Here is a 68225-nt window from a genome sequence, read left to right as displayed (position 1 = left end):
CTGGACGAAAAACTACTGATACATCAGTAAAAACAAACTCCTCTGCGTAGTGTGACGTAACCGATTCACAGAAACACAAACAGTTGTCAGTACTTAACCTTGGGCTTGTTGATCTTATCAGCGGCTGATGCTCATGCAATACAATGTCAAAGATGGTTCAGATGGCGGTCGAGATGCTCGTTTCTGTCCTGAGTGAATGTGGCCGGAACAAAAAAAATCAAACAAGTATGGTGGGGGATTGCCTACAAGCACGGTGCAGTGTTATGGTCGGAAAACATCCACTTGTTTTCACACTGCTCAAAACAGAAGCCAGCCGGTTTGCAGCTTCATTCGCTGCATTTGCCACTCACTGGATATAGTGGCTCATAAGGCAATGCAAAACTTCTCTTCAAGCAATGTGGGACTTTGATAAGAGAACCACCTTACAAACTGGTTTCGACAAACACCAACTTCTCAGCAAAAACGCCAAGTGACTAAAAGTGGTCTACAGAAGACCATCAATGACGGGTCAACTTCCTGGCAAAACTGTCATGAAATTCAGCCCCAGCTCACCCCTGATCACGAGCTTTGGGTAGTGACCGAAAGACTGAGATCGCGAATACAAGCGTGCCGAAATGAGCTTCCTTCGCAGGGTGGCTGGCTCTCCTTAGAGAGGGTGAGAAGCTCGGCCATCCTCGAGGAGCTCAGAGTAGAACCGCTGCTCCTCCGCATCGAGAGAACCAGCTGAGGGCTCGGGCATTCTTGTGAGGATGCCTCCTGGACGTCTCCCCTGGTGAGATGTTCCGGGCACGTCCCTCCGGGAGGCGGCCCGGGCGAAGACCAGGACACGCTGAGGGACTATGTCTCTCGGCTGGCCTGGGGAACGCCTTTGGGTCCCCTGGGAGAGCTGGCAGAAGTGGCTGGGGAAGGGAAGTCTGGGCCTCCCTGCTAAAGCTGCTGCCCCCGCGACCCGAATAAAACGGATAACGCGAGACGTACGGCCGGCCGGACAGCTCAACCGTTGGTTGGCATGTCCGACTGCATCGAGCATGAAGATGCCCTTCAAAGGTGCACTCGGCCTTGGTTTCAAGTGCCGAAACACTTGCACCCAGGATTTGAAAGAACTGTTGCCGTGACAAATTCCTAACAGTTGTACATGCACTTCCTCCAGCCCGTTGTTGAGTGGAAATCGAAAAATGTAACAAATATTCCCGATGGGAAAACGGGGGAACGCTGTGTGTTTTTAGGGATCTTGCACAGGCTGTAACATGTATGGACATTGCGGAGGTTGTGCAGCCAAAGCGTACGCGGTATGCACAACGACAGTCGTCTCAGGCAACTTGCACCTTAAACCATCCAGCCTTAGACCTCTTCCAACCAGGATGCAGGACTGGGTCCTCACTTCCAGGCCGGAGTGAAAGACTTTTGCCCGCTGAGTTTTTCTCTGTCGTGTGGATGTCTTGGAGAGCCAGTGGAGAAACATCGCATCAGCCGGCTTCTCAGGTGACCAGGCCATTGACGTCCTTTGGCTGGAAGTTGAGGCATTTCAAGATGCTGGAGGAAATCAGTGTTTCAAAGATTTAGCACTGGGTGTTATCAGATTGCTCACTCTGCCCATATCAAATGCCCACGTCGAAAGAGCGTTTTCCCAGGTAACGCTATTAAAAGATGACACCAGAAATCGGATGGGATTACGGCTCCTCTCCAAGCCTCATGGATGTGCGCTCTGGCCTGAGCAGGAACGGATTGACGTCTGCCACTTTCAAACCTCCCCGACAGTTGTTGGGGAGGTTTGACTCATCCATGTACTGACCTGGCATCTAGCGACTGTAAATAGTTCTCATGGAGTTCATGTTCAAGATAATGGAAAGACGCTGGTTCTGCGTAAAGGTAAGATGATTTTTATGTTACTGTAACCCGGCCACTCCACCCAGGGGCTCTGCGTTGTGTTTTGTTGCGTTTGGGGGGTGTAGAGGAGGGACGAGTCAGACACGGCTGTCGTATTTGCGGCTCGGACCACGCCGTCGTTTATTGCACATTCACAGTCACGGTGGCTGGCAACTCCTCAGCACAGAGCAACAAACACCTGTCCGAAATGGCACCTGTACGCGCAACACTACGGTGGCCCTCCTAGGACAAACGGCCACACTCGCCAAACCACTGAAGTCAACAGGCCACTGCCCTACATTACCATTTGCACTGTGACTGATTTTGGTAACTGTAGCCCACTTATTCTATGGCATTTGCTTGTTGTTTTTAAAAACTAGTTTTTCATGGTTTATTTCATTTCATTTTGTGTATTTGGAATCTCAATCAGCTGCTGTACGGTCAGATCGCTGTGCGTATTTCAGCACCACAGGTGTGGAAAGCAGCAAGGAGAAAATGAGAGGGAGGGAGGGAGAGGTGCTCTTTATGTGCATTTATTCGTTTTGTTTTAAATTGTTTTGCATGTAGTCCTCATACAGGTAATTTGTGATGTAAACAATGACATTTATTAGGCCTACGCGGTTTAGAGGTATAATGTGCCAGCTAAACAGCTGACATTATAATTAATCTGGCACTATAGGTTTATTTGTGTAGCCTGTGGTTGATTTACTGCGCTTTTGTTGGTTGTAATTTGCAAAAACCTATTTATCTATCTTTTAGCCTACGTGTGGTTATTTGATACAGCATGAAGCTCCAGATACTTACGAGTGTTTTCTATTACATGTGTTTTGATTTTACGGGTTTACACGGGTGTCTGGCAACTTCATGGTTTGGGCTGGTTTTTATTGGCTTGGGTGGGTTCTAAGGTGTGATTGGGCGGGAAAGTGTCAATCTGATCTGGCAACACTGCCTGTATGCTTACTGTGAATTACCACATCAAACGTGACGTGCTAACATGGATGCAGCTATGAAGCCACCGGGTTTGCTTCAGGGAAAATTCATTTTTAAGAAGTTTCCCAATGGAAACCTCGACAAAACTAAGTTTGTTTGCACTTTGTGCAATGCGGAATTAGTTTACTGTAGGAGTTCTTCCAGTCTCAAGTACAATCTAAACGCAAAGCATCCCTTAGCTAATGCTGCAGATGCCGGGTCAAGCACTGATGTAATGCAGGGAAAGAATCGTCGTCAAACTACTTTGTTTGAGTGCAACCTGAGGCAAGCCCGTCAGCGTGGTTGAAGATGATGGGCTCGAGCTTGTTCTCCAGGCGGCCACAGGTGACCCAGTTCATCACGATCTCTTAGTGGCTTACAGTTCAAAATTCATGTTTAACTGAATAAACAGTTTGTAAACACAAGTACATCTTATTGAACATGATTTATTTTCATCACAAAGTATCAAAGTAGAACAGCTTTCTCAAGCAGTCAGTGATGCATTTTGGAACCAGGAGATGAGCCCCTAATCTAATGCGCCACCTGGCTTAAGAAACCCGTTCTCAAAGACTTACTTTTAGTCATTACTTAGGTAGCACACATATTCTGAATGAGCCATTTTAATCTAGATTAATTCCATGATTACAGTGAGATTAATCTCTATTAAAAAATAATCTATGTTAACTAATGTAATGTAAACATCATGGACTGAAAATGAACATATATATTACATTATCTGTCAAGTATTAGATAATCAGTTTTGAAAAAAAAAACCCTCCTAAAAATGTAATAAATTCCCAATAATGTGATATGGTATTACATTATCTGTAAAAATGTTATTACAATCAGTCATCAGTTGCTTGACTTGCATCCGGCTTTGGTTGTGCCCCTCGTCGCTCGCCTGTCTACTCTTCAAATCAGCCGCTGCACCTGCTCTGTTAGCGTGTCCGGAGGTCTGATGGTTGTCACGGTGTATTCTCTTCTCAGCAGGTCCTCTGCTACCTCCACTATACTATCGTAGATTTTGGTGCTGTCGCCATGTCTCACACGCAGCCTGGTGGGAAGAGGGTCTGGAATTGAACTTTATTTTCCTTCAGCCCCTTGTGAATCTTTGTACATTCTCTTCATTTTTAGAGAGTTAGAGGTGGATAATTGTGGTCCAGGTTTATGCGGAGTATAGGGGTGTGCGATATAGACAAAAATAATATCTCGATATTTTGGGGGATTTTGACAATAACGATAATTAAACAGTATTATTTTTAATGTGTGTTTTTAACAGCCCGAGTTATAGCTCATTAATTGTTTCTCGTGGATGATGATATTAATGGACAACGTTTTAAAGGAAAAATGCTCCTCTATTTGTAGTCTGCAACAGCAAATAAAAGTAATAAACACCACTGGTATACCATATACCACAATATTGCAGGCAAACAAATCTAACTTACAGTCATATAGAACAATGACTTCAAGTTCAAAGTGCTCCAGCATGTTATGCAAAATTTGCACACAAACAAATCTAGCTTTTAGTTATATAGAACAATGGCTAACTTCAAGTTCTGATCAGTACTGCACAAAAATCAAACAAAACAAAAGAGGAATATTTGTCAAAAATGTTCCAAAACCAGATTCTTAAATACTATACAAAAACCAGAGAGAGATTTGTAAACAAATGTAATAAAACAAATGTGATTTTCAGACAAATAAAAAAAGAGTCATTATTATTATTACAGGAAACACTTGCATGAACCGATGCTAAAACTTTACAGAGAATATTGTAGGCCAAATGTTGACTCTTCTTCACATGTACAGGTAATTTACTTCAAATTATGAGCCAAAAACACCAGTCTGTCCACAGCGTCAGGCTTAAGTGCAGCCCGGTGACACGTAACAACAATGTCTCCACTGCTAAATGCCCTTTCTTAAGGGCTGCTTGAGGCAGGGGTGCATAGATATCTTTTAGCAAGTTTCCCCAGCTGGGGAAATTTACCTCTTGTGATTTCCACCACTCAAGTGGACTGATATCACTGATCACTGATATCCAGGTATCATCAGGTAGCTCTTCAGCTCCTTTTCAATGGCAGTGGCCAGTGAGTCCCCTTCCCTGACTTCTTGTTATTTTGAAGTAACTCCCAAAAGACTTTTTTGCCTTTTTGGCTGCCTCCCTGGTGTCATCATCACCACTTGCTCCACCTTCTGCAGCTGTACCCTGAGCTGCAGCTGCTGAGGGGCCTGGGGTAGGACGGTCTTCCTCTGTTGCCATAGTCATTAGTTCAGTGGTAATTTTTGATGTTATGGCTGTAATCTGGTTATCATCATTGTAGCGGTTTTTGAAGCAGGGGTCAAGGGTTGATGTCAAACTTAACAGGTGGCCCACATTGTCTTCTTTGTACTTGGTGTTCAGGTACTGCAGAATGGTTTCTTTGATTTGTTTGGTTAGGTCTGTGTCATCAGGCTTCACTGCTGGGACTTCTGAGTTGAACAATGTCAGGACAGGTTTTAGGTAGGAGTGTTACAAGTTGCTCACTTGAAAGAGCATTTGTGAACTCTAACAGAGGACCAAGCGCTTTGCTCACTGATTCCAACACGTCGACATCTTGCCATGTTGGGATGAAATGCCTGTGTGACGAATGGCCTTTTCTTTTCTTCTCAACAAATCGCTCTATCATGCGCTGTCTTGAGCCCCATCTAGTTGGTGATTCTGTGATCAGTTTATGCTGTGGAAGCTTGAACTGATCTTGAGCCTCACAAAGTGCTCTCTTCATTTTCTAGCTGCTGGAAAAAGCTCCAACAACCTTCTTGCAAACTCCAATGGCTCTGTGCACTCTAGGATCCCGCATGCTCCTCTCTGGAAAACATTTAATATGTAGACAGAACAATCATTTATTTGTGTCAGTTTAGTGATGTAATGTCATTATCAGGTTTAGCAGTTATTATAGTTTTGTGTTTTTCCCATTAGTTTTTATGTTTTCAGTTCAGTTTAGTTTCCAAAGTCTGTTTCCTCACTTCAGTTTAGTTACATATGTTTGAAAACCTGCATGTTTGTCAGCATACACAAAATTCTTTGTTAGTTTTGTTCTTTTCGAAAGTCTAGTTTTTCGTTTCATTTCAGTTAACTGAAATATCTTTTCACACCTAGTTTTAGTTTTTGGTTCAGTTTTAGTGAACTATAATAGCCTTGGTATGTAGGCCTTAGAGTACATCACACTGTTAATGTATTTATTAGTTTATTGCAGTTCAGCATTACTTCATTTGTTGTAGTATTTGTTAAATTGTGAACTTAATATGCCTATTAAAAAACGTTTTGCTTATTTTCATTGTTTCTCTTTATATTTTTGTTGTTCCAATAAACAATATAACTATTTAACATCAACTGCATTTTATACTTAAATTGGGCTACTCACTAATGGCAATATGCAGCCTGTGGCCAAAACACGGTAGCCTCATCCAGCTGTTGATTCGGAGTGACAACGTTTGCCCCGCTGTCTGTCGTCATGCAAACCACACGTTGTTCACTCAGCGACCATGAAGCGAGCGCATCCTTCAGACCTTGGGCAATAATGTGGCCTGTATGGTTATCTGGGAAGTACAACGTTTGCAAACAGTTAAGTTGCCAGGATTCGTCAATGAAATGCACTGTCAAGGAGAGGTATGGCTCAGATGTCCTGCTGGACCATAAATCCGCCGTTGTTGCAAAGTGTGGCACCTTTTTGCATATTTGCATATTCGATAACGTAAATTTGCACATCGTTAAAACAACAATGACGATATTATCGTAAACGATATATATCGATATATAAAAACACAAACTGTTTGAGAGTTTCTGTAAAGAAAGATTTTTTTCCCACAAATAAAAAGATAATTTTATTTGGTCATAATTTGTCTGTAGCTCATTTTGATTTTAAAAAATTGTGAAAAAATCGTATTGTGAACAAAAAATCGTGACTCGAATCGAGTTGTGAGTTGAGTGTTGAGTGTATCATTATGTCCATATTCATCAATGGACAGAAGAGAAATTAAAATCAGATCGATATTTGGTGTGACCACCCTTTGCCTTCAAAACAGCATCAATTCTTCTACACTTGCACACGTTTTTTGAAGAAACTCAGCAGGTAGCTGTTCCAAACATCTTGTAAAACTAAACACAGATCTTCTGTGGATGTAACCTTCCTCAAATCCTTCTGTCTCTTCACGTAATCCCAGGAGGTCATGCTCAAGACAGTTCTTAATGACATTGCCTGTATGTTTGGGGTCATTGTCCTACTGCAGAATAAATCTGGAGCCAATGATACACCTCCCTGATGATGCATTTCGTTAACAGTGAAAAAATAAACAAGTATCATTTCTATTTTTGAAAGTATTCTCAGATACAGCATTTTTTCACGTCTGAAACTTCTGCACGGTACTATATGTTTTAATAAATGAAAGAAATGATCTGAATACATGAGTGTAAACATAACCTGCCATACAGGCGCACTGTGTGGTACAATTAAGCAGGTAACATCCCATCATGCTTCGTGACATGTATAAAAAATGCTGAGCAGGATGCTGACCACTGTGATGCTGTTAGCTGACACATTACCAAAGAATGTGCTAACCAGGGCGACGTGTCATTCTACAGATAAATAAATGAACATTTCCATTAATGAAAACCAAATATCTAATAACTGATATGAACAATTGACATTTCCACTAGTGATAAAAGTGTTGTAGATACCATCAAATTGTTTTATAGACACCTGTGGATGAGTCTGAATAGAAGTCAAAGGTAAAAGCTGATTAGTTGTAATTACCAGACTTACAGACTATAGTGAGCATTTCCACTAGTGAGAAATCATTTGTTTACATCAACAAATGAACATTTTGACCGGTGATAAATGGAGTGCAGATAGTCATAATTACATAATGATGACTTGGAACTGTAGAATAAATAAATAATAAATAAAACAATAACAATAATAAAACAGTCTACAGCTTGTTACAAACATCAGGATTTGGAATTGTACAGACTGGGGACATGAAATGCAACAACAATATGAAATATGAGGTAGTTTAGGTGTTTGTTTGTAAAAAAAAAAAAAAAAAAAAAAAAAAAAAAAAAAAGTAAGCCGAATTAGTGCAGTTGCAGTTTTTCTCTTTGACTATGACACTGACAGCTAATATTCCTTTGGCAATCCAAAATGAGCAGCTCTCTCACAGAGGCTTGGACGGCGCTGTGCTGCTCCCGGGATGCGAGGCACGGGTTTGTCCGCTAAGGGGAGTGTTGCCTTGGAGAGGGAGGGTGGGTGCGTTCCCGCAGCAACAGGGAAGATGGCAGCTCTCACATCTCTCACCCAGGTAAAGATGCAGCAATTTAAAGACACATTTTAGCTTGAGGCTAAGACAATTATTGGCACACGGCATGCCTCGTTCATGACAGTGCGTGTTCATTTGACTTTGAAACGAAACGTGAGCTCGCTTTGAAATTCAGCTCCACATTCAGGGAGCCAGCTGGTCGAATAAGGCCTGTGGCTGTACCGTTAGGTAGCGGGCTGGCATTAGCTAGCCGTGTAGCTATTTACATACGACATATAATGCGGTTAACTTCTCAATTACACATTTAAATATAATAAGCCAGCATGGATGCGGTGCACACGGCTGGGGGAGAGCTGGCCTGCGCACGCATGTGCATGAAAGCAGCACAAACGATCTTTACGTTCAGTCCTGGAGCTAGCAGACCGTAGCTAGCCTAGCTTGATGCTCAGTAGTTGGTGTGAGGATGGAGATAACATGCCCGGGCTACAGTGCGCTAACCCGGGCTAACCTGGGCTAACCTGGGCTAAGGTTTGACTAGTGATGCTGATGTGAGTTGTCTCATTAGTCCTAACGTTCACTGAGGACCAGGTAAATATTAAGACTGATGAGAAGCCACGGCAGCGACAGTCTCTCCCTGATGCGTTCACGGAACAGTATACGTAATATGTTCACACAGTTAGTCTGTGATATCTGTGTTATTGACTGTGAAGCAGGGCTTATTTTAGCTGGTTGAACTGACTTAGCCTGGTACCTTTTTTAAGTTTAACCTAAAATATGAATATGCTCACATATTATGGGGGTGTTGTAGCTGAATGAAGCTCACGTTATAGTGCAATAATACTCTCTCTCTCTCTGCCATAGTTGTCAAGTGGGAACCCTGTATATGAGAACCTGTACAGACAGGTAAGATGATGAGCCAATATGCTTCCGAACTTTAAGCCTAATTTCTACAAAAACATATATATATGCCACAATGCACTCAGACTGTGACATGTGCGTTTGCTCCAAGGTGGATCCGGGGAATATGGGGAGAGTGGGGCCAACAGAAGCTGCTTTGTTCTTGAAAAAGTCTGGACTCCCTGACATCACGTTGGGAAAGGTAAGTTTGTTTCTTGTGCAGTGATGATGATGTCAGTGTTGCTCACACAGAGATGGAGAGGTGTGTGTTTGTCATACAGATGATGATGATGATGGCTGCAGTTATGAAGTGGACTGAAAGCCTGACCTCTGGTTATGTCAGCCTGTGTCTGCCGTCAGCTTTGTCGTCCGAAAGAGTGAACAGTGAGATTATCAATTAGAGCTCATCATCAGTACACTAATGTGTACTTAGGCCATTAGCTCTACAAAGAGCCTTTTAGCTTCTTTCAGCTCATTGTTTTGGTTTTAGATTTTCTTCCTGCGGAAAGAGTCAGAAACTCGAGACTTAAAGGAGAGAAACATTGGACTTCCATTCATTGGGTGGCCACAAACATGACTCGTGTGAATTAGTAATGTTGTTCCTTGTTTGTTGGAAGTGTAAACGGGCAACCACTTGCCATTTTACGTATATTGTATCACCGTTGTGTGGTTCCAACTTGTTTGCCTGTTACAATATAAATGAATTAGCTTTAAATTTCTCCAAGGACATTCTTTAACCAAGACTCTGATGAGTAATCATCTTGTAATCAATCTAATTAGTATGATATACTTAATTATAGCCAGCCGCACATAAAAGTGTACACATTTTTTATGATGTTAGAGGAAGGGGTCAGACAAGGAGACAATATATTATAGCTTATCTTAAATAGTTTCTATAAAATGACAAATAAAAGGCCTTTTTTTTGTTTTGTTTTTTTATTACATTTTGCACTTGCGTCAGTCTCTGCAGTTACAACAGCCGTAGTTATCTCCTTCCCTCTTAGTGATTATGTGCAGTATGGTGTGCTCTGGCCAGAAGCTTCTCGTAACGTCTGAGTTCTGGGGTTTGTTTTGAGCGCTGGATGGTAATTTTCTGGCATCTCATCTGCAGACTCTCTCTGCACTGTCTCACCTGATTCCTGTGTAGGTGGTAAAAGAGGTTAGTGGTGTTTGATTCTGTTGTGGTTACCGGCCTGCAGTGTAATTTGCAAAGTAACATAACAGGTTTCTGGTCAGACTTTTTATACGCAAGCCATGTCCGTGTGACAGAAGTAGCCCACCTTTTAGATGTGAGCTCCTGTTGTGTGATTTGTGAGAGGATAATATGAAACAATAGATATTTTTCTATCATTACACAATGTATGTTGTCACGTTGCACAGCCCTTTTGTTGTCTTCAGCTCCAGGCAGTGCTGACATCACTCGAGGACATTTATCAGATTCTGTGCAGCTCCGTCTGAAACCACGCACGGCTTTAAACAACCTTTTTCACATCTGCAGTGGTATACAGTCATGATGATGGCTGCACGCACAGCTGCAGGCCAGAAGCTCCTTCAAACTTTACGACATTATTGTTGGAATTTGTTTCATCACTGACGATGATGTGAGCTTAACACTTTGAGTGAAAAGTTAAAACTCTGAAGAATGAATTTCAGAATATATTAATCTTTGGGTTATCCCTGTTATGCTCTGACGAGGTGGACACCACAGGTTTGCATGACACTTGATGACCACGGTTATCTGGCATGATTTGAAAATGTTCCAAAGAGCTTCTTGTGATGTCATGTACACGTCAAGTGTCCACATAAATGTTCAGTGCGGTTCAGGTCAGGTGACTGTGGAGGAACGTCCATGACAGTCAGGACTCTTTGGTCTTCTCTGGTCTTTAAGTAGTTCTTGCAAAGGTTCAAGGTGTGTTTGGGATCATTATCCTGCTGCAGTATGAATCCTTCTCCACAAAGATCCGAACCAAAGGGTGAAACATGTCTCTGAAGAGTGAAGTGCTACTTCTCCTTTGTCAGGATGTCTCCTGTCGTCTCCTCACATACCCCCTTCTGTTACTGCCATAATTCTTAAACATAGATTCGTTAGTAAATAGGATTTTTTTATTTTTTTTAGCCTGTGTGGCCTTCTTTCCTCCCAGGAAGTGGTTTACACCTACATCAGAATGCTGTTTGCTGATTCCAGCTCAGCATTCAAAACTATTTCCCCCCATGAAGCTGATCAACTGACAAACTTAGCACTCTGAGTCTGAGTATCACACCCTGCAACTGGATCATGTACTTCCTCAGAAACAGACACGAGACAGTTGGTGGTGGTCATACCAAACTGAATCAGCAGGACAGATAAAACATGGAGTACGGGTGAATGTTTGAGTGTAAATAACAAGGCGGTGAGTTGGGTTCGATCCCTGGCTCCTCCAGTCTGCATGTCTAAGTGTCTTTGGGCAAGATACTGAACCCCAAATTGCTCCCGAAAGGCTGCACCGTCAGTGTGTGAATGTGTATGAATGGTTAGCTCCTAAAACTGATGTGACACTGATGTTGCACAGTTGTCAGAAACAGTTTGAATGTAAACAGGTTCAGACTCTTTCACACCTGGTTGATCGTGTATGTGAAAGAGGTCATAGATGTTACTCGTGTGTTGTGGGCGAGCTCCCCACACTGTATTTCTCCGTCACTTCCACATGCTGTCATATAATCGGAGCACTTTGTTCAGAGCACACTGACCTCTCCATTTTTCAGCTGCTGATTTGTTTTCTGTTGTTTTTGGACAAACTGGACAAAGCGTCCTAGGCTAGTTATGAAATCTATCCAATCACGTGTCTTGATTTGTGACAGCTTGAAGCACTAACTGCTGCTGCTGCCATCGCTCTGGAGAGAAGCTCACACAGCCACAGTGACATTGTTTCCAGGCGTTGTCTGGACATTAAAGTTACATTTTTACAGTGAATAAACATGTCTATGTAAAGTTGTGGTCAGATTTATATAGCCTTGGTGATAGCAGGTAGGTTCACTGACTGTTTAGAAGGAGCAGGCGGCTGTTTGTGTTCTGTGGCTGTTTACATGGAGGAGAAAAATAACCAGGTTTCTTTTTTAGATTGAAGAAATGAGGTTAACTCCGACAGCTGACTGTAACCTGCACGTAAACACACCTGCTCTACCGAATGTAGTCAGCTGATTGATGGAGGGCAGCATGATTATGGCAACAGTGATAATCACGATACTTTTAATAACCAGTATTAAGATTATTCATTGATTTTTAGGGAGAAAATATTTTTCTTGCCCTTTCACATTAAAATAATAAACACTGCTTTGCTACAATTCTGCTAATGTACAAATCTTTGCAGCAAAAACTTGTCTTAGTCCTTATTCTGTTATTCTGATGTCCTTCCTGACCTTCATGCGTTCATCTTAACCGTAACCGTAACCTTTTTTTTTTAAAGTTAGATAACTTGCTGTGCAGTGCAGTCTCATGCATTGTTTGCACATGATTTGTTCTTATTTAACACCATGTGCAGAAAATCCTGACTGAATACAATGTGCCCCCCCATATTCTGATGTACTGCTCTGATTAATTACTGAGAATTGAACATATGATGAACAGTCAATGTCACCTGAGCTGAACCACATCCGCACAGTTTAATCACGAGATGATGGAGAGAGTAATCTTTGTTGTTTCAACTGACAGACACATTCAGGCTGCAAGTGCTTTACAAAGAAGATTCATCTAAAAGGAAAGCAACAGGAAGAAATAACAAACATCAGTGTAGTGATGTCTGTTTTCTGTTTTTCTCTGCTACTCAACAGCAACAGCTGCTTCTGTACAGAAATGTGTGTAATGTGAGGATGGTGCATAACAGTTAACATGAAGAATAAAGACAAGTAAAGAAACAAGTGCTGTAAAGACTAGGACATAAAAAACAAACATGTACAATATAAAATATATGAAGAAGTATAATATTATTCTGAATGAAAATATCTGATTTTAAAGATGTACGGTTCTTACATGAATATGCAAAATAAAACTACAGCTTCTTCATAAGTGTGGCTTTAAGCCATGTCACACACTTCACACCAACAGTTCTCCTGAGGGCGTTTTATATATGTGCAATTAGCTTGTCCCCCCTGAATAACATTCGATTATAAAACCTCACCTGAATTCAAGAGAAGTCATCAAATTGAACTTGTGTTTTACAGGAAGAGAAAAGGCATAGAAGGCATTTTGCTATATAAATACAATACAATGACATTTCGTGACGATGGATCAGTGCAGTGATAAATATATGATTAGCACAGATTCTAACTTTACTAACTCTATTTTGGATTTCTCTGTGTTTTTAATGCTGTGTGTTTTGCGTCTTGTGTTTCAGATCTGGGATTTGGCCGATCCTGATGGCAAAGGCTACCTGGACAAACAGGTAGGGAACACATCACTTCTCAAGAACCGCAGTGGACGCACAGTTGTTCCATTACAACTGTTTTCACTTGCTAAAAGATACTTAATGACAAATGATGCCAAAGTGAAACTGTAGTGTACAACTGATGTAATAACGTGCCTCAAAATGACCTAATGCTAGCATGTGGCATATCAAATATTGTTATAAATATAATAAGTTCTGTAGACAAAGACAGACACTATCTTTTTTTTTTTCTTCTGTATAGATAGTGTTCTATGTTTTATGATTTATATGTCCCTAATGCAATAAATAACAAAAGGGAATAGCCCAGAAATAAAGTCTGAATTCAGGTGCAAACAATTGTTTCTGAATTGAGTTCGGATCAATCAGCTTTAACTTTATTCATAGTTTAAATAATAGTTTTAATTCAATATCTGGGATCAGGTAACAGACACATATTATCAGCACTTACCCGGTCCAACAAATTGGTGTCCATTCATGTATTTGCATGGAGTGGCCTCATTGATTTTGTGTGTGTGTGTGTGTGTGTGTGTGTGTGTGTGTGTGTGAACACCGCAGCAAGGCTTTATGGGTAACCTTGTGTGTTTTCTCTCTCAGGGGTTTTACGTAGCACTGCGGCTGGTGGCCTGTGCTCAGAGTGGTCAGGAAGTCAGTCTGTCCAGCCTCAACCTAACAGTACCTCCCCCCAAGTTTGTGAGTGACACTTCATCATTAAAGATCAAATCCACATGTTCTTTGTATAAAGACATTTATTTCTGTATATAGACATTTATATGGCATTAAACCTGCGGACATGTTTACGGACATTCTAATTATTATTAGAATCATCATTATTTATTAAGTAAACATGTTATTAAGCCTCGTATCAAAAGCTCAACAGCTAAGTGTGAGAAGATGTTTTTTTAATCCACTGAATGGATCATATGACATCGCTGTGACAGCCATCTTTGTTCTGTTCTGATTTCAGAAGGACACCAGCAGTCCGTCTCTAAGCAGCACAGCTTCTGCTCCCGGCGAATTACACTGGGCTGTCAGGGTGTGTTTAAACACACACACACACACACACACACACACACACACACACACAGTAGAATGAAACAGTGTTTCTCACTGACCTAGAAAGAAAAAGACTTAACCACCAATCATAAATATCTATTATTTATTGAAATCCAAACACGTGTACTCTTCTTTGTCAGAGTTTGATGGCAACATATTGATAAACCGAGATGATGCACAGAGCTTTACTGATACATCACTTCAGTTTCTCACAGCTGTATTGGTATTAGTCCAGCAGAGGGCACTGACAGGTTGACTTTTACGATGTCCCACTTACATCAAACCACCGAGCCGTCACTGGCATCTGCCATCGTCTGGGCTCTAATGTTGCTGCTGAGTAAAACATTCTGTTTGTGAATATGCATGAGCTCAGTGAAAAGACAACCAAACATCCACAGATGAGGCTTTTTAGATAACTAGCGTGTGTTTTTCCTTTTGTAGCCCGAAGAGAAGAGTAAATTTGATGGGATCTTTGAAAGTTTGGTTCCAGTCAATGGCCTGCTGTCAGGAGAGAAGGTCAAACCAGTCCTAATCAACTCTAAGCTACCTCTGGATGTCCTTGGGAAGGTACTGACTTCAAATGATGCTTCCGCATATAGGTCTTAAATAATCCTTGTTGGTTCCACGACTGAAGATTAAACTACTACTCTCAAGAACGTGTTCCAACAAACATGAACGTAGCACGAATGTCATGATCGCTAGTGGAATGATTGTTCATGTGTAATAATTTAGTAACTCATGGTGTTTCCTGTTGTTAGGTTTGGGACCTGAGTGACATAGATAAAGATGGCCATCTGGACAAAGATGAGTTTGCAGTGGTGAGTGTGATCTGCTTCACTGTATGCGTATGTGGATACTTGCATAAATATACATTGAGTGGCCATATTGTTGGGCAAAACATTCCATCACATGCCAAAGGTGCTCTGTTGGATTGAGGTCTAGTGACTGTGGTGGCTATCCACAGAAATAAACTAGACGTTCTTTATTTTTCACACCATTTTCTGTCAATTCTAGAGACTGATCCCAGGAGATCAGCAGTTTCTGAGATCATCTGGCACCAACAGTCTGTTGTTTTCATGTTCAGTCTGTATTCAGATTGAAGTCCTTATGACCAAGCTCCATTCGGAGGTGGTTTGAAATGCGGCTCTAATCTGATTTCTAAAATGCGTCTGGATGCTCATATCGGATGTGAAAGTGTCTTTTGACTCACAACACAACAACAATGTCAAATCCAGATCAACGGAAGTACATCTCGTGGCTGAGACTCGTGCTGCTACGAGCAGAGCAGCATGAAGGACAACACAGAGAACATCAGCCTGTGGATTGACGCTGAAATCAATTCTCTGCTGTCATTTTGGGGGAGTTTTCTGTAAGACAAAGCTGCTTTCATGTTGGAAAGCCACATCTACAGTGTATTTAGTTACTGGCAGCTGTATTGTTACCACAGCAACCCACGCAAATAGGTTGGTGATGTCTGGACACACAAATTCGATCTGTTTCGAGGAACAAATCTGATTTGCTTGCAGTCCACACAAAGCCTTAGATAACGTCTCTTCTCCATTCTGTATGAAAGCTATACCTGCAGCCAGTAAGAAGGTATTAATAGTGCAATGTGCTCCCCCAGGCCATGCACCTCGTGTACCGGGCCCTGGAGAAGGAGCCCGTTCCTGCACTCCTCCCCTCTTCCCTCATCCCTCCGTCAAAGAGAAAGAAGAGTCTGGGCTCAGTGGCCACCTCTGTGCCCGGCCTGCCTGCAAGCCCTCCACCACCGAAAGACTCGCTGCGCTCCACGCCCTCCCACGGCAGCATGAACTCACTCAACAGCACCGGCAGCCTGTCGCCCAAACACACACTCAAGTCTGGACAGGTAATACACACTATATTGACTGCGCTGATATACAGTACACACATGTACAGACACCTTTATCAGTAAACACTAGAAAGTGTATTTGAGCAAAATAATGTTTTACTTAGAGGAACGTGTGATGGTTCAGTATTGATTTTTATCCTATATTTGTTTCCTTGTTTCCTTTTTTGTGCGCCAGCTATCAAAATATTCTACTGTGTTCCATTAAAGCAGTCTCAAACAGTGCACAGAGCTGTGAGTGAACACCAGAGGCAATAGAAAATATTCTGGAAACCCTCAAAGAGAAACTGATGTGGGTTGTGTCTTCCTGGTACTGACTCAGTTGTGTGTTTTTGATTTTTGGTTTACTGTGGGATGAATACACTTTGTGCAGGTGTACCATCAGTTTAGAGTCCACATACATATTTCATGTTGAGTTCAAGTAGCAGACACATCTCATCTTTGTTCAGAGGAGACTGTGTAAATCAGACTTTCACAGTCGAATTAGAAACCACGACTGAGAGAGGCCAACAAGAAGAAAAAGAGAATTGTTGGGCAAGGACCAGTGGAAATCTGGACTGTGGTGTGATGAGTCTGTAAGGGCTATTGGACCAAGAAGGAGAGTACTGCATCAGATGACTTTGCCAAAACCCAATAGAGACAGTTTGGGATGAGTTTCCAAAAGCAGTCAGTGCTCAGTGTATATATAGAAACGTCTTCAACCTTCTACCTTGTGAAGCCTATTGTTTACACTTTTTGGATTACCACATAATTCATCTACATTGATGAAAAATTAAAATAAATAAAAACCACTGAATGAGAAGCTGTGTCCAAACCTTTGACTGGTTGTTGTGAGTCAGAAATACAGAAAGTTCCAATATGTGCACCTCTTTCTGTTTCAGCATTCGGTGACCTGGGTGGTGCCAGTGTCAGACCGTGGTCGCTATGACGACATCTTTCTGAAAACTGACGCTGACATGGACGGATTTGTCAGCGGACACGAAGTAAAGGACATCTTCATGCAGTCTGGACTCTCTCAGAATGTCCTTGCCCATATATGGTAGGAACTTCCACTCGTTTTTTTATGTTTGACATTTAATGAGAGTGAAAAGTCTTCCTGACGAGCCGATTCAGCAGTTTCTCCGTCCTCTTGTCTTGATTTGTGCTCGCCCTGTTCTGCTCAACAGTGTGTTCAGTCTGCTCAGTATAATTGTGTCCTCGTTGACTGTCTGCTCTTCCCCCACAGGGCTCTGGCAGACACGAGGCAGATAGGTAAGCTGACCAGGGAGCAGTTTGCCCTCGCCATGCATCTCATCCAGCAGAAAGTCAGCAAGGGTATCGACCCTCCACAGGCCCTGACTGCTGACATGCTCCCGCCCTCTGAGAGAGGCACTCCTGTACCAGTAGGTCCCACACACACACATACACACAATGCATGCTTACAAGAGCTGAGTGAGACGGGACTTCGATCCCAAGCTCCTCATGTTCACGTCTAAAGCATGGCATAATGCTATATAATATTAAATAATAGAGAAAAAGCACAAGACGTTTTAGAAAACAAACATCTCCTTTGACGTGAGATGGGGTTGTAACTCATTGTCAGTAACTACATTATTTCTATTTGACTACAGAGTATGTCAGGATACATGACCCCAGTGGGATCAGAGATGGCTGCTCTATCTGAGATGAGACGGGTGAGTTAATTATTTTCCCTTCCCTTCTCTCCTCTGCTTTGCTATACATCCTCTTTCTTGTCCCCAATCTGCCACATCTACTTATTCGGTGGAAGAGAACTTGAAAATGTAACCTGCATAGACATAGAGAGGTAGATCTACTGCTGATGTTTCTACCTTTCCCCTCTTCCCTCCTCTCTCAGGTGTTAATGTTCAAGTTGTGGGTAGGTAACATGGACCTGCAGGTTATGAACCTATAAATGCTTTCTGTGCAGGGCCGGTCAGGCTGATTGCTGGGAAGCATTTGCAAGACATTTCTCTATATTCCAATTGAGTGCAGTGAAGTTACCTCACCCTGTCAAGTGTCTGGTGATGGAGGGAAGATTCAAGATCGCTTTTAGCAGGATCAGGAGTCTTTTAATGAGTATTTTTTATTTTGATGAAGCAGCTGCGGTCTTATGACAGCAGTTATTTGTGGCTCCATAAAGTTTAATAAATTAGATCAACAGCGATGGTCTCAACAAACGTCTCCACACACTCAGTTCAGTTACAAAATCCTGAATCTTTGCTCTCCTTGGCAGTTTGTCAGCGGTGCAGACCCTCCCCACATTTTGGTGACTGACCCAGCCCTCACCTACTGACTCAACCTCTTTGCTGCTCCTTTTATTGAGCTGGTTTCTTTCCTATCCTGTCTTTTCCTCTTCCTCCTTCCTTTGGCCCGGTCTGACATGGCTCAGTTGGGTACCATTTCATCATCCCACTCTCTTCAACAAATAAAGGTTACTTTGCCAACCTGTTGTCTTTTTTGTCTTCCTCTCCTCCTCCCTCTCTCTCTCTTTCTCTCTCTTTCCCTCTCTACAGGACAGCTCCAGTTCAGTTGGTTCAGGGGAGTTCACTGGCATTAAGGAACTGGATGACATCAGCCAGGAGATAGCCCAGTTACAGAGGTAAAAAAGCTCTACAGAAAACAATCATTTTTAAGCATCAGACTTTCATACCAGTATGTCTTCGAGTACAGCTTTAATTTTCAGCACAGTTAGTCTAAACGTAATGCAGTAACAACAGTGGGCACAATGTAGCCATTCGCAAATGTTTCTTATAAGTAATAATAATGAACATTTACAAGATGCAGCTTTGAGTTTAGCAGCTTAGTTTCCCCGCTGGTTAACACTCTGTGATGAATGTGCTCGGTGATGTCCTGTGTCAGAGTTCTTTTAGTTTTGCCAGATCTGTCAGTCAATACGTCCTCATTTAACTAACAGCATTAGCTCCCTCACTAATCCATTGCCATCACCCACATACAGTCTTTTATTACTTTCTGTAGCGATAATAAGACACAGATCACACCATGTCTTGACTAATATGATCCTGATTTTTGTCTTTGGCCAAGTCAAATTTAAAAACTAAAATGTATCTGCATTAAAAATGAAATATTGCACATTTAAAAAGCACAATTCAAAAAAGTTAAAAATACTTTTAGTACTGTTATAACATGCCACAATTTTAAATTCACTATCATTTTGTTACAATGTTATGTTAAACAAAAAAATGCCCCTTGTATGTTGCATCCACGAAACCTTTAACAGAAACAGCCCAATTCATAAACCTCACAACCCTCCTGTTCTGCACTACGCTAGTATGAAAGTATATCCCACTTCTGAAAAATGCCAGCACACAGTGCACCTAACCCACATGTGATGTACACAGTCTTCAGTGTGTCTCACAACTCAGAACAGCCTGTCATGCCACAGCAGTCCACTTGTTGGCAGTAATGTACCTGTGAGCTGGTTGTACAACTGAAGATATTTGATTTAGCCTTAATATGAACAAATGTGTTGTTTTTCTGCATAAGCTACTTGACATAACATGCAATTATATGAAAATCTATCTTTCTCGCCCAGACTGATGATAATAAAACAGCATATTTCCTCATTTCCACCGCATGGTACAGCTTGACTCACCTGGAACTGTTTTTTTTATTTTTTTTTTTTATTATATATTTTTTTAAACTGTGCACTGGAAATGAGGCTTATGACATTGTCAAAATAGGATGATTTTGAGAAATACATTCCATCCTTAAACATCCCATCAGATATAATATGATATATTGAATGCTTTCTGTCATTTGATTTGACTGTATTGTTGTGCATTCGGGCTTAGCTGAGCTATGTATTAGCACAAGCCAGTCTTAATGCATCACTTACATGAGTGTGTGACTGACACTGACCCTCAGTGTCTGTTACACCTGCTGATCATTGGTGCATGGATTAAAGGAATGTCCTTTACAGAATAACGTTGACACAGCCGCAGAGCTTTAGACAGCAGCTTACAGTTAACCCTACATACAGTCCGCTCTGTGTGGAGTGTGTTCTTCTGTGATAAAATGCACACTTAAAAAGGAAACAAGCTTTAACATTCACCTTGGCTTTGTCTTATTTTACTGCATCCATCCTTCTTCCATCCATTCAGCCAGCCAGCCGTCCACTCTTCCTTTGATGTGTGTATTTTATCAAATTTTTGTTTGTTCACCACTGTTCTCCATGCTGCGTCAGCACTCTTGCCTTTACCCAGTGGAATACTCTCAGGTAAACACACCAGCTACTGAATATGTATGGACTGGCATTCTGCAAAATCTACTGTGGCACACAGATGAACAATGCTCCTGCCTGCTACTTTTTTTAGGCTTCATTGATGAAATGATCTAATTTTATCACCTGATGGGGATAGCTTCACTATTTTTCAAACTTCAAACAATAGTCAGGTTCTGACTTTTCTGATGCCACTTCTGATATTAACACTGAAACAGATTTCATCTGCTGTAATCATTCCTCCTTTTCAAACTGGCCCTGAAGTTCACAAAGCGGGAAGTGTTGGAGACATAATCCACAGTCAATGCATACATAATATTATCTGAAGCTATATGAGGCTTCAGCAGTCTGCAACAACAAATTCATTATTACATAAATGCATGGTCCGAGTACATTTAGGGGTGTGTGTTTATTTCGACTTGTTAAACAAAGTGTAATCTAGGCAGAGCAGTCGTATTTAGTCTTTTCATTAATCATAGGTGTGTTTGGGGAAAGAATGCGATACGCAGTTGTGCACACGCTTTGAAAAGCAACCAGAACATTTACTGATGTTTCATCCTGGATAGATTCACCTGAATGACATTACTGCAGGATTCATTATGTGCACCATATTTTCCTGCTGCATCATGTTGGTAAAAGTCAAATATAAAAAAAATACAGCCCTGCCTATGTAGTGTACTGTGTCTGAGTAACGTCTGTAAACAGCAGGAAAATACTTTAACATGGATTTCAGATCAGCTTTTTGTAGATCAATGGTGCGGTCGCTTTCGGCTGCTTCAAGATTGCAATGCTTCAGACTAAGGCTGGACGATACAACAAAAAAACCTCCTTACAATAATGTTTCCCGTATTGATCGACAATGATATTTATCACAATCAGATATAATTGGATAATGCTGCTATTAGTATTCTGATAATGACTGAAGCGTAAAGAAACCAGGGGTTGGTTAAATCTTTGAACATAGTTTAACAGAAAAAGTAGAAACGTTTAACTGTAAACACGGCTTGATTTAAAATAAATGAATATGACATGAAATTAGTTAACCTTATTATATATTGCGATAAAAGAATATAGAATAACTGATGGATGGAACCTGTTCAGCTGATGGAAAGATTTGTTGTTTCAGCATATTTTCCTGATCACCTGAATTTAAGGTATCTAAACACTTTCATATAATCACATATATTATAACCATATATAACTTTATGTTACCTTATTGGAGGGTAACATGAGTTCACATAGAGTGTGCTCTGTATGGCTGTAAAACTAATGAAATGTGGATGAAGGCAGACAGAAAGTTACTGTGAGCACAGAGGCTGAAGTTTGTGTTCTGCTTGTTCTTCATCTGTTTGATAAATTGATCATATTCTCCCTTTTGTTGCACTTTTTGTTGACGTAAACAGGCAGCAATGCAGAGAGGCAGAAGTCACTCTCATGCCGCTCAGTTCTTTCCAGAAGAAATCTGCTCTAACAGTCACTTTCTTCAACTGTAAGCTCAAACAATGCTTTATAGTAGGAGATGGCTGTGTTTCAAAAAGTAAAAGAATCTATCAATATAGAGAAAAAGCATCAACGGTTTATAATCATTATCAATGTAAATTTCCTCATGGTCTCATATCGAGATGACTGTGAAGAGTGAGCTCTGTGAGGAATGAGGTTTCACTGACTCCTGCTGCTGCTGTTAGCTTCAGGGTTTAGTAGGAGCTTCTTAATGGAGTGATGCTTGCAGTTGCTGTCTGTCTGGTGGTCAAAACCTATTTGTTGGCTCTGTTTGTTTAAAAAGACCCCAGAGAATACACGTGTGAACCATCCGGTCCACTTGTTATCACAGCATGATATCTTATTCCCATAAAACTGATCAGTGACATTGTGGATTTGATAGAATTCCAGTCCAGTGTGTTGTTCCTCTGATGTGTTGATGTGTGTTCACAGCAGGAAGTTGGTGTTGGTTTGACATCTGATTGTTTTTCTGTTATTTTAACAGTGATTGTGTATGTGTTTGTGTGCATGTTTTTGTGCGTGTGACAGGGAGAAGTACACTCTTGAGCAGGACATCAGGGAGACGGAGGAGGCCATCAGACATAAGAGTGCAGAGGTGCAGGTGAGGACTTTAATCATTACACTTGATCACAAAGATTATTAAAACCATCATGTCTGTTATTTTTTATTGAGGGCCAGGGGATGCAGTGTGTGTTCAATGCACTAAACAGCTTGGCTTTATCCGACCACAGGAGATGCAGAACGACCTGGACAGAGAGACAGCCAGTCTGCAGGAGCTGGAGGCTCAGAAACAAGACGCCCAGGACCGCCTGGAGGAGATGGACCAACAGAAACACAAATTAGAGGACATGCTGAATGAAGTGCGGATGAAGTGCCAGGAAGAGTCTCAGATGGTGAGGAAGAGAGGATGAACTGTTAGATGTGGCCACAGAATCATAAATGATGTAGAAGTCATCCATTAAATGTATCAGGTGTTCTTTTTAATACTGTTGGTTTTAGAATCAGGGCTTGTTTTGCTCTTAGAATAAATGCCACCATTACCAAGGGAGTATATGACCAGATAGAAATTTCAACTTCCTCATGGCTTCGTCTTCCTCCGTCTCTAGATCTCAACCCTCCAGAGTCAGATCCACTCCCAGGAGACAGACCTGCAGAGCCAGGAGGAAGAGCTGACCCGGGCAAAGGCCGACCTGGGCCGGCTACAGCAGGAGGAGAACCAGCTGGAGCAGAGCCTGGCTGCTGGCAAGATCCAACTGGAGACCATCATCAAGTCTCTGAAGGCCACACAGGATGAGATCAATCAGGTAGGAAACAGGGTGTGTGTGCATGTATGTCTGAAAAGCGTCAACAGGGGGCACCATTGTACTGTAAAATCTATGACTTATCACCGCTAAAGATGGTGTTGGTCCTCCTGTAGCACTAGAGAAACTGCAACACAACATTTAGCTGTGTGAGTGTGCATCAGCTGCTGTGGTGTGTCATCTGTTTCCAACCAACTGCTCATCTCACACACACTTAACACTTTAACCACCTTCAACTTCCACACACAGCTTGACTTCATGCAACATGTCTGTGTAGTGTATTCTCCATTCTCTCTCCATAACATCCTCAACGTTGAGCCCTGATGAGGTTACATTTTGCCCAGCGCTGTTCTGTGCTCACCGACTGCTCCCTCCTCCAGTCAGAAGGTCACATGGAGAGTTGATCATTTCCTCATGCTCACCTGTAATAATATCCAGTCTTACTGCTTCCAGGAACAGTCATGTTGATTTTCATGACACAGTCCTCCAGGAGCTTTTTATTATTCATAAAACTTCACTAAAGATCTGCCACCCAGGGCTGCTCCAGGAGGTCAGACAGTGTCATATACCAAAAACATCATATGTCTGAATCTATGTCCTATCTTATTAAATGCAAGTATGTCCCTATTTTAGAAGGATATGCCTTAAATATACTAATATATACTGAAATCTATCTACTACGAGTGTCAGATATTCTCTAGGCTGTAAAAAGTTTTTTTGCTGAGAACAGATGCTGTGGTCAGCTTAAATTCATGTTGGCTACAACCCGAACATAACCCAAACATAATTCAAACATAACCCAAACATAATTCAAAAATAACCCAAACATATAATGAAATCATTTGTGCTGTATAGCACATTAACAAAATAACATCTTTAAACACAACGTAGCTTTGTGTGCATTTCTGTTCATCGCACAGATTTATTTACCAAACTCACAGACATCATCATGTCTCCGCTGTGTGAAGAGAGCTTCTAACGTCAGAGCAATGAAGGGACTGAAACTCTGACTTTAGTGAAGAGGTTTGGTTGGCCATGTTGCTGGGTACAGAAAGTAGAACTAAGAAATAGGATTCACTTACAGATTTATAAGTAAGCCTTGCTTGTCTTTCTGAGCTTACTATTAAATGAATGATTGTTTTTATAGGAAAAATAAATGTAATTGTTCAAGTCTGTGAGCACTATGAGCAAAATCGCAGTCAGCTTCAGTGTGTATGGGTTGGAGAAATCTGACCGAGCCTGGACAACACCAAGTTCATCTGCATGGCTAGATACATTACCCGACTCTTATATACATGTTATATACACAGTGTAGTTGTTGCAACTCTTCTGTATTCATGCTGTAAACACTGCTGGTGGATGTGAATGGGGTGTGAATGCCATTGTCAGTTTTGTGAGTGTGTGTTTATGTACGTTTAACTCTAGCAGGTGTTCAGAAGTAAGCTGCCTAAATCAAAGACATCCACAAGGAGCTTTGTAAAGAAAGAAGCAGACTGAACTCTCACTGAACTGTGTTTGCATCCTGCAGGCTCGTAGTAAGTTGTCCCAGATTCAGGACAGCCAACAGGAAGTGTCTAAAAGCATTGAGCAGTACAACAGCACCTTGAACGGGACTCATGGAGGCAGCATGACCAACCTGGCCGACATGAGCGAGGGCTTCAGCGACAGAGAGAACGGAGGATTCCCAGCCATGGTGAGAGCACCACAGGTCAGGATATCTATTTTCCTCCCAATGTCATTGATGACGTTTTTGAAACCTGGATGAAAGGGCCTCTCACTTGCATTTTTCAACAGGTTAGAATGTATTTAAATGAAAAATTTTGTGAATTCCAGGCGTACGTACATGAATGTATGCATTCTCTTCAGTGGTGTTTGAAGAAAATCAGGTGATGCCCCTACAGCCCATAGAGACTCACCTTAAAGGTACAGCGTGTAACATGTAGGAATGAGCCTTTCTATCTACAGACACCACCACTGGTCCTCTTCCACAGAGGACACCATGTTGAATGTTTACAGTGGCCGAGAACAGACAAACTAAACACTACATATAACTAGGGACTTTTGTGTTTTTGCACATTTTACGGGCACTGTAGTGTGTAGGGTGAGGTGCAGAGTACTCAGTTGGTTGTACTCTAACTTAGGGCTGCACGATATGGCCTATAACCAATATCTCGATATTTTAAAGCTATATCGCGATACACAATATATATCTCGATATTTTTATTTCTCCTGTAAATCACTATGAATGTTAAATTCATTGACTAGACTGGCAGCTATCTGCTCCGGTGACCGCAGCGCGTACACCTCTGGAGTGGGCCAGTGGGCCTCGTCTCTCCTCACTTGATACAAAAAGTACGCATGCGCGCAGGGGATTTTTCTGGGTGGGCGGGGAAGTGTGCTGCGTGCTGTGAGGAGCACCAGGAGTGAGTGACAGGCAAAACTCCGGAGAATTAAATGCAGACGGCTTAAAACATTTACGTGACAAGTACTCGATGGTCGCGATATAGTCATTTCATACATCTCACGTAGAACAAGCCGCGATATATCGAGTATATTCGATATATCGCCCACCCCTACTCTAACTGCTAGATTCCACTAAACCCTACACACTGCACCTTTAAACCTGTATTGAAAGCATGAAATATTGACTCATTCTTAAGTTATTGTCCTTGAAAGGTTTAAGAGTTTTGAGTTGGTCCAGTAATCACAGATTTGCACTTCTCTCTCTATTGTTTGTAGTTTCTTCTTCCTCTCCTCTTTGCTCAGGTCTGCTATCCTCCAGACAAGAGATTACCAGCAGTTTGCAAACTGCAGTGTGCCAAATCCTTCACTATCATTTCTGTCATTTGAACCGTCTCTATCTAAATCCCTGATTATTATTTTTCTCTCCACTCTCCATCGTGTCCCCTGCAGACTTGGAGTGTTTAAGAGTTTCCCTGCTCTGACTTAATCCTGAAATGTTGCTCTGTGTCTATTCACTTCACTCCTAATAACATCATTAACACAACCCTGGCTCTGTCCCACCTGGCAAACAGTTCTTGGGCTCAGCGGTAGGATCGGACTCAGGCTTCCAGATGAAACACAGTGTAGATCTTCTAATGAACCATAACAAGGTAGAGCCCAGCACAGAGTCAGGCACGTGAAGAAGTGAAACGTGCTCTCAGAGAATGGCACACTGCTTTTAAAGTCTTGGGTTAAAGGGGGTAGGTGTGTTCGGTCAGGGCAAGTTTGCTCTCTCTACACATTGTTACAAAAAGTTGCTCCTGAGGTTGATTCCTGCTCTTGTGGCTAAGTTGATTATTAAAGCACAGTTGTGATTTATTACAAATTAGGCCTAAAATTTAGTTGTTGTGTCCATCTTTTCTATCAGCTGTTCGGAGCCCAGTCGGTGGAGGTGGAGATAGTCTTCATACTGTATGGCTGATGTCTGGCAATGTAGAAATCACACTTGCCAACTAGTTAAAATGGAGAAAAGTTGACTCACCCTTTGTGTGGTTTGTCTGTACTGACCATGGACAAACGAAACAAGAGCTGTCGAAAAGCAACCAAGTCCATCTCCAGAGATCTTAAAGCTCCTGTGTCCACTGTGGGCAACACTGTGAAGACGATTACTGCCTATGGCACTGTAGCTGATTTCCATACATTTAAAATTGCAATGAAGAAATGTTCAACTAATGGATAAAGAACCTTGATCAACTTCCAAACAAATTGAAGCAGACCTGTAGACACAGGGTACAACAGTGTCAGCTCGCACTATCCGTCGCAATATGAGGGACGCTATGGTCCTGCGAGACTCAGGACAAATTCATTCATGGTCATAGGAAGTGATTGATTTTAATCATTTTTTCCAAAAGGTGCGCTATTAAATAGAACTTTGTGTGGAATATCTTAAATTTGTTTTTTCTCTGTCGTGTGTGTGTGTGTGTGTGTGTCTGGACAACCATTTGAAAACTTGTAAATACAGTAAATGAAAAAAATGTCTGTCTGTTTTCTGTTGTCTTTCCCCTGACCACAGGAGGATCCATTCAAAGTGAAGCCATCTGTGTTCAACAGCCAGCCTCAGGAGCTTCCCCCTGACCCCTTCCACTCTGAAGACCCCTTCAAAACAGATCCATTCAAAGGTGATCACTCCCCCCTTTACTTTCATTGTCTCCCTCTAGTGTTCCTCTTGTTTCCTCAGGATATTTATTCTTCTTTTTCTTGACTGTCATCTTCTCCTCTCCTCTCCGACTGTGTTTACTGCTCTGATAATTGTTTTTAGCTTGAGTTGCTCTCTGACTGTCTCCTATGTGTTTCCCTCTCTCTTCCTGTTTGTTTTCCTCCTGCTCCTCCCTCTCTTCTGGATTCCTCTCCTGTAGGAGACCCTTTCCAAAATGACCCTTTTGCAAAGCAGCCATCAGCGTCCACAGGTATTTATTTGGGGGAAAGGAGCCTTACGACTTGGTCACAGCAGCATTACCATGGCAAGATTCAGAACAAAATCAATATTTCATTTCTCATGTATCATTGCTGCAGCTTGTCCACTCTGTGGGCCAAAGTAAAGACGTAAAGAGGAGTTGTGATTATGCTGTCAGACATTGATGGAACAGTTACAGTGTTGACTGCTGTACTTCCACTACAGCCATTTGAACAGGCTTTAGTGCATACATACAATAAGAGTATGTGTCTTCATTTATGCATAGTGTTTATCCCCCTCCTCACATTTATATATATTTTTGTGCTTTTATAACAAGGCAGCTTTCTCTTCAAGTGAATTCAGTTAGTCTGAGACTTGAATAAATGAAACGTGAGTGAAATATTGTTTAAATAGTATATCCAAAATCATCTCATTTTTGGATCAGCTGTACACACACACACCATAGCCAGCACTGTTACACTAAAAACTCATTGAACAGACTGTACAAGCCCGTACACAGCTCTCAGATTACCTGTGCAGCACAATCCAAATATCAGTGTTTTTGCTAAAGATGGCAAAATAAATGACCGCCCTTTGAAAACCAATATATTCATTAGGAGTTCTCCCAGAAATGGCTCACAGGTTTGCGAATGTAAAGGGGATGAATAGAATTCACACAAACCATTCTTATGTGTTATGATATGATAATGATGCTGCTATTGTTTAATTGAAATCAGTTATTTGTTCTCTAAAACCTCCAGTGAAGTGTGCTGCAGTACGGCTCACTGGTTCCCATCACAGAAGTGGCATGTACCTTGTCAGCATTGTGTGTAACTGTGCAACTTCTGTCACACTTCCCCCTTCACTGATATTGTGAAGTTTCAGTTCTCTTCTTCTAGATTCGGATCAGTGATTAAAATCATCATTTTCACTCAGCATTCTTCCACTTGTGTCCTGACTTTGTTTATTTAGTTTACCCAGCTTCAATGTCCGCGTCTGGCTCGCAGTCCGTGCTGCTCCCAGACAGCTGGGGCTGAGTGACACAGAATAAATGACTGAGAAGGGGCAGTAGCGAGAAACAAACTGTTCATTTCTGATTGTTACATTGCAGTTAAGTTCACCACACCCTCCACACCGCCACGCAGCCCTGCACCCCAATGTCACATTTGGTCTGAATATGGCCCAAGTCAGTTAATTCACAAGTTTCTTCATCACCAAGATTTTTTAGGAAAATATCCCTTGTTCATTAACTATACAAACAATAGTGTGACATACTCAGGCCTCAGACAAAATACACTGTGAGCAATATGCGGTGAAAATGCTTGATTCTCTGTTTCTATTCTCTGTGTTGTTTCTGGTGAGACATGTTTTACTCTGGCTACTCATAGTAAAAAAAACAAAATAGCCAAAACAACTGCCTGACAAAACAGACCCATAACATCTAAAATACTAAGTTTAACAACCAGATTTCTAAAAAAAAAACAAAAAAACATTGAAACACAATGAACTCTAAATGGCACAAAGACAACTTCTTAGATGTTTGCTACATAGAGACTGGTAAACATGACCCTGTCCAGACATGTTGCTGGCATCAAATTTAAAACGGGCATATCATTTTCCCAAAACAATCAAATTTCTCAGTTTCAACATTTGATAAGTTGCTTTTGTGCTGTTTTCAATCAATGTTTTCACGTCATCACATTTTGTTTCTTATTGGCTCACACCTTAACAAAGTGATCCTGCTGCTGATTATGTGTAAAGGCTATTGGAACTTCTGTTTGGAAATCTGGCATCTGTTGTTTGCTTAGCAATCTGTTGCCTGGTTAATGAAGTGAGAACAAACAGCTGAAGTTGTCCATCATTCCGCTGCAGATCCTTTTGGAGGAGATCCGTTCAAAGAGACAGATCCGTTCAAGGCTTCCTCAGAAGATTTCTTCAAGAAGACCACGAAGATAGATCCATTCTCCACACCAGACCCCTTCAGTAAAAGTGCTACATTACCCTCAAAGGTACTTGTTGAAGATTGACAGAACATTCATTTTACTTACTAACACTTCATTTTACTCATCTGAAGCAGACTTTGGGCATAAATCATGGAGCTTTTGCATGCAGCATAAATGTATTCAAAAAAAGGTTCTCGCCTAGGGTATTTGAATATTTCTAATACAGAAACACAGAGTCTTCACCTTTCAGACGATCTACAACACTTCTAGGTAATATACATAGTTCAACTGCTGGCTCCCCCAAAGATCCCCTGTCCCTCTAAAAAAGACTTTACTGTTAACCTTGTATTCTTTCTTGTGCTTCCTGCAGCAAACCAGTCACTTCACAAGCAGTGACCCGTTCTTATCAAGCAACCCAAAACCCAAAGGACCAGGTATGAATTATAATTTATTATTCCCCCACATCTACAGTGTCTGTGAACATCAAGTATTTTTTATCCAGAAATGAAAAGAATTGGTCAGTAGTGTCCATTATTGCCTTTAAACCGTCTTTCTCATCAATGTACGTACATTGATGGCTGAATACACCCACAGACACTAAAACGAGTCACAGAGTCACAACAGTTTGTCACTTCTGCAGTGTTTTGCAGTCTGTCTATCGTTAAGTTGGTTTTGTGGTGGCATAACTCCTCGATGAATTCATGTCTGCTGTCAGTCACACTGCACCTTTTTCAATCAGCTGTTTGTTCACACAAGAAAAGCTCATTCATTTTCTCCAGGATATTAATGTAGTCCATACAAACACATGCACGCTGTGGGTCAGCCTGAACGCCTCAGTGATTGGAGGAGCCAAAGCCTGTAACCACACAGGGACCACTGTTTGCTCAGGCTAAGGTTACCATTTTAAAACCAACAAAGGCGTCACATTTGCAAGTGTCAATACTACTTCAAATAGAGCTTCATAACATTTACACTGGCTCTGGTTTGGTTTGGCATTGCTTAGAGAGACGTAACATCGTAACAAATGGATTCTGGACTCTATTAGTCACACTGTCACAGCCATATATAGAATTTTTTTGCAACTAATACTTTGAAACATTGATATATACTAAAGCAAGGTGTGCTGAAGTCTAGCAGGATTAATGTTTACTCTGCTCACCATTTTAGTATACCATGTTACCATGCTAACATTTGCTGATAAACACTGAACACAAACCACAGCTGAAGTAATGGTAATGTTAGTTTTTCAGGTTTTTGGTCATAAGCCAAAGTAGAACATTTTGATCTGATGATGGAACAAAGTGTAGTATATATATTCTGAGGGAGACATAAATTGCACTAAATTTTAAAAATGGTTTTAACATTTCACTCAAAGCCACAAATGATAACCTCATGGTTGTTCTGCAAGACAAGATCAAAGAATAATTAACTGGAAGACGAGACAAAGTTTTAATGGCTGTCCCTCTAGTTGTTGTTAGACCAAAGTGGTGGACAGACCGTCTCAAACCAATTTATTACAAACAGTAACCAACACACCAAACTCACGAATAGATTTGGTTTTACCCAATGACCGTATAAAGAATGGACAGCACGTCTGTGACATCACCTGTAGGTTTTCCAAAGTACCATTTTTAGGGTCAAAATATGTGGCACGGGCCAGCCGCCATGTTGCATGTACCGCCTCTTCTGCCTCCTGGCTTATCTAAAAGTCGGCAAAGACGTGGATCATTGATGGATCAGATGACGCCTAGGTGCTCAAATAAGCCATCTGTAACAGCACATACCTGTCACTTAAAGTTGCTGGGCTGTTAGTTATGTGCAACTTTTAAGCCTTAATATCATTTCATTAGGTGAGTTAAAAAAAAGTCTGACTCAGTACAGTTGTCATGAACAGGGAAATTAGATTCAGACACTAAAATTGTTTTTGTATCATTCAGTGCTCTATCTGTACTGAAGTTTAAAGCAGTGTTGCATTGGATTGCATTTTGTATTGCAAGTTGTATTTTTTGTGCTCCTCTATGTGTGTGAGTGACGTACCATAGATCTAAATCGACACACAAACAAGTCATATGGTCTAAACTGTCCTAAACATTAGTATTGTTTTGTTTGTCTTGCAGACCTGTTTGGCACGTTGGACCCGTTTGGCAGCAGTTCATTCAGCAGCAGTAGTAACAGTTCTGCTGGATTTGCAGACTTCAGCCACATGTCAAAACCCAGAGACCCTTTTGAAGGCAGGGCCAGCTGGCTCCCAGACTACCAGAAGGTACCAAAGACCAAAACCTATCCTGAAACGTCTTAAAATGCACACTGTAAAAAGTCATATTGGTACAAATATTAAATTAGGGGATGTCTCATATTTGGTCTAGTATAATACATGGAGGCACAGGATTAATAGTACTGTACATGTAAGTCATTTAAAAACTGATACATTGAACTGTTTCCTGGTGCAATCTTTCACTCAGAACCTATGCTGTGTCACTGCCTGTCAGATATATTGAAACCAGTCCTGAGCGCTCACTTTTTCTTTGCAGTCTGTGTTTGTGGATGACCCATTCAGCAGGAAGAATGACACGCCAGCTCTGCCACCGAAGAAAAGTGTTCCCCCAAGACCCAAACCACCCAGCGGTAAGTGTTGCACTACACAGGCTTCAGGTGGGCGAGAGGAGAATAAGAGGAAGCAACACTGTGTAACAGCTTTTTATGTGTACCCTAACACCTCTATAATAGGGTCATCAGAACTTTATCACAGCTTTACTGAATGTTCATGCTAAACTTGACTGTCTATTGCATTGTGCCATCCAGTACAATGAAGGAGGGGTTTAGCTCAGAAATAGCATGGAAAAACATCATACTGATGTTTTCAGAGTGGTGAATGAAGAGGACAGACATTGTCTGGTCAAGGCTCGTGGAACAGTGGTGAGCTTAAAAAGGAAGTGGGACTTTGGCTTCATCAGAAATCAAGATGCACGATAGTTTTTTTTAGTGTGTTTACCACATCACAGTCGTGATTAGCACACTCCCTTCTGGGTGCGGCAGATGTGCTGAAGACAACAATGATTGAGAATATAGTCAGTCACATCATATTTCACATTGCAGACATTAATATAAAAGCATTGATTTTAGCAGTTTTAAACCTCAATAACAGAGCATATTCCACGTTTTTTAGATTCTGTCAGTTTTTTTTTGTGATTTCAGCAAAAGAAAAAAAAATGTTTCCAGAAAATGACCTGACTAGACTGAAAATCTTCCAGTGCTGTTTTCATAACGTATACAAGATATTTTCAGCTTTTTGAATGACACCTTTGCGATGCAGATGTTTTTTTGTTTTTTTTCATCCACTGTACAAAGCACACGTTAACTCTGCTCTCATCTGTCAACAGGAAAGAATGTCATTGTGGGTACAGAAAAGATAAAAGCCTTCACGTATTTGCCAAGCCACTGCTATCACTCACACTGTATATTCAACGTAGTTTTTCAGTTCACACCTACCGGCGCTGCTGCCAGAGTGAAATGCACTGGAACATTTAATGTACGGCAATATTAACAACAGTGAGCTTTTATCATTTTGATCAAGTTCTAACATGAGAAGATCAGTCTCATCTTCAACCTACCACCTAAACTAGAAACACGTTTGACTGTTTGACCACCTTTTCCAGTGTGTTTCAGCTTTTTGCTTCTGTGTGGGGCATTTCTTCTGTGCATTGCATTGTTAGCAGTGTAACGGTAAAAATCCAGTGTGAACACGCTGCAATTCAGCCTAAAATTAGACTCATAGTAGTGTAGAATTTGGACACAGCTCAAGAGACTCTCACTTCTCACTTTAGTGCCCATAATACACGAGCTTTAGTGTTTTTGTACAGCTCCAACTGTCGGCTCACACATAAGACGAATGATTCATACATGTGTGATTAAAAATGTTGCATTTAATGTCATTAGTTTCTTTATAAATGTCATGATCTGAAAAGATGCATTTGGCAAAAGATCTTACAGGAACAGCACAAAACTGTCTTTTTGGTGCCCACAGAGTGAACCGCAGTTACCCAGAATGCTGCTCTCTGTGTTTCAGCCTCAACTGCGGCCACATTTGTCCCTTGTACACTATCCCACATGCTTGCTGACTCAGATTCTCTCTAGTTCTCTTCTACAACCACTGTTATGGCTTCTCATTTGTTCATGAAAAACAAGCAGCTGTCAGTCAGGTTTTATCCTCATTGTTCCCTCGTCGTCACATTAACGCTCTCATGTTTTTTTGTTCACAAACTGCTGCTCTGATGTTTTCTATGTAGGCACATTTGAAGGTGATGTTGTAAGAGCGATGATATGTGGTTTGCTTGGCCTGTTGTTTGCAGACACACCCAATCTTGCTTCCTCTCTCTTCCCTTTATGTGTGTGTGTGTGTGTGTGTGTGTGTGTGTGTGTGTGTGTGTGTGTGTGGTGTTTACGAGGGTGAGTGGTTCACAGAAGTTCAGGCTGCAGGCTGTGTGCAGCGGACCAATGCCAGGATTGTTACCAATGTAACAATTGTTTACCTCTTTATATTTCATAAAAATGTAAAGCCTTTATGTTTTCTTTGTTCTACACACAAACACATGCATGCACACACAAGTTCTGTCACTTTCTCTCATCACCTAGGTGTGAATTGGCAGCAGCGACAGTGCCATAATTAAACCGGCTGAATTAAGGGCACAATGCTGCCACTTTATTGTCTTTCAGTAGTTTAAATGCTTTTTCTGCACGTACAATCATGTGGCAGACATTAAAATGAGATACCACCAGTGTACTGGATTATTTTAAACCAGGGTGGAGCTCATGATTGTGGTTTCTCAAGTGTGAGTTTGTGTGTGTGTGTGTGTGTTTTTGTGTGTGCAGTTTACCGAAAGAGTTAAAACCTGGTTGCCAGGCATGCACTTTTGCTCAGCGTGGAGTGTGAAATGAACTGCTCACCCTGATCAGCCGAGTTATCTGGGTAATAAGACTAAATGCGTGTGTGTATGTTGTATGAAAACAGTTTGACTGGTCCTGTGGTTTAACACCTATACAAGTACACTTAACGTTCCCACGATCCTCTGCCACACCCGGCTTCAGCTCCCACAGAAACATTTCAAATGCTGTTTTCTTATCTTGTTGCTGAGTCTGATAAACAAGCATTTAAAAATATAAAATGAAGAATTCTTTTGAATGAGATAATGGAAAGAATTTAAATGCAGTGTTAGAAATCTTAGAATGGAACAAAGTAATCAAGTAAAAGAAGAAGCTAGTTTGTTGACCTTCAGTTGAGATAGTTAAAATTTATTGTTTAAATTAATTATTTCATTTTTTTCCCCTCATGATTGAAAAGATTTGGTGCTTAGAAACAATTGGTACATTGACAGGAAATGAATCAGAAACTTTATAGATAATCAGTTAATTGTTGAAATAATTTTTCTAGCATAAATAAAACAGTATTTTGTTACACAGGGAGCTTTTCTCTGTTTTATACAATTTGATAAAAAATTATTTAAAAAAAGAGATAAGATGAAATAAAAAATGTCACTTTGCGACAATTATCATTATTATTTTTATATTTTAAAGACCAATCCTCAATTAAGAAAATGATCAACAGATAATGAAATAAATCATTAATAGTTAATAGTCTAGTCTTTGTATGCATAAATTCTTTCAACTTATGTGGCAGTCAAACAGATTATGTTAAAAAAAAATTAAAACACTGTAAAATATTTAGTGTAAGACTAACCTTTATTCTGAAGTTTTTTGGTGCTGTTGTTTGATATAAAATATAGTACTCATAATTTAATGTGAGTATGTGAATGCATATTGTTCTATGTCTGTTTGTCTAGTTGGTAAATTGGTGAACCAACAGTTGGTAATGTGGGCTGAAACGCAACCAAGTGATTTACCAGGAAACCGTTGAAAATGGTTCCGTTGGTTTTGGGGTATGACTTTTGGTTTTGAATCTTTTGGTTGTTGTTTTTTTGCTGCGTGTTTTTTCCTATCCAGCTGTTATCTATATTTCCATTCTCAGGAGGATGTAATACTGCATGTGAAAATTAGAGAAATATTTGCGTTTGGGTCCGATGTGAATTGTTTTGGTGCATCGTGTGTAGAGGTGAAACTGTTGTGGTTTTCAAAAGCTGGTAGCTGTCTTAGAGGTTACACCGGAGGTGAAGCAGGGCGTGGGCAGAACTGTGAGAACCAGAGAAATATAGTGCTTGTGTGTTTTAATTCGGAACTGATCAAATCAGGTCCCGTGTTATCAGCTGCAATGATGAGTCACAGTATCTGTCGGCTATCAGTGAACACAAGTATTTAGTACCTGTTGCATCCTCCTCTGGAGATGATGAGATGAGAGACCTGAAGAGACCTGCGATAGTGGCTCTGTTTTTGTATTTTTTTTTTGTCGCTTCCCGCATGTCTTCCTCACCACAAAGATGAAAAAGTTTGTGGTAATATAAGCTCTCTTCTCTGTTTTTTATGTCTTCAGGTAAGAGTACACCTGTAAGCATGTCTGGCACAGCTGACCCTTCCAAACCATGTGACCCCTTCCAGCCATTTGGCAGCGACGCCATCGACCCATTTCAGAGTAAAAAGGGCCCAGGAGACCCGTTCAGTGGCAAAGACCCTTTCGCACCATCCTCAGCATCAAGTAAAACTCCTAAAGACTCTACCTCGGGTTTCGCAGACTTCAGTTCTGTAAGTTGAGATGGGTGATACTGTTACTATATACTGATACTAGACCAGACCACATAGCTCCGCACACACCCGCACAGTCACAGTCAAGTGCAACATACTGAAGTGTAAAGATCTCAGTTGTTACTGTATGTCTGTAAACAAGACATGACCATAACATGTTTTAGGGCATGAATCAGACTGATTTTACAACAGTGGCCTAATTTCCATCCGATTGCACATTATTAGCAGGGAGGGAATGGACTCATTGTAATTAGGTGATGATGATATAAGTGGTGCTTGAACAGCAGCACATGGTGTAAAATATATCAGGTATAAATAGTTAGGTAATATAACTCCATCAGGTTACTAGGTCTTACTTTTTAATATTTACACTGAGGCTTGTGGGCTAGATAATCAGGTAATATTACTGAATATTGAATTGAAAAAAGCACAGCACATGACTATAGCAGTCTGTTCACTCTCTGCTCTAGATTGTCTTTTGCAGCCCATTCTAACCTTATCTGTCGTCCAAGCTTCTCTGTTTATAACATTGTGCTGTTTCACATTCTAAAATGTCCCATTAGAGCTCTGATACTGGGATTTCTTCTAACAACTGGATTTAAAGGAGTAGGTCAACATTTTAGGGCTGGAGTCAAGACGTGGTTAGCCTAGCTTAGCATAAAGATTGGGAGCAGGGGGAAACAGCTAGCCCGGCTCTGTCCAAAGACACCTCTGAAGCTTTCTAAATAACATATCATATCTCATTTCGTTCAATTGGTATGGTTTATTACTTGATGAACAAGGATCTGGTGCAGTGACTGTACAGTTTACAAACTCTTGTTGTCTTAGTGATTTTGAGCCCAAGATCACTTATAACAGCAGCCACCTGTCAACCAAAGCAGCAATTTTTCTATAAAAATTCACCCTTAGTATAGTTGTCATGAATGGGGAAATTAGCTAATATTTGTATCAGGCTTATAAACATGTTTATTTCTGCTGTGAAGTTGGACATTTTAACATGGGGGCTTATGGAGGTTCACTTATTCTGTAGCCAGCCTCAAGTGGCCGTTTGAGGAGCTGCAGTTTTTGCCACTTCTGCATTAGCTTCACTTCACACTTCACCTCTGGTTGCTGTGAGCGACACATGCAAGTTGGGGTGGTGGCAAATGCTTGGTCTGTTTTCAACCGGGACAGCGTCCTCATGCTAAGCTAGGCTAACCACTCCATACATCTCACTCTCAGAAACTTAACTCAAACTTTATTTATATAGCACCTTTCATGCACAGAGCAAAAAACAAAAAAATAGATTTTCGGAAGACCATACGAGAGAGCATTAGTGTAGTCAAGCCGAGAGGTGAAAAGTATGCATTCAGTATCACAAGAGCTTATTTTAGCTGCTACAGACCACCGAAGTAATCCTGATTGGAAATGAGAGAGAAACTTGCCCCAAAATGACCCCTGTTCACCACCATGACAAGACAGTTTGAACCCACTTTGGGCTCAGATGGTTTGGTAGTAAGGTGTTGTCGGTTGCAGAGCAGAGCTGCAGCATAACTTCAAATACAGGAAAGGGTGTCAGCACTTTACGTGGTTTGTTTGTTTTGAAAGAAAGAATTTCATAAGTTTGTCAGGGTTTCCCCGAACTTTCACAGAGGACTAATGTGTTGGCAGGGGAGCATTGAGAGGACACAAACCTGCTGTAAGCCATAAGAAAATAACTTTTAAGTGACCATTTTTTATGCAGATAACTGCAGTTTTTCTTAGCAGGGAATAATGCTTCTGTGTGATTGGCTGACTGGTGCTTCAACAGATTTCTCCATCTAACATGAGACACAGCAGTATCACCACTCAGCTCTCAGCTCTCGAGTCTGTCTGCCCTGTATGACCTTGCTGTGTATGTGTTGACTGGTGCTTTCTATCTGCTCTCTGTTCTTTCTGTGCATGTCTTTGCACGTCTTAGGATGTTTCTATAGTTTGGCCTTTTCTCCCCACTCTCAAGCATCCATTAGATGTCTTTATTCTGCACCTTCTGTTTATAATGACACACACTGCCTGCTTTACTGAGTATACATGAAGTCATTATTTATGAATGAATTATTTTAACTTGACTCCAAAGTAAAAGATTTGCAGATGAAACATTGAAACAGGTAGCAGTACCAGTATGACTGCCTCTTGTAGGTTTACTGTTATTCTTTCATCTAACTTTCTGAAATTAGACAAAATGATGATGCATTGTAGCTTACATGCCATATGACATTTGGACTTTATTCTAAGGTAGAGAGTTTTTTTTAATAATAGTTTCCTATCATAATCATAGATTATTCCACACAATTAGAGACATGAGTCTTCAGTGATTTTTGTTCAAACTGTTGAACTGCTAGCACTACTTAACAGTCCCACAACAATTCCATAAGAAATGTTATGAAACAGTCATTGAATCCAGGTAATGATCCATAATGACAAAATATTAAAGCAAGGCCTGAGTCACTTATCCTTATATGGGCAGATTTCCTGGCCGGCATCCTTTGTTTCAACTCGATTCGTATTGATGACATCATCTTTTTGTCTCTGCATGTCACAGCTCCTCTTTTTCAAGTCATGTTTAGCTGCTCTTTCTTTTAGTTCCAGCGTTGTTTGTTTCTACTTAAAGGGATTCACTGGCAGTTCTGTTTCACCACACTCCATTTGTCTCACCTGTGGCGCTTATTGCCAAGTGCCAAGTGTCAACTTCAACTTCAGCGGCTTGTAAGCACTGTAAGAATTCATGATATACCTCCGTTACAGTCACCAGCCTGTCGTTTGAAGCCAGACAAATCGCTCTGCCTCACTAAAAACGACTAACAAGTAGCTAAAGACAGCAGAAACTGTCCAGGTTTCCCTTTACAGTGTCTGTGTGCTGTGCTGTAAACTAGCCTAGATCCTCTGAGTTCAGGGATTTCTGGTTTATAACTTCTCTGTTCTGTAATCCACCTCTCTGACAGGACCTGACAAAGTCAAGGTAAGAGACTGAACACCCAATCCAATTCACATAGAATGACAACATGCCAATGATGTGTGATGATCTTCCATCATGTGATGACATTTTACTGCGTGGATATGAAAATGTGACTTTGTAACAACTTGTTTCCTATTGGCCAACGTAGACGCTCTAATCTAATGCAGCCAGAGCAACATGTGCCATGTAGAGACATTCATTCACTACATGTTTATTACTGTGCTCATGCTTAGTGGTGTGTAATCACACTGTTATACTGAAATGTGTTGTAAATGGGGTAATGTAGTCCAGTGGAACACCACTGTTGGACTACAACTCCAAAGAAAGACATTTATGAGTTCAGATTAGCAATGCTCCAGATTCCATGTCTCTCTCACTGTCTCACTCTTCCTCTCTGTCTCCCTCTCTCTCTGTAGTTTGGGAATGAGGCTCAGCAGTTGGAGTGGGCTAAGCGAGAGAGCGAGCGGGCCGAGCGTGAGCGGCTGAAGAGGCTCAGACAGCAGGAGCAGGAAGACCTGGAGCTGGCCATCGCCCTCAGCAAGGCCGAGATGTCCAACGCATGACCTGGCTCACTCCTCCACACACACACACACACACACACACACACACACACACAGCAGGTAAACAGGCTAACACGCAGACAACATCTAAACATTCAGACATAAAGCACATCACTGGACTAACTTGCGAGCGTTCATATATATATATATACACACACACACACACACACACACACACACACATTCCCCAACACCACACACTCAGTAACTCTGTCTGACCGCTGATTCTGCATTATAAACTAAGACAAACAAAAGTCAACTGACAGAGAACTGAAGGATGAAGAAGGAGAAGAGGAGGAGGAGGAGGATGCTTGATGGAAACAAATGGATGCACTGTGTATATGCACTCTAGTGGCTGAACAGTAACGTGATGGATCCATTCACTGGACTGAGCACACAAGCTGACATCTCTGAAGAAAGCCTCGACAGTTTGAATTTCACTGTGTCGTCTTTTGTTTTGTTTTGTTTTTTTAGACTCACTAACAAATCTGTTGCTATGAAAGGGCAAATAGAGACTTTAAATCACATTACAATTCAAACTGCCGAGGTATTTCTCAAAAGGTTTCTTTTTTTTCCTCGTTATCAGCAGTGACATGATGATATATCATGGAGCTGCTGATGGTGTATCGTGTCAGGTAAGGTTTAGTTGTTTTCCTGGTAAGAAAATGCTTCAGAATGAGGTGTTAAATAAGTATTTGTTCATAGAGAAGGGACTGGATTAAATTTAAATTTTTAATTTTTTTGTTTTTAAGGCAATACTGTCACTAACCCAGACCGAGAGTAGAAGTGAGAATGTCGATATTAGTTGAGTTTTTTCACTTCTGCTGGAGGCAAAACAACTGTTCCCCTCTGCTCTGTGTGAAGATGGCCAATCGATACTGGATGTACAGATATGAAATTGATATTGATCTCCTCATCTGATTCTGGCTGAGTTGGAGCATATTTCCCCAACTGCTAGTTATTCTGTTAACTTTATAGCACACCAGGATCTACCGTGAGATTAGAGACCTGTAGTACAGACAGGGCTGTATTATCAAACGCAGAGACCCTCAGGCGGCTCTCAGTTTGTGGTGTTTATTTCATCGCAGATTTCTTTGGGAATATGCTGAAGCACAACATGGACTACAGTGATCAGGGCGTCAAGGTGCTGCTCGTTGTTACCTATTCACGAGCTCCTGTGAACTCTGCTGGTGTAATCACAAGCGCTGTCTAGACGGGCAGTGATCAGGTCCAGCAGCCGCCTCAGAAGATGCAGTGTAGTACTAACCATGACGTGTAAATTGATCTTTATAAAGCCTTTATTATTTGTTCATATTGTGTTTGCATAGTGCATATTCTCAAATGTAATCTCATTACCACAAACTAATACTAACTACTAATTAATACATGCATAATGCATGCAGAGTGGCAGAAAGGGGGAGCCAGCTTTTTGCCCTGAGGACTCGTGTGTCCGTCTGTTTCTCACATCCAGGTCGGAGCTCAGCGGCTCCTCGTGTGAAAAGGAATATTTTTAACCAGTTTCAGTGGGATATGCTCACTTTTCATTCTTGTCACATTATGGGTGACTTTAATGTGAAGAGTAGCTGACAGATGCAAAATGTCAACACATCCTGTGCAGTGACAGTAACAAATTGTACAGATCTATTTTCTTTGTCGAGCAGTGTGAGACAGTATGGAGCGCGAGCTGTGAAGAGCCGCGGTACTCTCTCCCTCTGTCCAGTGTACATAGACGAACAGGGCTAACTCTGCCTCCTTTCGACAGCTCTGCTCTGATCCCGATGCTGTGATGTCACGCCACATCCAACAAACGAAAGGCAAGATGAGGGAATTCATTTTTTCTACACTTGACTTGTTTTCTTTTCAGAGAGCGAGAATTTTAACACCGTTTTTTTTTAATTCTTTTTATTTCATGAGCTACTTCTTTCACACATTTTTGTTTTAAAACATCATCCAAGTGGATGTCGTGGTTTTGTGCTATAATTTTAGGTTTTAGTCACTGCGGTGCTGCACGGAGCTGTTAGCACAAGCCGCTGAGTGTTTGGAAAGGTTTGGAACTGGCTGAATTCAGGTGTCATTAGGCTGGAAATAGTGCTGTTTCTGCTGTGTCATAGTGATGTTCAGACATGGACCACTCACCCTGTTGTATTTGAGTTGTCCCTTTTACTTGAAGTGACTGATGTTTGAGTGAGACAGACTCTGAAGTTTGATTTTGGACTGACAGATTCTGCTGAACTTCTTTCCTCTCAGAGCCCCTCTGTTGTACGTTCAAATGTCATGTTGTGTTTTATATATATATATGAGTCTGTATTCTGTGTGCCCATGATCAATCATATGCTTCAGTCAGTGTTTTGCCTCGTGCATGCCCTGCAGACAGATTCTAAACATCACTCTGAACAATAACTTATTGATTTCTCAGTTTTCAGTACGTTAACTTGGTTATCAAGAGGGGAAAAAGTAGTTCTAACAAAGCTAGATGACCTTGTTAGTGTTCTTTATTGAGACTAGTTGTAACCACTAGCAGTACTTTGGTGTCAGGACCATCGTACGATGGAATACAGCGCTGGATGTGTTCTGATGGAGCTCAGACATTTCAGTCACTCTGTCTCTGCTCGTTTGTTACAGAAAGAATTTTGAAAATACAAACTCCCTTCAACACTGCTCAGTGGAAGTGTGTAAATATAGCTTCTGATCACCAGTGACACCACTGAGCGCACTGCTGCTGAGTGATTTGTAAGCGTGGATAAACTCAATTACATTTGATTTTACATGACTTGCTTTAATTTCAAAGGAAATAACCACTCTGTAAATCATAATTCATAATTTACACCTGCCTGAGTTAAGTCAAGAAATGTCAGGGTTCCATCAGACCACTCAGGACTGTGATGCACAGTATGCTGGTCCTGGATCAGGGCTAGGTCTCTGTAAGATGCTAACAAGCTGTGTCTTGGGTGGAACACCAGAACAAACAAAATACTTTTTAATCCTTTAATTGCACAAGCACATTGTGATGAACATGAATTAGTAACTATTACGATACTATGTAAAGTTGGTCTTGGATCATAGCAGCCTCTGAAGAAGGCTTTGCACTGACTGGTACGACAAGATGACCTCATGTTATTTAGTGTTGCGTTTGCTTCTCCAGTCACCATGCTGGTAATGAGAAGGTCAATGACATAACTGAAATTTCGAACAACGTTTCCCCCCCAAAATATTACATACGTGTGTGGAACTGACTTTCGGGGGGTAGAAATGCTAAAAAATCCGTGTAATGTGAATTCACCCAAAATTGGACAGAAATGCTCGAGTAAAGTTGACGTGCCGCCACTGATTCTGCCAGATAGAAATGTGAACTGCCTCTCCCTGCCATTTTTGTCTTGTTTACATATCATGAACATTTACTTTGCTGTAGCTGTTACAAACTGTGTACCCATAGGGGAGCAGTGTCTCTGGTGTGAGCCTCTCTAAGCTGTACATGGCTGACAAGCTTCCATCTACCTTTGTGCCGTTAAAAGCATTTTGTGTCTTTGCTGTGCTCCTGTCACACTGTAGTGAAAACTAAACTACATTATGGCCCCACTAAAATTAAGCTGCCAGCTGACAACTTAGCTTGTTACACTAGCTGTGAGCTAATAAGTTAGCCAGCTTGTTGTCAGCTGTTACCCATTACCTTTTAAAAAGAATAGCAACACTTGCTAAATTGTTGCTAACAAAGGTATAACAATATGTAATGATAAATAACATGAGTTGTTACATTAATATTATTCTGTATGTCCTTTATTTTCAGCTAACCCTATAAAAAGACCAAAACCAACATGGTCTCTTTCCGACTAACCTAGCCTATGTTGTGGTTTGGTTTCCTGTTGAAGACATAGATCATAGACACCAATATATGACATTTTTTAAAGACTTTGTTATAAAAATATATTTTTTGTGATATTTTAACACTATGTTAACATTGTAAAAAGAAAAAGAAAAGGCATTACACCACCAAATTGTTCACAACAATGTGGCAGGAACAGTGCACAGCAAAAAGAACAAATATTCCCTTTAAATTTGGTTTCAGTGTGTCTCTGTGCTCATCACAGGCACACAGCTCAGCTGAAGCTTTGTAAGCAAACCCAAGTTTATCATATAGAATAGATCTGTGTCACTTTCTGCAACCTAATAATTAAGAACTTGTAGAACGCAGAGGGCTTTGTAGAAAATGTACTGCAGTACCTCCCAGAACTCGAGATGAGCTTTTCTGGAGCATTGAAAGGGAAAACATATAATTAATAAATCTATTTTCAGATTGTAGATTCTGCATATGAACATGTTTTAAAGAGTAAGTTACAATATTGAGAACCTCTGGTACTATCCAACACTTGCTGCTACAGACACATTTCAGTCAGTACCAGAAAGTACTGACTCTGGATACTCTGCCTGCTGTAAACTGTGACCCTCTGTTCTACATGTGTTTCTGTCCACCTCCCTGTGACCCCAGCCTGTCTCAGTACACTGCTTAGAGAGGTGAGCTCCAGACCGGTACTATCATTCATACTGTATTTTTCATCTGATGTCTCCATTGTGCAATAGATATTGTTTATTTTTATTGTTGTTTTGTGTATCCTGTGAAACCAATGTGATGTTTTTGATATGTAGCATATGTTTTTAATATGATTATTTATGCACCCACCACCCGCTCCTCTGTCCTGACTGTGTAGAGGAAGTTCATGCTTTGATTTCATTCCGCTAGCTGCAGAATCGACAAACCTCTCCTTCCAACACACTTTTTATCTTTTTCAGGGAAAGAAACCGGTCTGACAATGTTCATTATACTCCATCTTTATTAATCATCAGAAATGTTCAGAGCAGTTAAAGAAATCTTTCTTGGATAACGGATGGAAATCATCAAGATTTCATTTGATTTGCCTTTGAATTCTGTCTTTACTCACATACTGATGCTTACTAGTAAGCAGCCAAACTGATTTCGTGGGGACGTTTCATTCTTTGTTCACTTTACTTTTGTCTGAAGCTTGTAGGTGTCTTTTTTTTCTGTGTTCAACTGCCCTTCCTCCCACGCAGGCGAAATAATCCGAGCTGTCTTTATTAAGATGCATACGAAGTGTATACAGTCTGTATAGTATCATCTCTGTTATATTTGTCCTATAAAAAGCAAATTTGAAGAAGAAAAAGTAAACTTGCTGTGGAACCATTTGGAGGATTGCTTACAGTTACACTAATAGCTGAGGACTGAACAGATGCTGGTTTATTTTGAACAGTGATCCTCTCTACATGGTCTGTACTGTTTACTAGAATAAACATTTCAGTTCAATGAGAAAGAACTGACTGCTGCTTGATTTGTTACAGGTGACAGTTTGAATCACACAGCAGAGCTCAACTCCAAAAAGGAGGAGGAAAGAGTTAAATGCTGCAGTTATTTGATTTTACATACGTTGTCTCTAAAAGCTGATTTTTAATTAAGTTTATTGACAAATTATAAAAACAACAATATACAGAAATGTGACTAATAATGATTATATTGATATCAATAAAATTAGCGGTGGGTGTCAAATAGCAGGTTCAACCATGATCCACGAGAAAGCAGGAAAACTCCCGGGAAGAAGCTAAGTTAGTGCAATTAATGCATTAAAGGGACATAAATGTGTTCAGAGGGAAGAGAAGACCCCACTTTAAGTACCTACAATGGGTCAAACTCCAAAACTCTGAATCCTACATTTCCTATAATGCACCAGTCCACACCACCAATTTGTACCACAAGCCTTCAGCCTTTCTGTCATCAGCTTGTAACTACTACAATAAGCCTGCTGACTGTTACTTTCTTAGAAAAAGCACCTGCAGAGCCAGAGAAGACATCATTTCCCAGAGGCTGAGCAGGGCTGTCATGTGACATTGGTGACCAATAGACCTTTCTAACTGTGACATTACGTATAAACGATAGGTGTAACTACTCAAAAATGATGGCTGAATTCAATTTAGTTGAATAGAACAGAGCCATCGTTGATGATTTTAGTAACAACCTGTGCTTTTGACAGCACTGCTATGAAGTTCGAATGTCTGCCGACTGTCTAAAGAGACTACTGTGAACAGACTGTTCCATACAGTGCACCTGCTCATCCTCCCAATGTGGAAGATTCTAATAGATGAAGCCACACTGGGAAACAGATCATATGTGATGCAGGACATGTTCAAATTGTTACAGAGGTTCCATTACAAATTTTAGACATTTTGCTGTCCAACAATGCTTTTTATATTGTCATTGTTGCAATCCACGTCAGTGTCAGTGTCCATGGATGTTCCCTGCTTTTTGTGGCGAGTGTGTCCCACAGTCTATCTATGTCAGTCCTGTATCTGTCATTTCAAGAAACTAGCCTTTGCTGTTTTTGCTCTGGACCAGTTTCCTCTTCCTGTTTTGTTGCCCACGAGGTTCAACAACAACAACAACTTCAACAACAACAATTCATTAATGAACCCCTTTTTATGATCTTTGGACTTGAGTCCAGCCTAGTGTTTTTGTCTTTGAGACCAGCATGTCGTTATGAAATTAGTCATCCACACCCAGTTTTGCACTATTTTGTTTAATAAACCCTGAATATTAAGTTATTGTGTTAGCAAATAATGCAACGTTTAGGCCAATTGACATTGTTTCCTGTTATATTTCAAACTTTGACTGCACTGAGTAATGACTTCCATTATGAACAACAACAGTATGAGTGCGTAACTGTATGAGGAATGGGTTTTGTCCTGATCTCTGTGTGTTCTTGACCACAGTCTCCATGACGACTACAAAAAAATGTTGGAAGAGAAAACAAACATTCATATTATTACCCAGACTGCTTAGTTAACAAACCACCAAGGCTGGGCAAAACCAGCCAAGTGCCCATACTACCAGGAATATAATTTTCATTATTATTTATTTGAACTTCATTTATTGGAGTAAAACAGACCCATTTATGGATATATGTATACACAGAGCTATAAATATAGATCAAGCCAAAAGCTCAATTTGTCTGTAATTAGAGAAGTAGAATGTAAACTCTTGAGATGTCATTAAAATAACCAGAAACACTACTAAAAACATGACCGAGGTGTCCTCAGACGTAGCTACAGTGGTGATGTCACTGCTTTCGAAGGTGTCAACAATCACTGTGATGAGTCGAGTGTCATCAGAGCCAGCATGGCTGACAAAACTACAAGAATAACACCCACTTTGCAGTAAAGCACATTGATTCTTTAAGTGCTCTTACTTTTAAGTGTAATCAGATTTGTTCTCTGACGGACTGAAGCAGGAGAGGCCTGCAGGAACAACCCGTCTCTCTCCCAGACAGCCACAATGTGCAGTGAATTACACTCGAGCTACATTTCAAGGGTACAGCTGGGTAGTGTGAAATGAATGCTGTGCAAACACAGCAGCCATTTCTGGACGTATTAGCTGAAACCCAAGCAATCTGCTATGTTAGCGAATGCTAACTGTCTCCGTATGGAATAACAGGAAATTCCTTGCTAGGTTTGTGTTTACTCTATGGTAATGGAGAGGAGGAAATGAAAAGCCTATTGGCTTTTAACTGGGAATGTGGGTCAGAGAGAATTGGAGGATAAACGTTGGTTTGCCCTCTCAGTAGTTCAGTATCTCTCTCTCGTTTTGTCCTCTGACCCGTGTGTTTTCACTTTCAGCCTCATCAGCACTGCTGCACGATTTCTTAACCTGAAAACACACGTGCTTTGTAGAAGGGGAGGGGGGGATTCCAGGAAACTGGTGTAATATGACTTACTTACTGCTGAAGGTCCTGAAAAGGTTGAAAATAATGCCAGCTGCAGAGAAACTGCTAGTTCAGTCTGTGTGTGTGTGTCATGTCTGTTGGCATCAGCTACCAGCATCGAGTACATCTCTACAAAGCTGACAGCTAAACATGAGCTGTGGTGTCAAAGAGGGTCCGGGATGCTTAAAAGAGTCCAGTGGTGAGCAAACTGAAGACTGGTTTCATTTGATGCAGTTCACTGCAGCGTTGGTGCTACAATGCTTAGCTGAAACATGTTTCTGGTGTCATTGTACATCAATGCAATGGCTTTGTGTTCGGACTGTTGGTCAAACAAAGAAAGTGATATGAAGAAAAATCTAAGCTTTAAATAAAATGAAAACATTCATTTGTTCTGGACTCTTCATTTAGTTGGTTTATGAACTATGAGAGAACTAAACTGGCAACCTGTGTGACTGAGCCAAAGTGACAAAAACTGCAGTTCCTCAAACGGCCACTTGAGGCTGGATACAGTATAAGTAAACCTCCATACGTCCCCATGTTAAAATCTATATACAATATGTTAATTACAAAGCTTCAGACATGCTCATGACAACTGTACTGAGGGTGAATTTATATGCAACTCACCATTTCAAATTTTATTAAGGCTTAAAGTTATGCAGAATTAACAGCGTGGATGCTCTGACAGGATAACAGTTAGCTGGTTTGAGCAAATTCTGAGGTGCAAAACATTTCTTCAGAAACCTATGGGTGACGTCACACATACGGCAGCTGCACTGCAACCCGCAGGAAGACCCTGCAGCTCATCGGTGCCCCCCTCCCCTCCCTCCAGGACATTTACAGCACACGTCCCTCCAGGACATTTACAGCACACGTCTGGCCCGCAAAGCACTCAGCATCGCAGGCGACCCCACCCACCCCAACCACCAACTACTCTTCAGCCTTCTGCCTTCCGGGAGGAGAATGAGGAGCCTCTGGACAAGAACCAGCAGACTGAGAGACAGCTTCATCCACCAGGCCATCAGGATGCTGACCTCCCTCCCAGCATTGCCCCCCCCTTCCTTCTCTGCCCGCTGCCCCCACAAACTCTGGACACCGCCACCATATTTGCCATATTCATACTATTTCCATCTTCCAGATTTGCCACTGTCTTTCTTGGATGTAGATGTATTTTTATCTTTTTATTTGATATTTTTTTTTACATCTTTTACTTATATTTTATATTTCATGTTTATTGATGATTGCACCGGGGATAAGACGAAAACGCAATTTCAAATCTCTGTATGTCCTGTACATATGGCAGCATTGATAATAAAGTTGACTTGAACTTGAACTTTAAATAAAATAAATAACATTTTAGAGACTTCAGAAGGACTAGTCAAAGTCAAATGACGGACAACATGAAGTCAGAATAATGAGGTCGTGTTGAGTTGTTTCAGTCTTTAGAATAACATACTTTAGTGTTTGTATCACACAAACACTAGGCTGGTTATGTTTCACTCATACTCTCATTATACCTGGCATTTATCAGCATGTCAACATTGTCACTGCGAGGATGTTACCATGCTGACGTTGGCACTGAAGACTGAAGACTCTTGTTCTTTTTAACTTGAAGTCGTTCATTTCTTTCCAAAGTCTGTGAAAATCTGATCTGGCTGTCCAAACAGAAATCACCTGCCCAAATAGCAGATCTGTTTGAGGCATGTGCAAATCTGACAAATCTGAAAAATATTTGATTTCATCTGTTTACACAGAAATGAAATGAGCAGATCGGAGTCACTCTCTGGCAGAGAATCACTCTGTTTCACTCTGGCAGTCTGTGTTCAATCAACCTTGGCTGCAAACTCATATAATCCGCTGGTGAAATTTTAAACCAAAGAATTGTCTCTCTCTCACTCACTCACACACACACACACACACACACACACACACACACACACACACACACACTCCCTCCCTCCCTCCAGGCATGCGACTACCATGAAAATGAGGTACAGTAGGTATGTGTTTCAACATGTCCCCAAGTATGCTAAGGACCTTGGAGGTTCACATACATGCAACCGCCCTTTGGTGTGTGTGTGTATACAACCCTTAGTATCAAGAAGAACAAGAACTAGCTGGAAGCAAGACGTCTGTTAGCAATTTGTTAACAAAAACCAGTTTGGTTACTGAGCTGAGACAAGACTAGACGGTATTCACCTGAAGTAATGTATACACACACACACACAGACACACGCACACACACACGTATGCATACGGAGGAAATCTTTCCTGACTTGAAATGATTGAAAGCAGGTGTGATCAGAGCTTCATGGATGTAATCAGCTTGGAGGAAGAGATGACACAGAGTCAAAGGTGTGTGTGTGTGTGTGTGTGTGTGTGTGTGAGAGAGAGAGAGAGTGTGAGGGGGGGCTGTAAAATATGCGTGCAGCATATAATCCCAGCTCAGTGACTCTTTCCACATGTAATATGGTCTCACTCCAAGTGAAGTGTCTGGCAAACACTTCAGCTTCTTCATTTTCTACACTGTATATACAAGGCTGGACTCCGGTTCCGAAAAATAAAAAGTTATGTCACTGAGAGAATAATGAACTTTTTAGTTGGGAGAGAAGCCATATCTTCCCTCGTTCATCCTCTCCCTTCCCTCTCTGCCTGCATTTTCTCTTATTTCACTCCTTCCTCACTCAATGCCCACCCAGCCTTTACCCGCCTCAAAGAAAGGTCCAATTCCAAAACTGTTAAAACTGATGTGCGATGAGACGTTCACGGACAGAATTCCGTCAGGTGTTTCCTGCCGTTCACACTGGTGCTCCTCCGTGTCCCAGTAGATGGCATCCTCTTCCCAGAAATAGAATTCCTACTTTTCCTCCTCCGTCTATGCTGGACACCTTTGGCTCTGGAAATCCATTCAGATAAGACGTTTCCAGCTAAAGCTGATGTTTACCAAACAGCTGATAAAGTTCAGCACTTTGCTCAGTTTCATGAGAAAACTGTTTTTACCACATCCAGTAAATATTACTGTAAGTCAGCAGTCATGATACGGTATCACTGAACACCATTTTAGACTCTGCATACTAAAATAAGAAAGATACCATCTCAATATGTGATAAAGCAAAGCACCGTGAGTTTGAACCTTAAAAACCCTTGAAAGGTTTCACACTGTTGGTTTCAAATGCAAATTTTGGAGTTGCCTAAATCCTCTGTGGCCTTCTGACCTCACTGGCAAGAACACTCTCAGGAGAAACACTGCTAATCTCCACCTCTCCGGTATCAGTTTTCTCCACACACACATATGGTTTTATGAGTGTGTTATGTTGGAGTTGGAGAAGAATATGCTGTTAAACACTCTGGAGGGGAGTTCCTCTGAGATAAAGTGTTGCACAAGAGCATGTGAGCATGTTTACAGCCTCTTGTTAACTGAAAATATTAGTCTTGGATTGTGAGGTAGGTGGGAGAATGAGAGAAAAAGTCACTTACATTGGAAAAAGGGAGGAATACTTGAGTGCAGGAATGTCACATGTTTGAGTTTTCGCTGTGTGTGTGTGTTTGTGGAACGGTTCATGTGCGATCGGGGAACCAAATAAAAAGCCCCTCTCTACCTGTTTTTGTATCTCAATCATGTGAAGTGAGATGGAAAACAGCAGGGAGCGGGCCGGGCCAGGCTGGGTTCTGTCTGGGTATAATGATGTCATGTAAGAGAGATGGTGAATGTTCTCAACACCATCAGACACAGACCACGAGGACAACTTCAGTCTGCTGCAGTCGATTATTCTGGATTATCACAGATGTCACTGTCAGCTATTTTCATTGGAACTACTTTCTACCAAAGAAACGGGAGTGTTGTTAAATGTTTGAATTTTTATGCTTTTTATTAAGATGAGTAAAAGTTTAAATTCTACAGTACACACATCACACGTGCTGATTCAAACTGTTCTTGAACTTAAAGGTCTAGTGTGTAGGATTTAGCGTAATGGCTGCATTGCAAACACCTCACATCACCCTCACCTGAAAGGAGAAACAACACTGTCTGGAGTCAGTATTTAGTTTGTCTGTTCTGGGCTACTGTAGAAACACAGTGTTTCAATATGGCGACCTCTGTGAAAGAGGACCCGCTCCCACTGTAGATATAAAATCATTTTAAAGTACCAAAAATAAAAAAGATTCTTATTTTCAGGTGATTATACATGCATGAAAACATAGTCATGAATATTATATTCCATGTCTGCCTTATTCTGAAAAGCCCCAAATCTTACACACTGGATCGTTAATGTCTTTAAATTGATGGAACACACACCTCTCTGTGCTTTGAGAACAGCATTCTGAATATTAAAAGTTATCATTTTGTTTTCTCAGGTGCGCGAGGTTGTGATGAAGGAACTTTGGACTCATAACCTCTGCATTAAATCCTGACCATGAAGCTGAGTTTCTGTTTGGTTCTTTTGTTTTTGGAGAGAAGGCAGGAATCTGAAAACCTGAGCTATCTGCATGGCTAGACACAATTAGAGGTAAGTGAGAAAATATGTTTTTTGAAGATTGCGACCCTTTAAATCATCAATATGATATCATCACATATGTGGAACAGTTTGTTCTCTACAAATTCAGCAGGACATTTTTGGTATCTTCGAAAATTTGGAAATTTCTACTAAATGAAAAACAGACAACAGGAGGCCTTTCCATCAGAGTGCACAGGAGCTGTCGCTTGTTTCACGCACACACATTGCTGCATATGTGAGAGAATGAGGAAACCGGTATGTAAACCATCTGACCCCCTTCAGGTCGGAGGTTCCCACGCTCTACTGTGGCAGCCACCCTCCTGTACCCAGCTGAAAAAGTGAAATGAAAATGTTTGATTTTTCACATGAGTAAATGCACTAATGATAGAGGCGGGGGGTTCCTCTTTTCTCAGCACTGGCACAGGGCCAGTTGTGGAGATGACACCAAGATGTGTGGCCTTTGCAAGCCAGAAATAGACGTAGGCCTTCTGACTGCTGCACCAGTGCAAGTGTGAAATGGCAGCGAGAGAGTTTCATGAGCAGCTCTCATCTCTGGGTTTGTTGGTTAACACACACACACACACACACACTTGGTGCATCTACATGATACTTACTGCATGAGAATAATTTGAGTACATTATATATTACATATTTGACCATGATTAATACAATTTATGACTGGTGACATGATGCATGTTTAGTAAATAACTTTGACTGAACTGGAGGCTGTTTCCGTCTGTTGGTATTTCTTTTGTCACTGTTGTCATCACTGATTGAGGTGAGGCCAAATAACAAAAATAAAAGCCAATAAACCAGAATGATCACTTCATATTTTAACATCAGTCAAACCCTAAAACCAGGCTGAAGCAATATAGCAGTGTACCGAATGGCACAGCACCACTGTTTGTACCTGTAAGGCCTCAGGATGTTTTGAACAAACCCGAACATTCACTGTGTCGCCATGGTGGTGTTGATCAGCTGTTCAGATCAACAGTGACAGAGGCAAAAGTGTGAAGAATGTAAAAAAAAAGAGCGAGAGAGAGAGAAAGAAAAAGCTTGAGAGGCATCATCTAGCAAATTTGGAGGTTGGGGGTTTCAAACGCTGTTATCCAAACAAACACATGATGTGAAGCACACTGAGGTCTTCCTCCCCTCTCCTTCTCCTTCTACGTGTTCAGTCCCTCGTACAAAGCGTAGGGCAGCTCCACCAGAGCTTAATACTGTGCTGGAATGCACTCGGATGATCAAACTCTCTCTGTATTCTCCCTCGATCCCCCTCTGTCATGCTCTTGTGAAATCATTTTCATATAAATAATTTCCATATTGCGGCTCTTGATAACTGCCTTGTGATGCAAAATAAAAGCACTTCAACCCACAGACCTGATGTTATCTTTATCTTCTGAACACCTGCTTTTTTGCACGGTGAAAAATCAAACTCCTGTGCTTTTCTTTGGAATAAAAAGATTAAATGTGAAACATGTTGCTGTGCAGACAGACACGAAAGTGACAGTTTAAATCCAAACAGGATATATAATCCTCCTCATATGCATCAACAGTATTGTCTCAACCGTCTTTGAGCAGCCCCCGTCCTTCCACCAGTCTTCTCTCCTCGTTCAGGCTGAACTTTCCTTTATCCCAGTGGCTCTTTTAGTTTATTTGAGACTGGGTTTCTCTTTCTTTTCACCCCTCCATCCATCCCTCCCACTCATTGTGGTTCGCCCCTATGCCCCGACGCAGCCTCCATCTATATTGAGCCTCTGTAATTATGTCAATGTAATGTTTGTATTTATAGGCAGCTGCCACAGCACTCTGGCAGCCGCTCTGTCCCAGCTGGGAAGCATCGGTCTGATCTTTCCAGGCAGGGTGCACGGGTCTCTGAGCTGGATTGAATCAGCTTCTGAGGACGGCTCACCTGGCTCGAGACCTCTAAAGATATCATGTCCAGGATCAAAACTGAGATGTTCTGCATGTCTTGTGCATCATTTTATAGACATTGCCCCAAATCTCAGTGTGACAGTTAATATTCTTGGAATTCAGAAAAAAATGAAGCCCCAGAACCAGGAAGTGTGTGTGTGTGTCCACATCAAAAACCAGGTTTTATATCATTGTTAATCACACTCAGGACTCAGAAATCATGTTGTTCATTTAGTTTAATATGTACATTAAAATAAACTATTTACATTATATAAAAAAAGATTCTATTTACAAGGCAGTACATTTCTTCAAGACACAAACAAACAAAGCTTTTTGCCAAAGACTTTGTAGCCCTTTGTCGATCAGGTGGTGTTGAGATGGCATGCACTTCTGTGAGATTGTAAGACCCTGACTTCAAATGCTAGAAGATAACAGACAGACTCACAGACACATTCGATTCAAGCCTTCGAGGAGGACAGAACGAAAGGCAGTTTTAGAACAAAACATTGTCTCAAAGCTTATTTTCACGTGCTCTTTACACTTTTACAGGATAACACAGAATAGAACTTTGATTGTCTTTTAGCCAGTGGAGAATATGGCACTCGTAAGATGTGTAATATCGTGTTATAGAAGGCACTACAGGTGAAAATACAAAAGAATCGTCGCTCTTCCAAAAAAAAAAGGATTGTCTGCTTCCAGTTGCTTCAGTGGCATGTGCCTGACATGTTGAGTGGATTTTTCCTTTAATTTGTTGCCTATTTAAACAGCATTCCATACAAAAAAAGTAGTACCAGCTACATAGATTTAAAAAAAACAAAAAAACAAAAAAAACTTTTATCCGAACAGAATTCATCTGTCTCTGTCGTGTCTGGCTGTGTTTCCTCTGGTTTTGTGGTTTGTTTGTCAAAAATAACATTTAAATAGATTGTTTTTTTTGTTTTTTTTACAAAATATAATTTGAGGGCATCTCGTCTGGATGCTCTCCCCCCAATGAAACATCACTATAACATTCCTATAATATACCTATAGGTATTACAGTGTAGTCAATAGTGGCCTCATCATACTGTATGGCAGTTTATGCTGTCATGGTACCACTATAGTTAATATTCCTACAGGAACTTGCGTCTAAATATTTGCATAGCATCCTTCTAGCTGATCACGGGATTGTTAGAGTTCTTTGGATTCGGTGCATAGAAGTCCTTGTCAGCTCCTTCGGGACTTTCCTCACATGTGCCTCTTCATGTGCAGGGCGAGGTGGTCGGACCTGGAGAAGGCCCGCTCGCACAGGTGACACTGGAACGGCCGGTGTCCGGTGTGCTTCCGGAAGTGACGTGTGAGCTCGTCTGAGCGAGCGAACTTCCAGCCGCAGCCCTCCCAGCTGCAGTGGTAAGGTTTCTCTCCTGCGAGCACACAAAAGGAAAACAACAGCCGTGAGTGACGTCATAGCGTGAGAGCAGGTGACGACAGGTGAATAAACGGAGCGCCCCCCTCCCCCAGCGCGGTCAACGTGCGCGTCTTACCTGTGTGCGTCCTGAGATGCGCCTTCAGGTGGGAGCTCTTGGTGTAGGTCTTCCCACAGCCGGTGAAAGTGCAGGTGTGTGTCGCAGTCCGTTTCCTCGGCCAGGACCGGCGACCCCTCTTCGGTTTGGTGTCCATCATTTCCAGCGGGGAGGACGGCGGGGTGAGCAGGACCCGCTGGCCGGCCGCCGGCTGCTGCTGCATGCCCATGGTCGCGTCCTCTCCGAACATGCCTGGGAACTGGTGATGGTGGTGCGCACCGGGGAAAGGGAGTTGCATCCCAGTGTGCGGGTGTGGGAATCCCCCTGGTGCGCAACGGTGATGCGGGTGGAAGCTCTGCGGGAAGGTCAGCGAGGTGGAGTTGCACATCTGGGGCTGGTGGCACTCGGAGCTCCTGAGGTCGTCCGGGCTGAGTGGCGGCGTCATGCTGCCCACCGCTGCCTGCGGGGAGTTTGCCAGCCGAGGCTGCTGCTCATACGACATCATGCAGGAGACGTTCCCCTCTTGTTTGATTTTGGTGCAGCTCTGAGGCACCAGACCCATGACAGGTCCGTACGTGTCCATGTTTGGCTCCACTTTAATGCTCGGAAGCTCGGGAAATAAATCCTGAGTTGTCTGGAAAGGCGTGGAGCTGATCATGAATCTGCCCTGGATGCCGGAGCTGTTCCCAGGGAGAAAGCTGGTATCCACGTCGGAGCGAAGGAGCTCCGCCATCAGGCTGTTGTAAGGTGGCGGTGGGCTGTTCATGTCTGGGACAGAGGTATAACTGACTGACTGCTGGGGAACCCCGGTGTGCTGCTGCTGTTGCTGCTGCTGCTGCTGCTGGTGGTGGTATACGGACGCCCCGGACTCCTGGAGCCGATAGGACTCTGCTCCAGGCCCGGCGACTGGCGCACTGTCGGAGGCTGCGGTGTTTGCGAGAATAAACTCAAGATCCAAAAACTTATCCAGGTCCTCCTCGTCCTTTCTGCCCAGGCAGCTGCTGTCCATGTTGGGCGCAACGCTGCTTATGTCGCCCTTCCACCTCTGGAGCGAGGATGAGAGAGGAGAATTAGTTTGCGTCAAAATGTACAAGATTTTATCAAAAGTTCAAAACAAACAAAAAAAAGTTGAAAGCAGCACACAGTGCACCAAGAGATTCATCACAAACTGTAAAAATGAATATGTCTATATAATAAAGGGTTATGAGATTAACATTACACTGCAAAACAAGTATAAATATATAAACATCACAACTTACATCTTCCCAACATTTCTCCTTTTGGTTGGCAAACGTAGAGATTGATGGTAAAATGGTCCCACTCAAGGCCATTTCCATGCGTATTTAACAAAAAGTAGAAAAATGTTTCCTTAAATCTTCACAGACACTTTCTCTGTTTCAAATGAAATCACCAGAGTCCGCTGAGTCTCCAGAAAAAAGCTACACTATCGCGTTGCTTCTTCTGCCGTCCGATGAGCTGCTGCCCTCACTCATGTGCAGCTGTCTGTATGTCTGGAACGAGCTGCTTTTCTTATAAATATTGGTTCGCAGCACAAATCAGGAAGCGCGTCCAGGATGGGGACGCAGTGCACCGGCCAGCCCCCTAAATTTAGCCTCGGTATAAAAGTCCGAGCTTTCGAGTCAGAGACAGAGAGGTGGTGAGAGAGCCACTGGAGGACTGGTGCGGAATGCTGCCCTGCACTGCTGCGGGCAGCTACTTAACCTTCTCAGGGAAGAACCCGCCCTCCGTCGAACCAGGCCAACAACTTGCAGAGAGAGAAGAGAAGGACCGCCCACTACTAGCACCAGTAGAAGCACCATTAAAAGACATAATAAGCAATTAACACGTTGTTTGAAATGAGCAACGAAACCGATACTAAACGGGCGGACAGGCTGTGCTCAAAGAGGAAGGGAGATGCTGCAGGTGCCTTGCGTATTACGCATTTGGGTACGGTGCGCTTTTACGCACACAAATAATGCTGCATGCTTCCTGATGAATCTCCTGTTTTAACTGCTGTAAATAAATAAAAAATACTGACTCCGAAATGTGAAACATTTTCAGTCTCAGTCAGAACACACAGAAAGATCATGTTAGACTCGGATCACATACTTTCCCCTCGCTCGTCCGTTCAAGCGCGGGGGGTATCTTCTGCTGCGGGCTTCAGCCACCAGGCGCCAGCTACACCGCGGCTCTTCTTCCTCTACCCTCTTTGCCCCATTCAGGTGATAATAAGGCGACTCTCTCGCTGTGTTCGCAGTGGTATCAGCGAAAAGAGCGAGGTTTTTGCGATCTGAAGAATAACATGTAGTTCAGATAGTGTTTTCCAGCGGTGTAAGACACTCACAGCCTTTACACAAGCAAAAGTTGTACAATTGCTACACTGAAATTGTTGTAAGGACCCGTGAGTGTTCACAATGTGATGACAAATACTGAGGCATTCACACAGCATGAGCTCATTTGAAATGACTTTACTTTACATTACATGTGTTTACCTGTTTCATGTCCTGTGCAGACCAGCATCCAGTTTAGCTGTACTCCTTTTAGCAGCACTGATTTCCTTTACATGACTGGATGGACCTGCTCAGGGGCCTCTAGGGAAAACACCTATGTGGGAATTTATGTGTGGTAATCTCAAAATTATTTAGTGATGTTCCACTTGACACAGGAAGACAAAAGCGGAAATAATTCAGGACTGATAAAGAAGATAAAAAACGAGATCAAATGGAGTCTCAGTGGATAGAAACACAGAGTACTGCTCCTCCCCTCGAGAACGGAACCAGGATTCTGACATTAGACTTTTTTTTGTTTTTATTGTTAACTGAATGATGAATTAAGTATTTCTCTTCATGTAAACGTGTTTACCACTGTCACATGTCCACATCTTCTTTGTAGAATGGATGTATCTCTTTTATTATATTCATTTTTTTTCCCCAGTTGACAATCCAGCCTTGGCTTGGCTATCTGGGACAATACAGCCATTCAAATCTATGCCATATGTCACACATACACACCTATCAGGAGGTGCGACTGACTCAACAGTCATATTCCACTTTGCATACCATGCATATAAATCTGCTCATGGTAAAGCGTTTACCTTGTCTGAACTGCAGATCTAACCTAAACCTGACCTCAGTGCACAGACAGCCTCTCTCATGAAAATTTGCACGATCAGTTTGCTTGTGTCGGTGCGTCTCTTTCATTTATAATGGCACATGCACAGTCAGTTTGCAGACCAAAAGAAAGAACGGGTGTGTCAAGTAACATACTGTACTTTTACAATGTTTTGCCCTCTGGTGAACACGAATTTGAAATGCTAATTAAATTTAAGGTGCCTAATTATTTTGGCGTCTTGAGAGCCGTTGGTGATTTGGTGGCATTCCACTGTAGTTAATAAGAGGTAATGTGCAGCAGTGGGTGAAATGCAAGTCTGCACACACCTTTACTGTTTCCAATGGGACTAGTAGAAAGTAGTCCATAAAAAGCTATTGACACATCATCACCTCTGTGAGCACCACAAACTTGATTCAATTTACCCAACTTACAAAAACAAAGATAAGATGAAAATTCACATCTGGAAATGTGGTCTTTAGAAACATTGCAGATATAAGACATTACATGATTCATGCTTTGATCAAGAGTTTGGCTCTGGCACCAAAATCTTCAACTGAAGCTGACTACCTGCTATCTGTTATCACATCAGGAGAGGTAGGAGACTGTGAAAACATGGATGTGACCCAACCTCATTCTGTTGAGTGAGTCACATAGTCGTGCTGTGTTCCAGGATGATCCTGTACGTGCGTGTGAGAAAATACTGGTAAAGTGTGTTCATCTGGACACTCCTGATGTGTGGTAAACCGTCTGACCGGCTGACTGGATGTTCTGGCCGTGAGACTTGCCGTCCTGTGGTTTTCACTGGCTGATATGTAGCACCATGCTGTGGGTAATGAGTCCATAAAGAGCTCAGCGATCTGTTTCACCAGTGACAGAGACAGAGGTTGTACCCACAGCGAGTAATATGATTGACAGCTGAGGCCTCAGTGTGATCGCAGCATGGATCCTCAAGTACGTCTTGATGGATGATTCAGACGTCACTTTTTGACCCAGTGATACATTCAGCTGTCTTACCGTAACCAGCAGCTGCACAGTCAAATATTCCAGTGTCAGCAGGCTGACGCCGATGAGGTGATCTGCTGTTATCATACTGGACAAACCACCATATGTCCACAGAACCTGGGGAAATCCAGGTTACACACATCTCCAAGGACATATTTAACAATGGATGATAATTGCTTTTGAATCTATGTTGAATCTAGTGACCTTTACTGCTATTTCTTTTGTAATGGACGTGTACATTTTTAGTAACACTTTATAATGAGGAGAGACACCAAGGAGAGACACAAGATTCAAGATCTCTCTATTGTCATTTCACAGCACTGTAAAATGACAAAGGGATATAGAACAGACTGCGTTGATATTTATTGCAACTTTCAAATTCAGCTCTCTTGATTCTTGTTCGTCTTTTTACATCAACAGAACAGTTGTACAGTTACAATATGTTGGGAAGTTGTAATAAATATCAATGCAATATGTTCTATATCCCTTTGTGTTGTGTCTCTCCTTGGTCTGTTAAGATAACTGAAATGTTTGTGAGTCTTGAGGCATTGCCAGCCTTTAAATGTCATTCATAAATGCTTTATAAGGCATAGATAGTGCCTGCTTTAGATGAGCTCAAACAAAATACTTAGTTAACGAGTAGTAAGTGCATGTAACTGCCTAAATTCATGAATTCCTGCATTAATAACTGTTTATAGGTTATCCAGTGGAATTTGTGAGTTTTTATAAAAAAATCTAACACACTCACTAACCATTGGTACAGAAAAGTAAAAGATTTATAACTTTGATTAAAAACCATATACTAGTCAGTATTTACATCAGAAACATGCTTTATAAGTGATGAATTCAGTATTTATTAATGCTTAACTACTGTGCTTATCAATGATGAGTAAAACTTTTCTAACTGTGTTTATAAACTACATACTAAGGAGTATTCATGTGTTATAAATGATGAATTCAGTATGTATTAATGCTTAACTAATGCTTAATAGTGTGTACTCATTATAAAGTTAATAAAGTAAGTAAAATAAGTAAGTAAAAGGCACATTCCCACACAGCCTAGCACAGTCCATAGAGGCATTTTGTAAACAGATCACAGTCAGGTGTGTACGAGTTCCACTGTTGGCTGAGGCTGGTCTATGTGCTTGACTTAATACATCCTGGACCAATGTGTGATAGACTGAGGTCAACAACGGCCACAATTAAATAGCTAAAAAACTGTCATGGAAAACATTTCAAAGCAAGTTTAAGAATAAGAGGACATTTTCTGAAACTATTTTCTGGTTAAATCAAAGCAGCGACCTCCAATGCGAGAAATGAAGCCAAAGCGGAAGTGCTAAAAACTGCAACACCTTAAGCGGCCGCTTGAGGCTGGCTCCAGAAGTTAGTCTCCATTAGAACCTATACCAAAATGCCCAACTTCACAGCAGAAGTGTTTATAGCCTGGTGCAAAAGAACAGTTGTGGTCTTTAGCTAATTTCCTCCATTCATGACAACTCTACTGAGTCAAAAATTTTAAACTCTGTTTAAGGTTACATTGTTACACTGTTACATTGGTTAAAACATGTTGGTCATCCTGCCTGCTGCTCCTCACCATCGGAATGTCATCATGCAATAGATTTACAGCCTACACTTTGAAGACCCTGACGGCCCTTGATATTAAAATGAATGCATTTAGATGTGCATGTGAGAGAAAATTTATGTAATGTCCTTGACAGCCCCTCAGGCTGATGCTGTTGGCTCCTACAGTTGTACATACTTAGTTTGCTGGAGTTTCCCTACATCTCTACATCAGAGGTTTGCATGACACAGTCAGATCGGACACAGTGAGAATAAAAGCCAGGGTAAAAAATACCAGAACTCTCCTTTAAGCTGTCAGAGATACTCTGTATTTCACATTTGTTCCCAGGCACTGATATCATTTCCCTCATTGTGGAAACCATTCCTTTAGTAAAGTGGGCTGAAATGTAACCATAACCATAAATGTAACCATAAATGCAGATATTTTGTCTTTCTCTCAGTGTGTCTGTCACGCTGCCTGTCACAGAAAGTTCTGGCCTGTATTTCACAGTTTTCACTAACACAACATGCCACTTGTTTCCATCATCTCGAAGTCAGCGCTCCGCCTCTGCTATCACTGTGATAATGGTAGCATGCTTCGACATGCTTCGTGCTTCATGCTTCGAGTTGTTCACCAGATGAAAAGCAGCAGCTCTCCGGCTCTGGCACTCTGCTCTCAGATGAATGTTTGTCTCCTTCCTCTTTTCCCTCCACCCCGCTCTTCTCGTGTCTCCAGTGACTCATCCACTTTCATCTCCATCTTGTCCCTCCTGTCTTCTCCTTGTCCAAACACACTGATTCATGGCTCAATAATCGACACCTGCATCCATGCTATAACTGAACACATACTCTCCCCCAACACAGCAGGATCACACTTGTCGCTCTTAGTTACCGTTTCACACTGCATTAAGGCGATGTGATCCTTTAATTGAGACGTGAAGAGCAAACAATGGACATGTGCTGTGTGTTGTTTGTGTTCTCACAGCTAGCAGTGAATAAAAGCTGCCCTCAACATGCTGAAAGTATTACATTTTATATGGAAATGTATGCATACATTTGTGTTTGAGGGGCTGAGTCTGTGTGTTTTGGCCTGTTGTCACACCATGATGGAGCGGTGTATGATTTCCATGTGGAAGTGAGTCCTGGCTGACTGGCTGGCTGGCTGGCTGCTGGGTGTTTCTCTGTGAGCTTCTCACATGTGCTCATTGGGCTCTGTGTCATTGTTTAGACTGAGATTTACATCATGGCACAACAAGGCGGATCTGATCTGACCTTTAGAGGAGGCTGTACACAAATATGACCAGACTAACTTTTTGGGAGTTGTTCTCAAACCATAAATTCAAGAACTTTAAAGTAGTGATGGTAAAAATTTGCAGTGGTAAACACTGATTGGAAAATTGGCTCAAATGCTGTGGTCATGTGGATTGGTGTCTACACTGTCAGACAAACAATACATAAGTTTTTAGCAGTAAGTACTACTTGCATTGAATCAGGTAACAGTTCTAGAGGGGGATAGATTCATCATGTCCACTTGTTGGCTTTGTTGGAGAGGAGGTCCTTTCTGAAGAGCTGGGTCAACAGACTAGAAGAATTTGGATTGCCCTGATCGTACGGGTAGTAGAGCCAGGTGTCAGTCATTGGCAGGGCGCAGTGGTTGGGAGGTCACATATGATTATATAAGGGCATCCAAGTGGGTGGATGCAGAACCGGAGACTACTTTGTACGCAAGAATTAGCCATTTGAATTTAATGTGGGCTGCTACAAGTAGACAGTGGAGCTCGATGAGCAGCGGGGTAAGATGTGACCTTTTGGGTTGATTGAAAACCAGGCGTGCTGTTGCATTCTGGATCAGAAGGTTTCACTGTGCAGACTGGGAGGCCCGTCAGGAGGGTATTACAGTAATCTAGTCTAGACCACAGCCTGTATCAGGAGTTGGGTAGCATGTTGAATTGGGGAAGGTCTGATTTTTCTTATGTTGTGAAAGTGGCACGACAATTGAGGCGACGAGACGGTCAGTTGGTCTTCGAACTGGACCAACCAAAACAGAGACATAGGGAGTCAATTTTGATGTAGACACCCTATGTCTCCCTACCCCCCACTCACGTATTGTATGTATTCATTTCAGTCACATGTTGAAATACCCAAAACCCTGTACTTATTTCTACGTTGTATGTTCTCATGTATTTAAGGATTAGCTGTATGTCTTCTTAACAGTTGAAATATTTATTTAGAAACCAAGTCCAGTCCTGTCTCTATAGGTATACTCACTAAGGCAGAAGAAAAGAAAAGCAGGTACACTCTTGCCCTCTCCACAATACTATTTTTGGATTGACAGCTTCTCAGGCATGGTGCATTTGCATATTTGACTGTATCGTCTGTCAACACACTAAATGGTTTGAACAAATCACTTTGTAGAGGCGAGGCAGGGCAAAGAGTGACAGATTGTCTCACTGGCTGTACGCTGCAGTTACCAGGATCTGTGCTTTAACAAAGGTTTGTGATCAAATGCTCACAAAGATAGAACAAACAGTATAAAGCTTGTGTAAATGTGCATGATGTCAGGTTATCTGCAAAGGTTCCTTAAGTATGAAGCTCGCCTAAAGCTGTATGCACTTGACTTTTCTTATTTTTATAGTTATCATCAATCATTCAGTTATGAAAACACTGGACATCAAAATAAAAGCCTCAGTGTCCCCCAAACAGGGTTTTTCCAAACATTATAGGCCCATTAGTGAATCAAGAAATATCACATTTGATAATTAAAATAACTGCTTGTTCCTGTCCACACTTGGTGACTACAATGTTGTCAGGAAAAATGAGACGTGTAGCTGTAGCTGTAATTAACTGAAACTCCAGAGGGCCTGTGATCATAATGTTACACACGAGGCAAGTCACAAAGAACACAGAGTACAGTATGAAGCCGTTGTGTGTTTTAGATGGTCTGTGCTGTCATGTGTGAGGGTCAGACCACAGAGTCTTTAAGCTCAGCTAAAACACAGGGCTCCATACCTGCATACACACCACCGTACCGGTCTAATATCAGCGTGCAATGAATTCAGCCTGGCTTACAGTGTTCTGAGGAAAAGTATCTGTTGTCCAAGGCTTATCGGAGTCATGTGTTTCTGCTGCGAACGTTGATTTCTTATTGGAAACAGACGGGACTTTCTCCCTCTGTCAAAGTTATTGCAGCCTGTTTGGGGATAAAGTGGCTCTCCTCAGCGCACATAGTTTATGTCTTTGTTAAACTTCTTGGAAACACCTGCTTTGACTTCTCCTCTTTCCTCTGCACGGCAGGAAAACCATGATGTTCTCCCTGTGTGTGTGTGTGTGTGTGTGTGTGTGTTTGAGAGAGAGAGAGAGAGAGAGAGAGAGAGAGAGAGAGAGAGAGAGCGGAGGCAAGCTCCTGGCCGAGGCAGAGCAGCGCTGGAGCAGTGAGTGAGGGTTTGAGACAGAGAGTGGGCTCTTGCCTTAGCTTATATAGGCGGGTTATTTTTAAACCCACACCCCCTTCCTTGTTCCTTATTACTGCACTTCCTCTCCCGCTCGCTCAGGAAGCCCACTTGGCCGAGTCTCCTGCCGGCACGGCGTGCCGACTCGAAGGGAAGCGAGGGAGTGATAGCACTGAGAGGGTCCAGCCACTGAGGGTGAGAGACATAGAAACAGAGAGGCAGGGAGAGAGGGAAAGAAAGGGGGAGGGGGAGAAGCTGGCACTTGTTCAGAGTCTGACATGCGAAGGCCTGGGCCTCTTCCAGCCCTTGTTAAAGTGTCCCTATGGAATACCTCAGAGAGAGAGAGAGAGAGAGAGAGAGAGAGAGAGAGAGAGAGAGAGAGAGAGAGGGGGGGGGGGGGGTTCAAAGAGGCAAACGCAAGGAACCAGACACAGTCAGGATGTGATATCGATGAAACCTGTTTCTTTGATATATAGATTCTGGACCAACCTGCTGACTTCAGTGTTTTTCAGACTTTAACTTCAAGTTAACATGAGGCTGATTTTTTCAGTTAACAAATCCCACAAAGAGACCACGTCTTCCTCCTCTGTGTCAAAGAGTTGTCCAAAAACAAGCCACGATGTTACGCTGGACGACATGTTCATGAAAACACACACAAACGCACACACACACACAAACACACACGCACATACACACACACACACTGTAGTTTATTTTCACTCAGTCAAACGTACACCATCCTGCTGCCACAAATACGCACTACAGATGATGTCAGCCATATCCTTTCACAAACAGCCAGTCTCATTTGGAACCAAGTTCAACAGACGAGTCACTTAAGACGATGTCATCTGCAAAAGATGGCACGAGACATCATTTCCCCCCCTTTGCAGCTCAGGTGTCATTTTCCTGAGAGTAAGATATGATGTTTCCTCATTTTGACCATTTTCACTCTGTATTTTATGCCATTGGAAAGCTGACTACCTTTTAGTTTTAGTTTCTTCTTATGGAATGGAAGCTGGCTAAAGCTGAATTAAAAGGACTCCACATGGCTGCTTAAACTCCATGTAGTGATGAATGTGCCATTACTACATGTAATACTAGTTTTAATAAAATGTACTCTAAAGGAAAAGAACACTCTCTTTTAGTGTGGTTTTCACAGTATTATTTATTACTAAACGTGGTTTGGACCTCACTGATTTTGTGGTATACTTGCAAGGTTCATTAGTTACCAGTTCATCCACGTTGCTTGCTTTGTCCTTGTGGAAGTACAACTCAGATCATGTAAAAGTTGCTTCAGATACAGTTCTTGTAGTGTGTAGCTGAATCAAATAGTTGACTGAGTTACTTGTGTTTCCAATAGCACCCTGCGTTAAATACATGTCCATGTAATCCACTAAGAAAGAACCCTAGCACCTCTGCACGGTCACTAAAAGGTTAGTTTCTTACCAAAGTTCAGCATGACAGCAGTTGCGTTTAGTCATCAGCACTCCTCCACTTTCACAGCTGGTAAACCAGCAACCTTTACAGCCACAGGCCTGACTTTTCAACCTCGTCAGCTGCACTGTACGTTGAACTATTTCCTTTGTGGCAACATTGCAAGTAAAGTGCACCCACAATGCACCATAGAGCAACACAAGCCATATCATTTGTGTACAGTATGTACGCTGTTGCGTTCCATTACATCATGCTTATTGAATCACATCAACAGAGGGACTGAATAACATAACATTGATATTGCTACCCGCCTGTGTCTGACATATTTTCACATCTTACACCGCTGTGCACGTACGATGATGACAGTGCGCTCATTAGGGAGGATTGTAGCAACTTTAGGAGTGCAGAATGTCAAGTGATGTGTGAGTATGAGCTCCGCAGTTGAGTTGGGAATAGAGGAGAAAACAGAAATCAGAAGAACTCTGGTAGGAAAAGGAGGGGGAGGATTCCATGCATAGCTGTGGGCCTTGCTGGACCGAGCTGCACTTCTGATACAGAGAGAGAGCTGGAGCTTATAGAGAATCTGGAGAGTACAGAACACATTAGTTAGAAACATAAAGAGGCATCACACACAGCACATACTGGCATTTCTGTGTTTAAACTCCCACCGTGTTATTGTGAGGTTATACCATCACTTAAAGAACTTGCAATGTTGTAATGATAATAAAAAATGTAAAAAGGAAAACATTGTTGCTTTACACAGCAAAGATCTTACAACGGCTACAAATATCCACAAAATGAAAGCATGGGTAAAAACAATGATCATATGCTATAATAAATCTGCACAAACTGTTCAAAAAGAACATTCACGGCAGATTAAAAGTGAAATAAATAAAAATCCCAGTTAACATCCTCCTTACTAAGCTTTGGTTGTAACGTCGAATATCCCTGTGGGATAAAAGAGAGAATATATTAAGACACTGTCCTCCCTTGTCTGATATGTGTTACGTAGAAACACTTCTTTTTGGAATTGGAAACATTTCTCAATACCATTTGTATTACTGCAAGATTCATGGACCTGGTTAACTTTTCTGCACTTTTAAACATTTTCTGTCCAAAAAAACTCCAGTTTGTTCAATGACTTCAATCTAGGTGAGGGCAAAGTTCCTTCTTTACATGGCATCCCTAATGAAAACCAGCCCGGATCTTTTCAAATACTGAGCTTTACAATTATATTAATGTCTTTATTTAAACAATACCAGAACATCTGCCAGTGTGTGCATAATACACAAAGACAATGTACTGGGATCAATTTTGTTCAGAACATCAGGTGTTCATGAGGTGCTGTATTATCTATAATAACTTACATATCTGAGTCTATAATATGAAGGTCCTCTATAGTCCATTACAGTTCTGCAGCTGTCATGAAAACGTGTCCTTTATTTGCTTAACACTTATGTTCATATTGGACCTAAAGATAGGCACAAAGCTTTTTTTGTGGAAATCCACATTTTAAACTTATGCAACACTATGATCATCAGACAAGTCTCCTGTCACCCTCACTGCTCCTTCATACCAACAGTAAAACAAAACAGCACAATAAAGTTCTCATTCAGTGGTTATATGTTACATTTTTTCCTGAAGAAAACAATTCTTCAATCATTACCCAACCAGAAAGCCTGGATGAATGCAGAGGCGAGGGATACACCAAGAATCAAAATGACTGCCTTTCATGGAAGCATACAACCTCGCCACAGTGTGACTGAAAGCTGGCATCATGGAAGGCAGAGCAGAGACATCAGGAGTGACTTGACCTCTACACCAACACCAGAGATATGTGGCAGGTGATCCAGAACATCACAGGCTGAAGATGCAAAGAGTCCACTGTCAAGTTTACTCCACCTCCAGAGGACCGGTCAACGTCACTCTCCACAGCGGATGTTAGAAGAACGCTGCTGAGAGTGAATATGCATCCCTGTCTGTGCACTAAAAACAACCAGCCAGCCAGCCAGAGCTGATGTCAGACAGACAGCCACC

General features: G+C 41.6%; 2 protein-coding genes across 9 annotated transcripts; one reads left to right on the top strand and one right to left on the bottom strand.

Annotated features, from left to right (window-relative positions):
- Positions 1-7990: 7990 nt before the first annotated feature.
- Positions 7991-44560, top strand: eps15l1a (epidermal growth factor receptor pathway substrate 15-like 1a). 8 transcript variants are annotated; one of them, XM_027290089.1, is made up of 27 exons: positions 7991-8169; positions 8989-9030; positions 9137-9226; positions 13395-13442; positions 14040-14135; positions 14410-14478; positions 14940-15065; positions 15257-15316; positions 16123-16365; positions 17247-17404; positions 17591-17747; positions 17976-18038; positions 18879-18964; positions 20570-20602; positions 22634-22706; positions 22837-22998; positions 23212-23409; positions 24935-25114; positions 27422-27527; positions 27765-27815; positions 29675-29811; positions 30116-30179; positions 31863-32008; positions 32277-32370; positions 36227-36435; positions 39396-39412; positions 39826-44560. In XM_027290089.1, the coding sequence occupies exons 1-27, from the start codon at positions 8062-8064 to the stop codon at positions 39893-39895; spliced, it is 2886 nt and encodes a 961-aa protein (XP_027145890.1). In that variant the 5' UTR covers positions 7991-8061; the 3' UTR covers positions 39896-44560. The 8 variants fall into 8 exon arrangements, with proteins under 8 accessions (XP_027145890.1, XP_027145885.1, XP_027145884.1 ...); XM_027290085.1 differs by having other exon boundaries at positions 7992-8169; positions 36227-36388; XM_027290084.1 differs by lacking the exon at positions 39396-39412 and having other exon boundaries at positions 24935-25099.
- A 9791-nt stretch (positions 44561-54351) lies between these two features.
- On the bottom strand, positions 54352-57340 carry LOC104927273 (Krueppel-like factor 2). The gene is made up of 3 exons (XM_010741313.3): positions 56892-57340; positions 55654-56677; positions 54352-55533 (listed from the first exon to the last, which is right to left on the bottom strand). The coding sequence occupies exons 1-3, from the start codon at positions 56967-56969 to the stop codon at positions 55358-55360; spliced, it is 1278 nt and encodes a 425-aa protein (XP_010739615.2). The 5' UTR covers positions 56970-57340; the 3' UTR covers positions 54352-55357.
- Between the last annotated feature and the right edge of the window lie 10885 nt (positions 57341-68225).

Source organism: Larimichthys crocea, chromosome XVII (genome assembly GCF_000972845.2).
Source record: "Larimichthys crocea isolate SSNF chromosome XVII, L_crocea_2.0, whole genome shotgun sequence".
NCBI classification, from domain to species: domain Eukaryota; kingdom Metazoa; phylum Chordata; class Actinopteri; family Sciaenidae; genus Larimichthys; species Larimichthys crocea.
Note: the sequence above shows the minus strand (reverse complement) of the source record. Positions and strands in the feature narration are given on the sequence as shown.

Coding starts and splice junctions, on each gene's coding strand:
- LOC104927273 (XM_010741313.3), bottom strand. CDS start 56,969: ATGGAAATGGCCTTGAGTGGGACCATTTTACCATCAATCTCTACGTTT. Junction 56,678..56,891: donor AGGAGAAATGTTGGGAAGAT/GTAAGTTGTGAT, acceptor TCCTCGCTCCAG/AGGTGGAAGGGCGACATAAG. Junction 55,534..55,653: donor GCATCTCAGGACGCACACAG/GTAAGACGCGCA, acceptor GTGTGCTCGCAG/GAGAGAAACCTTACCACTGC.
- eps15l1a (XM_027290083.1), top strand. CDS start 8,062: ATGCGAGGCACGGGTTTGTCCGCTAAGGGGAGTGTTGCCTTGGAGAGG. Junction 8,170..8,988: donor CTCTCACATCTCTCACCCAG/GTAAAGATGCAG, acceptor TCTCTGCCATAG/TTGTCAAGTGGGAACCCTGT. Junction 27,528..27,764: donor CAAAACAGATCCATTCAAAG/GTGATCACTCCC, acceptor CCTCTCCTGTAG/GAGACCCTTTCCAAAATGAC.